Source organism: Esox lucius, chromosome 25 (genome assembly GCF_011004845.1).
Source record: "Esox lucius isolate fEsoLuc1 chromosome 25, fEsoLuc1.pri, whole genome shotgun sequence".
NCBI classification, from domain to species: domain Eukaryota; kingdom Metazoa; phylum Chordata; class Actinopteri; order Esociformes; family Esocidae; genus Esox; species Esox lucius.
This window is the reverse complement of record NC_047593.1, coordinates 10,766,573-10,838,661: the sequence shown is the minus strand read 5'-3', so window position 1 is coordinate 10,838,661 and position 72,089 is coordinate 10,766,573. Positions and strand designations below refer to the sequence as shown.

Below are 72,089 nucleotides of genomic sequence, written 5' to 3'. Positions count from 1 at the left end.
AGAAGGTATGACTCTTCTCAGGGACAAGGTCAACCATTCGGCGGAAAGGGGGGAGGAACTGGTGGTTTTCGGAAGAGTGGAAGAAATCAGGGGAGAGGACGAGGCCGAGGGAGAGGTGGACAGGGATGGAGTGGGGACCAGACAAGGGATCAGTCATGTTATAATTGTGGTAAATATGGTCACTTATATTGAGGGTGCCCTGAATCAGAGAGACAGGAAGTTGTGGGTTGCGGATTGCAGACTGGACCACCACACAATGTTACACTAAATAAACCTAAGGAGGACTGAAGTGTAATGAAGACAGCTGACAGATTCTCACAGAAGCAGTTCCTTAAGAGATTTACCAAGTCCAAAGATACCCCTTGTGTTATCCTTCTGATTGAAGGTAAGTACTTATGTTTTCTAATAGATACTGGTGCTGCAATGTCTGTTATCAGGCATGAATCTATGCTGTATTTTCCCATGTCAAATGAAACTGTGCGCACTGTAGATTCTTCTGGTGTAGTGATGATTGAGTCCTTAACTATGCCTTTATCTGTACATGGCACTCCAAGTTGACACCAATTCATTGTAACTACATGTTGTCCCTGCAATTTGGCTGGTTGAGACCTCATGTGCAAATTGGACTTGAATGTTACCTGTGGATCGGATGGTCTTGTGATTACTCAACCACAAGAGGACTGTCAGATATTGATGCTGATGATCACAAAATTTCGTAAACAAAATTACCATTTGTTAGGTACCTAGGCCATGGCATCCCGCCTAACAGTAGATCTTTGGGTCCAGAACAAGTTAAAGCAGGGCTGGAACTCCCCAAACCAATAACCAAAGGCCAAATTTTGAGCCTTTTGGGTATGGCTACTGCTGAGCCTGGCTTCCAGACTTTGCTGAAATCATAGCCTCTGTCTGATCTCATTCATGGCCACAAAATGCTGTTTAACCTCTTTGTCCGTGAAAAAATGGGTTAATGTCTTGTCCTGTTTGACACAGCACCACGTTGGGAAGCAGCGGCTGGTGGCATACCACCCCAGGTGTTTGGATCTAGTCTCTCATGTTCTGGTCTGCTGCCTACAGGCAGTTTCCCCAGCTACTGAGGCTGTTCTGTCTTATGCAGACATTGTTGCCAAGTGCCCTCTCACTGTTCATGTTCCATATGCTGTTCATTCTCTCATTTCACAGGCTAAGACAGCACATGTACACCCTATTAGGTTACTGCACTACTAAAACATTCTTCTGACAATGTCTCATGTTACACTAAAGAGATGCACTGTCCTGAATCCTGCTACTTTTTTGCCTTCATATGATGATGGTCACCCTCATGACTGTGCTGCCATGTAGGAAGACCCCTTTTGATTTCCACGACAAAGACAAGGGAATAGTGAGTGCAGAAGATGACCCCTCAAATATAAATAGTTTAGCTATTTTGGGAATTAATATCATTTGCTCCTGTTGGGATGCTCTCATTTCCGATTTACAGGTTAAATATGAGCCACTGTCCATTCCCACAGACATCATATAGGAGGGGTCTTTGGGACTGTTGAAAGGTCCAAGCATCACCTGCATCCATGGTAACCAGAATGTTGATGCCAGTGTATCACCACCCAGTGGGCATTCCAAAATAGTGACAGAGTGGATTGGGCATGAGCACCCTCTGATCCAGTGATTCTCAAATGGGGGTATGCGTACCCCTAGGGGTACATTGCGGGACTGTAGGGGGTATGTGAGATTTATAAAAAAAGAAAAAGATTAATTCACTGAAATCATTAATTAATTGAATTTAAAAGATATACAAAATCATCCATGATTACTAAAAATATCGTACGAAAATAGGTTTAATAAAATGTTTATGTAAACCACATTTTTATATACCCCTCCTTGAACTGCCACCTTAACGTGGTGGAGGGGTTTGAGTACCCGAGTGACCCTAGGAGCTATGTTGTCTGGGGCTATATGCCCCTGGTAGGGTCTCCCAAGGCAAACAGGTCCTAGGCGACGGGTCAGACTAAGAGTGGTTCAAAAACCCCTTAATGATGAAAACTAACTTGTGTTCTGTGATTTCGCCTGGCATGGCGCAGCCGGGGCACCACCCTGGAGCCAGGCCCGGGGCTCGTTCGCGAGTGCCTGGTGGCCGGGCCTTTCCCCATGGGGCCCGGCCGGGCCCAGCCCGAACGAGCGACATGGGGCCGCCCTCCCGTGGGCTCACCACCCACAGGAGGGAGCATAAGGGGCCGGTACAGAGAGGATCGGGCAGCAGTCGAAGGCGGAGGCCTAGACAACCCGATCCCTGGACACGGAAACTAGCTCTAGGGACGTGGAACGTCACCTCGCTGGCGGGGAAGGAGCCTGAGATTGTGCGTGAGGTTGAGAGGTTCCGACTAGAGGTAGTCGGGATCACCTCTACGCACGGCTTGGGCTCTGGAACCACACTCCTTGAGAGAGGATGGACTCTTCACCACTCTGGAGTTGCCCATGGTGAGAGGCGGCGTGCTGGTGTGGGTTTGCTTATAGCTCCCCAGCTCTGCCGCCATGTGTTGGAGTTTACCCCGGTGAACGAGAGGGTCATTTCCCAGCGCCTACGGGTCGGGGATAGGTCTCTCACTGTTGTTTGTGCCTATGGGCTGAAAGGCAGTGCAGAGTACCCAACATTCTTGGAGTCTCTGGGAGGGGTGCTGGAAAGTGCTCCGACTGGGGACTCTATCGTTTTACTGGGGGACATCAACGCTCACGTGGGCAACGACAGTGACACCTGGAGGGACGTGATTGGGAGGAACGGCCCCCCTGATCTGAACCCGAGTGGTGTTCAGTTATTGGACTTCTGTGCTAGTCACAGTTTGTCCATAACGAACACCATGTTCAAGCATAAGGGTGTCCATCAGTGCACGTGGCACCAGGACACCCTAGGCCGCAGGTCGATGATCGACTTTGTTGTCGTTTCATCTGACCTGTGGCCGTATGTTTTGGACACGCGGGTGAAGAGAGGGGCGGAGCTGTCAACTGATCACCACCTGGTGGTGAGTTGGATCCGATGGCGGGGGAGGAAGCTGGACAGACTCGGCAGGCCCAAGCGTACTGTAAGGGTCTGCTGGGAACGTCTGGCCGAGTCTCCTGTCAGAGAGATCTTTAACTCCAACCTCCGGCAGAGCTTCGACTGGATCCCGAGGGAGGCTGGAGATATTGAGTCCGAGTGGACTATACTCTCCACCGCCATTGTCGAAGCGGCCGCTCGGAGCTGTGGCCGTAAGGTCTCCGGTGCCTGTCGAGGCGGCAATCCCCGAACCCGGTGGTGGACACCGGAAGTAAGGGATGCTGTCAAGCTGAGGAGGCAAAAACTCGGGCCTGGGAGGAGTTCGGCCAAGCGGACTGCAGGCCAAAGTGGAGCCAACAAAATACCGTCAATATCAGGAGGGGTATGTTTTGATGGGATTCACGGCAACAAACGGCAACCCTCCCCAGGCATTGTGTTTTTTCTGTGGGGAGAAACTAGCTAACAGCTCGATGAAGGGGGTACGTAATTGAAAAAAGATTGAGAAGCACTGCTCTAATCTTAAAATTGTAGTGCCATTACTACAGCTAGAAGTCCTGGGCTGGTCTGAATAGAGAGGATCCAGTCAGAATAATGTTTTTATACCCTTTATACTTAGAATTAAAACATTACCCCCCTATCAACCAATTGCTGCTTTGTCTTATCAGGTACAAGGTTCAGAAGAGTTGTTTTTCAAGACGAGCCCTGGTATAGTGGAAATGGAAGTAAAGCAGGTTAGTGAAGTGTCTGAGAATTTCCTAGTTATAGAAACCCTTGACTTAGAAGAATAATGACTATCTGTGAGCCAGCAGGAGGATTTGAAGGGCCTACTGACTTAATAGGAGGTTAATTTACAGTCCACAAGAAAATCTACGGCCGGACTGAAGTCGTACAGCACACCATACCAACAGTTACAAACAAGCCCATTAGAGAAAGTTTTCAGCCCATTCCTCCTAGCATGTATCAGGCAGTCTGTGGTCTGTGAGGTAATATGCTGAAGACAGGTGTTGCTAAAGAAAGCAGTTGTCCTTGGACAGTGCCTATTGTCCTCATTAGAAAGAATTGGGTAGACTGCCAGAGGTTATATTCAGTCATGTACAAAGTTGCTCATCCACTAGGAAAGAGGAAGCACTCACCGCACAGAACAGAATTATGGTAACTATAGCTCTTAAGTTATTAGCCCTCAAATGGGAAGTGAAAGAAGTTTAAAGACTATTTCTGTTTCTCTCTGTTCACAGTTTACACAGACAACAACCCGTTAGTCCATCTCCCCACAGCCAAGTTGGGGAGCCGTTGAGCAGCATTGGGTCACGCAACCTGCCAACTACAGTTTTGAATTGAAATACAGACCAGGTCGGGAGAACCCTAATGTTCTCTCCGCAATGTCTCCACAGGAAGTAAAGATGATCCAATTGATGAATACGTTCAAATTATTTGGACTATCCAAAACGTTTTACCTATATCCTTTATACCATAAACATTTTTGAAGTAATCCCAGTTCTTGAAGGATCTATAATTGCCATTCAAATAAAGATTAACAGGTTTGATAGGCAAACAAGTCATGTTTTTACTTAACCCAGTCTGCAAGAGCAAGTGTATTTTTTCTTGAGTCAACTGGGGTCAATTTTGGTGTGGTTTTGGCCCACCAGCCATTTCTTGCCAACACCTGCTATAGATTCATACCCTCCAAATCCAGAAGAGAAACACATTGTTGTGAGAGCACAATAATGCACACATAAAAAACATACACAAATGCAAACCCAGTTACAGACACACGTTGTCACAGCTGTTTGATTGGAAGTTTCTTTATTGGTATGACAGAAATACATCATTATATTCCAGGGAAATTCTGCATTTATTCCACCTCCTTTTGGACTTTGCAAATGAAGGACATACTGTGTACATTTCAATTGCCTCTCAATTTTTCTTGGCACACTTTGGGCCCCTTAGTAACAAATGAGCATTGTTTAAAGGCCATAGCCTACCTGAGTATTGTTGGTGACCATGTCCAACCCTATGTGACCACAGTCTGCCCATCTTTAATGGCTACTTTCAGCAGGATAACATGCCATGTCACAAAGATCCCATCATCTCAAACTGGTTTCTTGAACATGACAGTTCACTGTACTCAAATGGCCACCACAGTCACCAGATCTCAACCCAATAGGTCATCTTTGAGATGTCAGAGATTCACATCATGGATGTTCAGCTGACAAATCTGTAACATCTGCGTGATGCTATAATGTCAATATGGACCAAAATCTCTGAGGAATGTTTCCAGCACCTTGTTGAATCCATGCCATGAAGAATTAAAGCAGTTCTAAAGGTAAAATGGGGTCCAACCCATTACTCGCAAGCTATTCATAATGATGTAGTCTGTAAGTGTATATTTTCATTTTATCTTACAGATGGTCTGTTCTTGCATTCATAGCAGTTTTTCCAATCAATGCCAACATGACCACCAAAACACAATCTATTTTCACATTCAAAGTGAAAATTGTAAAAAAAAAGAATATATATAATAATACGATTTGCTATTAGCTTTTTTTCATGTGTTTGCTAAAACTTGTGTGTCTGTCTGTGTTTGAGACCAGCCAAAGATGGAGAACTTCACACTTGAGAAATATGTCTGTCTAAGGATCTGTATTCTGTGGTCTTTCCTCAATTTCACATTTGATCTCTCTTTCTCTTTCTTTGAAAAGGTCCATGGTTACAATCCTAGGAACATGTTCTCCATTTTGTTAGGAAAGAGCTGATTATGGCTGAAAGATTAATTGAGGGAAAACCCATAAGCAAATATTCAGGGTGAACATAGAGTTAACCATAAAGATTTCTTTGATAAATTAAAACATTTATCAAATTATTGAAGAGTTAAATTGTTTTTCATATAGGTTTCCCATTTCATACATTTTTGGAACATATTTCAGTGGACAGTCATGGCTTGTGATTAAATCCGTTTTCACAAAGCTAGTGAAAGTCATGGACTCCATCAGTTCATATGCTATATAGCAGCTGTAGCTTACACAGTTTGGTTTCAATGAAAACCTTTGTTAAGACAGTCTTTCTGCACAACAATATGCAGCACCTTTCAGTGCGATGCACAAATGCTTTCTAATGGTAGATTCTTCATTAAAAAAATATATATATATCAGGAAGTCTCCATCAACACAGACATTCCAAGCAGCAAGTCACTCAAAGGAGAACAGATGAGGAAGGTTTTATGGAAATTTTGAACTAAGGTACATTTGAGAAATGTCTGTCTTTCCATTGGCTGGTATAAAGATCTTTACTTTGATTGTGACACACGTCTTTATAATATCAGAGAAACATTTGGTATTTGGGCCATGTTCTCCTGCCTAGACAAACAAAGGTGCCAGTACTTTTGTTCCTTGGAAATCTTGTCCTTGGAGAGAAGAAAGGTCAGTTTGATAAACGCAACAGAAAACATTGGCAGGAAGGATGAGGTCGGTGGACAGCCCACATTTAGGCTAAAACCTATGTGTCACAATGGGCAACAATTGAACACACCCCTTTTAACTGTAATAAATACGGATTGTTCATGTATCTACTTTAGAGACTCGAATTATTATGTTTGTAAGCGTTTGACGTGTCTCTCTTATTTGCAAATTATTAATAAAAGCGTTAAATTGTGCCAAGATAATTTTGTCTCTGTTCTTACTCCTTTAAGATTGTTGATCCATGGAATTGCCATCACAAAGCACAAGTGTGGTAAAGGAAACATGTTCTAAGATGTCAGAAGGAACCTACGAATTTGAAGGGAATGTAACTAGCACAAATATTGATTGCCCATTATATGGCAAAGTAGGAGCTGACAAACCCAAACCAGGTGGAGTCGTCATTCAACATTCAGGTAATATTGCATGCACATAAAACACACAAACGAACACATGCAGGTGGAAACATATAGCGTGCACACACACCCTTATTCATAAAATAAAAATGTAAATAAAACATATTGAAAAATATTCTTTAAGATTTCTTTACAATTTGGACATTTAGCAGGCTTATGACTTATCTTATTAGCAATTGAGTGCACAATTTCATGCGTTTAATTACTGTATTTCAAAATGTTTAAGTTTATTTGATGTTCAGATTCAGCATATTCAAAGTGGTGGAAAAGACCTTCTGGAGTTGCTGCAGTGTGTCTGGGACTGCTGTGTGTTCTGCTTCTGGCTGAGAACATAGGACTGTCTGTCTACTGTAAGTTAAATTCACTCTCACTTAAAGCTGAACTGAAAATTTTTTAAGAAAATTAAATCTTGGTAAAATAATGGAATATTTCAATGGAATGGAACTTTTGACTAGATGGACCTTGACCCAAGAATAAGCAAAATTTATGTGTCCGATGTACAAAGCTGTTAAAGAATTATACAAATAGATTAATGGCTGTAATTGCAGTCAAAGGTGCCTCTACCAAATATTGACCATAAGGGCAATGCAATCAATTATTTTCTGTTTTGTAATTAATTAAGACATGTGTAGACTTTTTATATCCATTGTAACTTGAATATTACAGATGGCGTCATTGGCTGTCAATACTTCATAAAAAGAGACAATCTACAGACTAGTTACAACAACCTGACAAAAGAGAGAGACCAGCTACAGACTAGAAACAAAACCCTGAGTGAAGAGAGAGACCAGCTACAGACTAGATACAACAACCTCACAAAAGAGAGAGACCAGCTACATACTAGTTACAACAACCTGACAAAAGAGAACGACCAGCTACAGACTAGATACAAAACCCTGAGTGAAGAGAGAGACCAGCTACAGACTAGTTACAACAACCTGACAAAAGAAAGAGACCAGCTACAGAATAGTTACAACAACCTGACAAAAAAGAGAGACCAGATACATACGAGTTACAACAACCTGACCAAAGAGAGAGACCAGCTACAGACTAGAAACAAAACCCTGAGTGAAGAGAGAGACCAGCTACAGACTAGATACAACAACCTCACAAAAGAGAGAGACCAGCTACAGACTAGTTACAACAACCTGACAAAAGAGAGAGACCAGCTACAGACTAGATACAACAACCTCACAAAAGAGAGAGACCAGCTACAGACTAGTTACAACAACCTGACAAAAGAGAGAGACCAGCTATATACTAGTTACAACAACCTGACAAAAGAGAAAGACGAGCTACAGACTAGATGCAAACCCCTGAGTGAAGAGAGAGACCAGCTACAGACTAGTAACAACAACCTGACAAAAGAGAGAGATGGAAACACCCAGATGTTATCAGGTAAGTGAATTGAACTGGTTTTCCTTTTAATCACATCAAAATCTCATCCAAATGGCATTCATATTGACTTGCAAAACTGAAACTGAATAAACATATTATACGTGTATTTTAATTAGTGAAATGTCCATATGAACTGAAAGAGTTTGGTAACAGCAGCTATTGCATCTCCACGACGATAAATAACTGGGAAAATGCAAACCAGGACTGTCGGAATAGAGGGACCAAGCTAGTCATCATAAACAACCAAGAGGAACAGGTGAGAGGGAGGTTCATAAGAGATTTATGGATACAAATGGTTGTTTTCATTCTATTGACAAAATCTTAATCTTTGTCTGATAGAAATTCCTCATTTCATTAAACATAAATACTTGGATCGGTCTGTCTGACATAGAGACTGAGGGGACATGGAGATGGGTGGATGGCACACCTCTGACTACAGCGTAAGAGATTATACTCTGTTTTGCAAGCCAGTCATTAGTAGCAATGATTCAATAGTACTGATAGTCTACAGTTACAGCATGTATAAAAACTGCTCAGTGTCTGTGCTAAGGCTATTTTCGAAATGTTATCAATGTTGGTTGGCAACTTGCTTCACATTGAATTCAGATAAAGTTGGTTTTCTTTTTTCTGACTTTTGTGATGTAGATAAACTTCCATGCTGTCTCTTTCAACCTTCAAAAACATCTGCATACTGGATTTACAGTAGGTTTTCTTTTCTACCAGTGTCTGACTCTCTGGTTCTCTGTGTTGTTCCCACTACAGGTACTGGGGACCACAACAGCCTGATAATGGTGGTGACCCCAAAGTAGAGGAGGACTGTGCTGAGATTGTGAATTGGAATAGAGATCCTGTAAATATGTGGAATGACCTGACATGTAACACTGAACTTAAATGGATTTGTGAAGCAGTCATAGATTAACAATACATTGTTATATACGGTACAATAATAGGTCAGAAGACATAAGAATAATGGAATTACAGTTTTTAATACCAATACAAATGAATAAGTTTCTTCCTCTGTCACATTAAGTGACAATTCTATGTTTCTGAAAACAATAATGAATAGGAACTTGTCATATCCTCACAACTAGCCATCATGGGGTTTCACTTCTTATTTTTTCATCTTTATTTACTAGAGTTTACAATGGATTTTAACACAATGGAGATGATCAGATTGGCCATATTTCTTAGCATATAAATATTTGTATTCTTACTTTCATCATATGACACATATGCTGAGCTGCATCAGGCTTCAAACAGAGGTCATGAATACAGACTCGTAGAAATCACTTTACCTATCGCTTCTTTTTCACTGAAGTGTGAAACTTAATTCGGAAGGAAACTCTGGCGGTCATATTGATTTAAAGGGAATTTCACCTACTTTTAAGAAAAACTTCTGATCTCAGTAGATTCAGTTTTCACACAGTGTAGTTTTCACCCGTCTCTCCCCGTATCACACACACACATTATATCTCAGTATCTGTGGTCTATATGGAACTCTAGATCTGTGTTCCAAACCACAGGACAAGAGAAAGCATCACACAGACATTCAGACTCAGGGACTGAGTCAAAGGGCGCCCTCCGGTGGACGTAGTGTTAAATTCAATGTTGAACTAATGTTGAATTAATTCCATGACCCCTGACGAAAAACATGTTGTTCTCCAATTTATAAGATCAAAAGACATTTGTGTAACACAGATTTCGACAAAGAGAACCTGAAGTTTTAATCATCGCATCAGAGTTATCCTGTAATTTACATGATAATGTTTACCGCTTTCCTCTTAGTATTAGAGTACATTGTAAATTGATACAAAGAAAGCACATTAATTAAAGTAACAATATTTACAGAAGAACCGAAAGGTTTGTCTGCTGTGTGACAGTGTGGGAGGGATGGTTGCGGGTTAGTAGTTTCCTGTGTCTGAGCTCTTTAGAAAACAAAGTACAAATCCTCCTTCAAGTTCTACTCCCTGAATTTCCTCTTGACTGATGCTCTCTGCCTGTTGAACCCCCCCCCAGTATTTATTATCAACCACATACAGAAAACCAGAAATGATTTTTATTACAATTAGATTTGTATTAGATTCTTTGCATCCAGATCTCTTAATTAATAATAAATGTGGAAAACAATCCTGCTTTGAGATAACGACATGTTTTGGAGTTTACCATAAGTCCTACCCAGTGATGGGACAGCATGAGAAGGAAGGTGTTGATTCCTCCTTTTGAGATTTTTTTAATTACCCAAAAGAAAAAACAGAATTTTCTGAACTGTGACGTTCTCTATGCACTGAAGAATACAGGCAAATGGAGCAGTCAAAATTGTTAAAATGTTTAGGCAAATACAGCTGTTTATATAACGGTAAGTCAGTGAATCTTTTTTTTTTTTTCTTGTAGTGTAACATTGTTGGATTTAGTCAACATTTCTATGGGTTTCACAGACAGTTTCTTATTAACCACAGGAGAGAAATACAGAATTAATGTGCCAGCTATCCACAAACTAGGAATTTTTCTAAACATGTAATTTGGGGCAGACTGCTGTAGAAATTCACATTGATATTAATGTTTTACTCCCAGAGTAGTATCATCTGATGTGAATCTCCTTATTCAGTAACCGCTTCAGTGACAACGTTGTCACAAGTTGCATTCTCATACAGAAGTAATTTTAAACAATGTAGCTTGGCGCGATTGAGGTTGCATTTTGCGCCAGTACAATGGAATATATCAAGTGGATACCTCACCCACTGTGACAACTGCGCCCTCTACTGCCTCTCCTCCCACTGCAGCGGGCAGGCTCCAGCGGTCGACGTCACCAGCCTTCTGACACCTCCGCCCATCTCATCAGTTCATCTCACCTGTTGTCTTGTTTAGCGCACCTGGTCCTCATTCACAATCATTCCCCCAGTATTTTTGTTCCCTCTGCTCCACTGGTCTTTGTGTGTTATTGTCTTGCTCTTGTGAGCATTGTTGGGCTACGCCGTCATTAAAAGACAGTAAGCTATGCGACTCCATGTTTCCTGCTCCTCATTTCCTCGAAGCCTGACACCCACATTGCATTTTAGGCAGGTTAAGCATTTGCTGAATTACATATATAGGCCTGTAAGCAATTTGAACAAAGAGCCTTTTGAAAATTAGACATCTCTTTTAGGGATTGAGGAACTTTGAAGTACCTGTAGTGAGGCTGTTTTGCTCCCCAGTACCTGTAGTGGGAACAACACAGAGAACCAGAGAGTCAGACACTGGTAGAAAAGAAAACCTACTGTAAATCCAATATGCAGATGTTTTTGAAGGTTAAAAGAGACAGCATGTCTCTTTAAAAGTCAGTTTTCCTCTGCCAATTTCCTCATGTCCAGCTTAGAATTATGATGTGGGGGTAGTTGAGATTTAACTATGTTACTTCCAAGCACTCGCTTTCTTAATGTATTTTGATACTGAACAACGTTTTTAAAGGTCTGGGCAGCCCGATCCTGAACTGCATTAGTAATGACTCAAACCAGTGAGTTGGCAGAATGTCACAGTTTGTCTTCGTGGCGTGTGTGTAAAAAAGGAGTCGAATGCAGGGAGGCAGTCAAAGTATATGTATTGAGTTCCTCTTACAAAAGGGAGGTAGTACTCAATTAGCGCACAAGCGCATAACAATCACGCACAGCGATTTCAGATCACACTGAACATAGAACAATACCACACAAAGACATCCGGAAACACAGGAACTATTATATGCGACCTAATGAGGGAATGGACACCTGGTGCGTGTAATAACATGACAGTGCATAACATGACAGTGCCGTGGGAGGAGGAGCGGCGTGGCTAGAAGGCCTACGATGACGTGCGCCGAACACCACGTCGGGAGGGGTGGCGCACGTCCACCATGCGCGTCCTCGTCACAAAGAAATTAGCAAAATGTTATGTTTTTGCACAGAAATAGAAAGGTCAGTGTCTGTCAAGTGTTCACGTCCCTTGATTCTTCTCCACATTTTATTGTGTAACAACAGGCAACTACTTGTAAAAAATGAAATAATTGATTACATTCAGCCCTTTTGTCAATATTTGGTAGAGGTTGCCTTTGCAGCAGTTACATTCATTCATTTTTTGGGATACATCTCTACCAGCTTTGTTCATCTGGATTAAGCAATTTGGCTTGATCAAGTCAAATGAGGATCTTTGGGGAACAGCAAAGTTCCATTCTTTTAACAAGACAACATGTTCTTAAAATGTTGTCAATTCAACTTTAAGTGTATGTGAATTAAACTTACAGTGGACAGACAGTCCTATGATCCCAGCCAGTAGCTGAATTGTGAAAAACTCACCATAGAGGATAAATAATGGTGTCACCATAAAGGCAACGTCATCGCTTATGTTGTATGTTGCTTGGTCTGTGTTGATGAGATAGACTTCCTGTTTTTCAGTGACAGTCCCACTGCTGCCATTATTGAGCATTTGTGCATTGCGTTGAATCGTGCTGCAAATCACTGTGCAGAAAGACAATCTTCACAAAAGCATTCATAAAACCCATACTGTGTAAGTCTGCAGCTGCTACATACTGAAATATACGAACTGATGGACTCTACTGTATGACTTTCACTCACTTCATGAGGATGGATTTAATCAGAGGCCATTACTGTCCTCTGAAATCTGTTTTTCCAAAACTGTTTGTCAACTGTATGAAAAAGGATAACTCTAAAGTTACTTTAAAAAGGATCAACCACAAAGTTCATTACTTAATTATCCATCTTATGAACATTGTAAAATAGTATATTGCATTTACCAAAAACATTACTCAATTAATATTAATTTGATTCCTCCTTCAGCCACAATCTTCGACTCTCCTTAAAACACAATGGAGAACATGTTCTTATGATTGTAACCTTGGACCTTCTCTAATAGGGATGAGAATGATGGGAGGACATCAAATGTGAAATTGAGGAAAGACTATTGATATTTTCTACTTTGTCCTCTCCTGTTTTGTGGTATCCTCATACAGGATAAACTGAATGATCAGACTGAGCTAGATAAAGATGAAGAAAACTGCTGTTCACAAACGTCATTTGTATTTGTATATATTATTTAATTATAGAATAAATCCCTTTGATAAAAATGATAACTAAGACACACACACCCACACACATTACACCTTCAAGCCTAGGAAACAGGATTTTCCACAAGATACACAAAGGTTCCCCATTTGTGTCTGGTCTGTAACACATAGACAGACACACACAGGTTTCAACAAATGAGTGACAAAAAAATAACCCTAAGCCTAAATAATATATTTAATATATAATTGTGAGTCTTTTTAGAATCTGTGAAAAACATTATTTCTGATAGTTGTTTCAACTTATTTTAGAACTGAATAGGTCAATGCTGTTGAACATAAAATGTCTCATTATTATGTGATTCACAAGCCTCTTATTTTCAAATCTGTCTTGGGGAAATAACGTCTGCTCACCCCAGTTGGAAACTCATGCCATCCTTTTGCCACACTGGGGAAAACGTGCTAAAACTGCCACTGGTTGGTTCTATCAATAGTGATGACCTTATTCAGAGCTGAGAATAAACACTCTTCTGAGTAACCTCTATCGAGGAAGTTGAAACACAGTTTTTGCTGGACCATGTCCCAAGGGGTAGATCAAAACCCCTTGGGCAGTAAAAGAGTAGGGGTTTACACGATACTTTTGTCTTTTCAATTGACGTAAAAGTCAGTTATCGTCACTTATATTGATAGTTATTGTATCAATGGCATTCACGAATGAAATAAAAACGAACATCGTTGTGCCATGAAATAAAATGGCTTTGGCATGTTCACATTCAATCTCGATAGAAATTGTAATCTTATGACTGTTCCTATTATTAAGTTACTGTAGTAGATACTAGTAAGCCTATTACTGGCCAATAAGCTGTTATAACGGCCAGTGGCAAAAAAACATGTGTTTCATAAATGCTATTTGTGGTGAAAGTAAACTTAATAAGGAACATTTGTTAGTTGCACACAATGCTTAATCGTGTCTAGCGAAATATTCAAACTTGGCGTGATGTTAACCCTTGACAAAATTATCCAATGACGAGATGCTATACCGACAATGATCAAATGTATAGCACCGTGGTGTAGTGGTTAATGATCCGCCCACTTATGTTGGAGACCCAGGTTTGAATCTAGTGAGGGCAACAACATTCATCACTTTGCATTGCAGGCTGGCTGAACTAGGCTTGCTTGGTTCCTTTTCTGCTTTAGATTCAACAATAAAATCCTCATTACGGGTGCATAAACACCTGATACCTAAGAATTGACTGTATGGCGAGACTCACTTTAACAAGGCTGGATGGTGGCTAGATGCATGCAATACACTTTTATTGTCAGTTGGTTTTACATAGAGAGTGGTGTATAGCAGGAAATTAATTTTGTTACAGAAACATTCTAATCTAAAGGTGATCCAGTCAACAAGTCTATTCGTGTAATGATGAACATAATCTAGTTGTGTTCTGGTGCCAGGCCAGATAATAAAGATATCATCAATGTAATGTTCTTAATGTTTGTTTTATAAAGTGATCGCATTCTCAATGTTAGACAGTATGGACCTCAAACTACTGGTTGTGGCTACAGTGGTCCCCACCATAAAACCAGCTCTGATGACATCCAGGTTGTAGTTTTGGTGGTTCAGCTCAAGCAGTATGAAGACATGGTAGGGCAGATGAAGAATGCGACTATCAAGGCAGTCATTACCCTGAGGCGCTTGGAGGACTTCCTCATCATTTGGCTGGTCCTTAGTCGTGCGATGATTGCAGAGTAACAGCAGAAGATGACATGGAAGGGCGTTGCGAAGCCACCAATTAACCGACTCACTGTGATCGTCTTGGGACTGTGTTGATCTGAGTAGTTATTGTAACACCAGCTCCTGATCACAAGAGGTCCTCTCACCATCCATGTACTTTGACTACTCCTTCACTCCCTCTACCTGTAAACACAACAGACTCACAGCCACTTACGTCTGATCATAACTCAACCCAGATCACAATCACCAGAATTCTAGACACCTGTTCCTCATCTACACTCCCTATAGATAGTCCATATCTGCCACTTCCTCATTGTAAGGTATTATTTGTAGTTTACTTAACAAGCCTGTGACCTTTGAAAACCATTTGACTCAGATATTTTATGTGTACCCTTTTTCAACCTGTTGTTTATCTTCCCCATTTCTGCTCATCCTGAGGATTTCCTGAGGATTATCTCTTTGCCTACCGATTCCAGTACCTAGCCCGGCCTGATTTATCATCTTTTACTGAACCTAGCCAGACTGACCACCGTTACTGAACTTAGCCTGACTGACCACCCGCTACTGAACCTAGCCTGATTGACCACCCACTACTGAACCTAGCCTGACTGACCACCCGCTACTGAACCTAGCCTGATTGACCACCTGTTACTGAAACTAGCCTGATTGACCATCTGTTACTGGACCTAGCCTGACTAACCACCTGTTACTGAAACTAGCCTGACTAACCACCCTTTCCTGAACCTAGCCTGACTAACCACCCGTTCCTGAACCTAGCCTGACTAACCACCTGTTACTGAAACTAGCCTGACTAACCACCCGTTCCTGAACCTAGCCTGACTGACCACCCGCTACTGAAACTAGTCTGCTTGTTTTTTTTCTGTGCTGCCTTTGCCTGTGACCCTTGCAGGTTAAATAAACATTGCCTTTTCACGAATGGAATTATAATCATCTGTCAGGTCATATTCATTACATTGAGATTCAAATTTCTTCTTAATAAATAGATTAATTTTACCTTTAAAACAAGATGACCCCCAGTTTCCTTTGGAATTACTGTTTTACTCTTCTGTCACAAACAAGTGATAATAAAGGGATTCCTATGTGGCCTTATAATGAACTCTGTTAGAAGACTGATGGAGCTCAGCATTGATGCTATACAGTATGATGAAAGTAAGAATAGAGATTTGTGTGCTACTATATATTGTCAATTCAATCATCTCCATTATGCTTAAAATGGGCACTCTGGGAAACAAACATGAATGAATAAGAAGCCCCATGGAGGCTAAACATGACAGATTCCTCTTCAATATGGTTGCCAGAAACATGGAACTGTGACAAAATTAGTTTAAGTTATCTACCTGCAGTGGATATGTCTCAATACACACAGGACAACATGTTTAATTATTTTGTGCAGATTGTGTGCAACTAAAACTTGTTGGATGTGAGACAAGCAGAATCACAATAATAACTTTTGCAAATTACATTTATAACAGAACAGTCAAACAGTCAAGACTGATTTCTCTATTCAATTCATCCTACAGTTTTGCAATGCATTTAATATTATTTTAAAGGCAAAATTCAGATCAACACTGAACATTAGAATCAATCCCCGCTCTCAATGGCTGTAAGTCAATTTGGATACACATTTTTGCTAAATGGCATATTGTTTATTATTTGTGTACTGTCTTAATGCATTCTGATTGTATAGTAGATAACAAAGTATTATTAATAAATGACTTTTTCACAAATCCAGTTAAGTTGTGTGGTACATAAAAGGTCATTCCATTTCTTTGGAGGATCACTATACCAAATATTATTATTAGGACTGTGCAGAGATTATTATAATATTATTATCTCTGCACAGTCCTCATCTTTGTTTTTATCACCTCACAATCGAATGTGGAGAAGTTTATCTACCTCACAATCGAATGTGGATGCGGGGCTACATAGACTATGTAAATCCATGGCACCCCGATATCGTATGATATGTTACGTTATGTTAGGTTACATTATAATGAGCTACCAAACGTATAGTACATTACGAATTGGCTAAACCGTTACATATCTTACAAATGTCATTACAATGTATAATATGTTACGAATGCTATTAAAACATAATATGAAATGAACATCAAACAAACGTATCGTATTTTACGAATGCTGCGAATTTGCACTAAATTAATTAGCTTCCTCTCAAAGCAAGTTCCTGTCTGGAGCATGGGGTGAGGCACCTGCCTGTAGAGCGGAAGGTGCCTGGTTTGAAACATAGCCTAGATTTTTGTTTTCTGGATTATTACTCTAAAATAACTAACATAATATAGCTAACGAATTTGGCTGTCAAAGATTTACGTAAAATAGTCTGCGTAGTCCCCTGAGACCAGGTTGCACAATCAAGTGGATACCATCTTTCTATAACTGCATTCAATGTGAAAGAGGTTGCCATCTAGCACTGATTATATAGTGAAAGAGCCTTAGCACAGTGACTAGACATTTAATAGTTTTTATGCCAGCTGTTACTGTTGACTATCAGTCATTGAATCAATGCTGGTAATCATTGGCTTGCAAAACAACCTCTAACAACCTCAAACAGATACTTAAAGAATGATATACATGAAATGTTGTTTTAAACAGAGTGTAATCTCTTATGCTGTAGTCAGATTTGTGCCGTCCACCCATCTCTAGGTCTCCTCAGTCTCTCGATCAGTCAGACCGATCCAAGTACGTATGTTTAATGCAATGAGGAATTTCTATCAGAGAAAGATTAAGATGTTATCAATAGCATCAAAATAACCATATAAATCCCTAAATATCTTATGAACCTCCCTTTCACCTGTTCTTCTTAATTGTTAATGATGACTAGCTGTGCCCCTCTCTTCAGACAGTCCTGGTTAGCATATTCCCAGTTATTTTTCTCCGTTGAGCCGTAATAGATGCTGAAACCAAACACTTCCCATCCATTTGGAAATTTCACTGATTAAAAGAAAAGCAATGTATAAAATTACACGTATAATGTGTTTGTGCAGTTGTCTTGATGAACCCGTTTCAGTTTTTCAGGTCAATATGAAAGTCAGTTTTGTGAGGATTAAGGAAAAACTGTGCACTTCACTTACCAAGTACCGTCTGAAAGAGGTCTCTCTCTCTTTGTAGTTTGTCTTTCTCTTCAGACAGGTTTTTGTTAAAAGTCTGTAGCCGGTCTCTATCTTTTGTCAGGTTATTGTAGCTAGTCTGCAGTTTGTCTCTTTCTGTAAAGCATTGATGGCCAATGACCCCATCTGTAATATTCAAGTTATTTTAAGAGCTGGTCCATGAGTCTACACACATATTTTACCCAGATTCTTTCCTCTGCCAATCCCTTTATGTCCAATTTGGGATTATTATTCAGGGGTAGTTGAGATTTTACTGTTTCGTCCAAGCACTTGCTTTTTGATGTATTTTGGTATTGAACAATGTTTATTAAAGAAATGGGCAGTCTGATCTTGAACCACCGTAAAGACTCAATCCAATGATTTTGCAAAAATAAGCAAAATGTTAAGAGTTCTTGCACCGAAAAGGAAAATACTGTGGCTCTCAAAAGTATTCACCCCCTAGATCTTTTCCACATTTTATTGTGTTAGAACATGAATTCAAAATGGATTTCGTTAGGAAATTTTGCCACTGATCAACACGAAATATCCATAATGTCAAAGTGAAAAATTAACTCAAATTCATTTTTCTCAATGAATTACTAATACAAAACAGAAAATAATGATTTGCATTCACCCTTTTGGTCAATATTTGGTAGAGGCACCTTTGGCAGGAATTACAGCTGTAAGTCTATTTGGATATTCCTCTATTCCTCTACATAATTTGTATTTAAAATACAAATTATGAAATTGTGCAGTTAGTTGTAAATTAGATAAGTCACTATCCTGCTAAATGTCCAAATTGTAAAGTTATTGTAATGTAAGAATATATTTGGCATATTTTACTTATATTTTCCATTTTTATTTTAAAAATAAGGGTGTGTGTGATGCTATATGTTTCTACCTGCATGTGTTCGTTTGTGTGTATTAAGTGCATGCAATATTATCTGAATGTTGAATGATGACCTCACCTGGTTTGGGGTTGTAGCCTTCTACATTGGTATATGTTGGGCAATCAATATCTGTGCTAATTACATTCTCTTCAAATTCGTAGATTCCTTCTCAATCAATCAAATGTATTTATAAAGCCATTTTTACAACAGCAGTTGTCACAAAGTGCTTTACAGAGACACCCGGCCTTAAACCCCAAGGGGGCAAACACACAGTGCCCCTTGAGTCTCCTGAACATTTCCTACAATACATTCACTGCGGCGTAGAGAACAGTTTTTTTTTTATAGGCCAATATGTATTTCATATGCATTGAGTTACATTATGGCCAATGGGGTGGGCGGAGTAAAACACCAGCAACAATTGCAAATACAGAGTGCCCTTTGATTTTTTTGCATATAATTACTCTATTCACTCTCCTGAACATTTCCTACAATACATTCACTGCGGCGTATAATTATTTTATTTTTTTATAGGCCAACATATATTTCATATCCATTGAGTTGCATTGTGGCCAATAGGATCTAGGATGGGTGGAGTAAAATGCCAGCAACAATTGCAAATACACAGTGCCCCTTGATTTCTTTGCATATAATTATTCTACCCACTCTCCTGAACATTTCCTAGAATACATTCTTACAATATACACTAAGCAAAGTGTCAAAATCGATACATTTAATATTATTCAAATCGCTTTTTACCGCAGACTTCTATTTTGAAGGCAAAATCCGAAAACCGGAAGTCTTATTGTTGCTACGGAATCTCTAATGTTGCCAGCATGACCCTAATTTCACTCACCTGTATAAAAACGAACCTATGCCTCATTTCTTCGGAGGTGTTTAACAACTTCCTGTTTGTAAAGATCCCCGGGTTTCTGCGCCCTCTACTGTACGGGATAATATCTACATGCATATACACGTGCGTTCAGTCGTCTGGGTAGGTCGTCTATGACAGTCGACTGAACGTGTATACTAACCCGGCGTGTATACGGGTATAGGAACGCGTATACATGGGTGCATACACGTATACAAGGTTGCATACGCTTATAGACGTATACACGGTCGCATACGCGGTGGTATGCACATTAGGTCGTTTCAACAGCTTATTAAAGTCCCTTTTCACCTGCCATAGGTGCGCGCTTTGGCACAGCATGAGCAGCGCGCTTTGGCACCCCAGCTCTTTGTGTTTTACGGTGGCCCCAAGGCGGGACAGCCGTTATCGAAACAGCGTCTGTCTCACTGGTTGTGTGAGGCAATTGATCTGGCCTATAGTGTTTTTGGTGAGAAAAGCCAGACTGTTATTCACTGCAAAGCGGGCAAGGATGAAATCTACTAACATTGAAAACCAACTGCTACTCAAACAAAAAGTTCATAGTGTAAAGATATACAGAAAAGAATAGACCAGGTTGTTCATTTGATGTTTTGTTATTCGACAGGTCTGTTATCTGACAATGGCACAGTTTGGTCTTTAAATACTTTAAGGTCCCTGACCCAATTTAGATTTAATGTTTTGTAGTAAGTCTGTCTTTTCTGTTTAAGAAAAGGATGCTCTACTCAATCCACAGTTCATGCCATATTTAGTGGTTGTAGTAATGTTTAAAATGTTTTATTGGATGATCTGCACTAAAATCCTCTCTCTTTTATTTACATTTTATTATTTTTGCTATTACACTGTAATTTCTAAAGGTCTTCCTTCAATTAAAAACAACTAGATTGAGATTAATTTCCCCTTGTCTTTTTTAACTACACTAGAATCCCGCACCCCACCCAGTTGTTAAAAAAATAACTTGTTAACTAACAGGTGCGTAATGTTTGATGCCTAGCAAATGGGTCTTGGGGCTCCGGAATGTTAAATTCCCAGGCAATAAATAAATGTTATATCAGCAGCGAGATGTTTGGTGTTCAACAAAAGGGTGCCGGGGTCCAGCAATTCTATTTTATCCCCCAAGATTATATCTTCTGACAAGTGCTATAACAGATGTCTTACAAACGGTTGTTGTTAACCTTTCGTGTTTTATGGGATGATTGGCATGGTCTGTATTTAAACAGCGCAGACAACAGTGATGGTCATTGTGATGGTCATTGTGATGGTAATTGCGACACTATGGTCTGTGGGAATTTCGGCCAGATTTCACTACTTGGACATTTTGGGTCCTAGATTTATTTCTGTAACAGATACAACCTATAATGATGTATCCTGGTAATAACAACCCCTCTGGCTACAATAAAAACACATAAAAATAGACTTCTGGGTCACTATTTATAAAACTCATCTTTTTGAAAGGCAAAAAATCATTTTCGGAAGACATTTCTGCCATTCAGCATAAAGATTTTTTTTTGAAAGCATTATGAAGTTTTGTGTCAATGGTATTTCCTCATACTTTCACGCCTTTACTATCAAATTACACTGTAATTGGGTTGAAAATAATGAAATAATAGAAGGTAAAAAATGTAGGCACCCCCAAAAAATTTGGTTCTTCTACCTAGAAATAAAACACAATAAAATGAAAGATAATTATCTCATCACACTTTTTTTTCTCCATGTAATGGCGCAAAACGGCCAGCAGATGGCAGCAGTAGATCGCTAGTTACGTTTGGACTTATATATTTTATAAACTCAGAAAAATTACCAACTTCTTCCCAAAAACTCAAAACACCCCCATACTATGTGGACTAAATATTTATTTTTATATCATATTTATAATACAAAAATGTATTATGGTTCAAAACATCATATATAGTGATGTACACCCTTGTAATCCCTATTCTTGTCTACACATTAGCCTTTCTAAGATGCGTGGTCAATGTCGTTGCCTGGTGAAAAGTTCCCATAGCAACCCAAACTATACACAGACAACCCAAATTATACACGGAACGCTTCAAGGAAGTGGCTACAAATAATATACCATTGGAATCGGACGATTATGGCGATTCAATTTTCATAAATATATGCAAATGACCACCATCCGCTATATCTAATTATTTGCAAATAAGAAAGACGCGTCAAACACTTACAAACATAATAATCCGAGGAGTCTAACTCCATACAGGTAATTCAACAGTATATAAGGGAGGAAAAGGGGTGTGGTAAGATGCTGCCATCTGTCTCATGTCAATAAAACACATTCCCTTTGTCTTATCTCACAAGTCAAATGCTGTCCTCCCCCACCTTATCTTTCCTGCCATAATGTTTACTACTGTGTTTGTCTAAAGGGGCCAACTGATCTTACTTCCCCCCAAGGACCACATTCCTTCTCTTCTATTACTACCTATCTAAACAATGGGACTCAGTCCTTTAATCAGTAAGAATGCATCAGGTTTCAGAAATTGCCTGAGTAAACTTACCTACACAATACAAAACATGGCGGATTGTGCGGCAATCAATGTTTGGGGTGAAACACCTTTGAAAGCTAACAACTTAAACGCAGCTCTTCTAATTTGGTATAAAATTACAAATGGACAGCAGAGATGCAATCAACATGGCAGCACCCAAGAAATCGATGCAGAGTTTAACACAAATCCATCATCTGCACCAGGATATGTTGGCACAGGATTGGAAGTTGGACAACGGTCAGATCGGTGGATATATTTTCAATCCAGAGATACCGGAGGTTTCATTTTATGAATTACCCATAGGCCAAGAGTTTAAGGCTGGTAAGACTGATCAAGTGGTTTTTAATGCCAGTTTATGGAACACCTTTCAGAAAGTGATTTATTTTGGGCCAAAACAGGGCATCCTTAATACAGTATTGTTTAAAGTTGTTGAGGGGATGAAACAGTATAAATCCCTTTCCGGGAAAATGGCAGCAGGTTGGATTGTGACTGCGACTGCGGACTGTTCAGCTGACGTAAGACCCTGAAGCCCCGCCTTAAACTAACACTGTCCTCAACACAGCATAAAAACAGACATACCGCCTGTGACTACTCAAGGCTGAGAACTGGCTGTGTGACGCCTGAGATGACAACTCTGAAGCCTTCTACGAAAGCCCTGACCCCGACAGCTCAATTCCATCGGCATACCCAACAAGAAACTACCATTGGATTGAACAGGATTGGTGATCATCTAGGACCTCTTAATCTGTCATACCTTTCAAATGCAACAAGAGTTATCACAAAATGGACAAACACATCATCAAAGCAACATTGGGTATGATTCTGGAAAACACTGTTGCAGCTATTCTCCACAAAGCATTCATCGGATGTGAAGTGGACCACCCAAGCCAGAAAAGAAAAATTTTGAGACCCATTACGATGACATTGTGGAGACCGTTTTAACACCGCGACTGAAACATTTGTTGGTCAAGGCTTTGAACGCATCAGGCTTTCACACACAGCTGACCGATGTTCACGTGGCCGCTGAGAACTTTCTGCATGAGCTCAAGTTGGAGCCAAATGTCACACAGAGACAGAGACAGAGACAGAGACAGAACAGGGATGAATACATGGATACATTGAATGAGGGTGCTGTATGCGATGCAGTGGTGCGTCGAAAGCAAAGAGTCTGCTGTCTAAGAAAGGGTAACTGAATTTTTCGTGTTTACATGTATATAAACAAATCCTATGTGGGTCTAGCAATTAAACAGTTGATGCACAAAGCTATCAAGAGCGGTATTGAAGTTTGTAGACCTTTTAATGATCATGACCATGTCGGTATAAAACGTTTTAATAATCTGAAATGTTTGTGTAACTTTTCTGAGTTTCTTGGATGATGTGTAATTTTGAAAACTCAAATAAAACGATGTTAAACGTATTAATTCTCATTATTGCCCGAATGCTCTACGATGCCTGAGCAGGTTATGAAAAGTATTTACTAAAACCCGGCCAACCCTGGTGCTTATGTGGGTAGAGAGGATTTGAAAAGAGCGTACTTGGAAAAAACCGGGGAGATCCTCAGAAATGGCGAGGCCGATGACTGGCTGCTAGCCCAGGATACATACACCCTAGACAGGCATGTAGCTATACATTTTCAAAGAAATAGAGTTATTGTTCATGATATGAATTCACAATGTCAGGTGGATTTGGTTGACATGAGTGCTTACATTGTGGAAAACGATAACATGAAATTTATGTTAACCATTCATAGATGTATTTAGCAAATATGTATGGATTCGTGTGCTGAGAAATAAAAGCGCTATCGAGGAAGAACAGTTCACACGTTCTGGATGGTAACAGCTCACTCGCCTGGACTTTGCGGTGAACTGGAAGAAGAGTGTTCCTCAGCCCAGTGTTAGATTCTGTCCAAGTTTGATCCATGAACAAAATAAATGCAACCAGAAGTCAGGGGAGAGCCATCTTTATTCAGCATGAGTCTATGATGTTTTCCTTCCATTTCTCAATTCTCTCTCCTCCATAATTACAGAGGCAATACTGTCTTTATGCCAGAATACATAGGAGGTGGCCAGTGGTCATTACCAACCATTACACATTCCAATACCCTCCAATAAGAAAGGTTTATCCTATAACAGACCCTTGTATGGTATGTTCCAACCTATGGTTAATGGACCTATCCATATAGCCTATGTCAGTCACATGGGCAACTCCTAACAGGAGGAATGGACAGAATGTATGGACAGGATGTGTGGGGCCCATCAGTAACAGGCAACACGTCCTGCCTGTGGTCCTTCTTTCAGAGTTAGTCAGCACATCTGTGTTGTGTTAAGTTTCTCATGCCAATTTCCCATCAGTCCCCCCTTCAAACATGTGATAACTAATCATGACATGTTGATTAAACAAACAAAATAAAGGTACAATCCAATTCCTAATGAACTGAACAGGTCCAAACACTTCTGTAAAAAAAACAATAAAGAAAAATAATAAAAAGGATTATCTGGCCTATGAGGCTTTATTATTCCTTAAATGAAATGAAAATAAGATGCAATGGACACAGCTTGCCCTGACACAACACTGTATGGTACTGCAATCGTACTGACCATCATGATCAATCTTTACCATACACATCAAGTCCCAGGCTACTATCAGTCTAACCAGTGTCCAAAAGAAACAGACCTAACATGACATATTAATGAAATGCATAATTCATTCCCAATGAACCCTTTAAACAATCAAAGTCCCCCCTTGTCCATATCATGATTCATGCATCCACATCATAGCAACAACCCAACATATCCTGAATGTAACACAACACAACTCCAATGAATGTACTAGTGACAGTTTCTACCTTTGAAAAGGAATATGGCACTATTAAACATATCAGGATAGCTGTTGAAATTATGACTATTAAGCAACTTAAAAAAAAAAGAAGTATCAATTACCAATGTTTGGGTATTGATCATGTGTAGTCCTCTACCTGCCTTGTGAGGAATGAACATACATAAAAGATCAAAATACCGGTCCCTTTAGGAAAACTATTGATTGTTAGGATTGAACCTAAATTCTCATCAAATGTCCTGTAGTTCTTGTCTTCAGTCTTCTCTCTCTTGCATCAGTGATTTAAAGTTCCAATATCAGTTATTGCAGTCAGTGTGATGTGGACCCAGCAAATTGCCTGGTTGTCCTAACAAGTCAGTGTAGGTGTATAATGGAACAGTGAGTCTCCAAAACTTCACTAATTCAAGATAAACACCACAACAGTGTCTTCCACTGTGATGGGACCATGTGATCTTTCCAGTCAACTGGCCTGTGGTTCTCTGACCTGTAGTATGTGGAGTCCCTCAGGACTCTCCTCTCATCTTGCTGTCGAAGATTCATCTGGAAATGCAATGTGAAGCCAAGTGATCTGACCCTGGCATCGTTCTGCCATGTAAGTGGTCAGGAGGATTTGGAACAGATGCGACCCATTTGGTTATAGAAATACTTCTTGAACATCCTTCTTGCTGGTACTCACACTCAGTTGTCTGTGTCCAGTCAGTGACATGATGTATCATCAGAAAAGGGTTTGTGATGTCCTGATCTGTTGAAAGTATAACTGCAAAACAACGATTAGTGTGGTTCAACAGTCCATCGGACTTTCATCCACTGGGTATGGTTCCGTCAACTCCCAACAATGAAGACAATAGATCAGTCCTGAAAACTTGTGGATCTCAGAAGTTCCATCATCAGAGTGAAGCATACACCCTATTCAGACAAGTTTCCATAAAAGTCTATGTCAAATTTCCTTTTCCATCCAGAACTGGCTTGGTTGATGTTTCATTCAATGTGCTATATTTATGCTCGAATAGCACCTGGCAGTGGAATGAGATTCCGATGTCTGATCAGACTTGACTTTGCTTAGCCAAATCAAAAATGGTTACATCTATGCTATTCCACCATTAAAATGTTAGACCTTACGTCAAACAAACAGTTTCCAAATAAACAATTAAAACAAATCCTAAGAAAATAATATGTTAAACATAGCAGATTCCAATGCACCATTATAACTTTGCAAACAGATTTTTTTTATTTTCATGTAACTCCTTTTAAGTACCAATTTGATTTGCTTTGAGCCCTAAGCTCAACTCTTTCCAATCATAATCAGTTATCATATCATACATCCCCCCTGCTTTCACTTCATTAAGTCAATGGAAAGCGACACCATGACTGAAAGCAGAATCATGGCGAATATGGCCACAGGAGGCGCCATCCTGAGCCCACACTGGCCACCATTTTGGGATGGACATGTAAAAATAGAGAACTGGTAACAGGGATGGATCTAGAATCCATTTGATATGGAGTTGCATACTGTATATTCGTCAAAAACAACAAGGTGAAAATTTTAAAAACACAAACATTCACTAACACAAAGACATCAATGTGCAACACGGTCTTGTGCGAAGGAGTTATAAACCATGTAACCCAGTGACACAGCTAAACAGCTCTCAAATTATTTAATTGGCTATCATGCATTTATAATATTCTGAAGTTTCTTGGCACATGCCTAACTAAATTGGTTTGCCCACTAGGGGATAAGCTGCGCACCTAAGTTGTAGGAGAAAAAACTCCAGCCCATGTTCCAGTGGTATACCTACTGCCACCACCAGGGCGATTGTATTAGCATATTTACAGCACCCAAATTTAGCATTTTCAAAGGCAACGACCAAACTACCTTGTGACAAACAATGTCTTGATTAACCTTCTACATTTAAGTAAAATTCTCCAACTTGATTCATTTTAATTCCAAATAGTGGCATTCAGCCAAACATTAAATCACAACTTATATTTTGACCATGTCTGTGATTCTACTAACATCAAAATTATTCTGTCATCAACAATGGAGGATGACTTTTGGTCAAAAGTTATACATTTCAATTTTAAAGCTATTGAGTAGAACATTTCTCTAACTTCTACTCAATGTTTGATCATCCCAAAACTGAATGTGCTTATGTTGATGAAATTACCACAGTTGAGACCAGTCTGAACACTCAACTTTAACCCTTAGAAATAGGCTGCTCTGATTTAATGGGAGAGGTTGTTTGGGGTCATCCTAGGGGTCTGCCCCCCTTCCTGGAGTCCTTGGCTTCACCCACTCATGGCTAGCCATAAATATTGATTATTTAAAATGTATATGAAATTTAGGTTTCCACATATTAAAAATCCGTACATGGTCCTCAGGCTGTCTGTAGCAACATATGTTATTCTTTCAACTTAGCCGATTCCTTTGTTAAGTGAAGGTTCAGATTTACTGTCCTACCCATCTCTAGTTTTGTGTGCAGTTTGTAAAAATATGCTTGTCATATCTATACAAGAACTTAACATTCTGGTGGACATTCCAAAACATTGGTGAAAATTATGACTAAACCAAAAACAGACATGACCACCCAAGTAAGCCTATGTTACTCTCGCTATCCCAGGTTGTGGGGGTGTGTGGGGGTGTTGGCTCAAGCACACCCCCTGTGCTGCTCCCTGAACCAACGGACCATTTTAGTCAGTCAACTTTTTAGTATCTAATTTCTATAAACACAAATGTCATCTTAGTTGTAAGAGAAACACAAAAAACTAACAAATTAAAATGTTCCTAATTAACCAAGGCCAATTACACATTCAAAATAAAATATAACATTTTATTGTTGGGGATTAACTCGCTTTTGGCAGTTTTCACCCTTTTTGTCATAATTTGAGACTTTAATCTCAATCTTTTGTCTAAAACCAATGTATAACATGTATTAGAATCAAATTCAGTGCACATGGAAAGCCAAAAAATATTACCCTATGTGTATTGTTCCCCTCTCACCAGTTGTCCTGTGACAAGGCAGAGAGAGAGAGAGAACACACACACATTCCAACTTGGTGGAAACCCTCTGTAAAGGCCTATGGCTGTTTTGGATTCATTTTCAGTCCTCATGGGACACAGCGTGTCTTCTTAACGTTAAAGATTATCACCATGTGGATTCTTCATTCTATCACTGATATAATATATGAGGAGAGAGAAAACACAATATTTTAACCTTTTGTAAGAAAACCATGAGACTATTTTACCAGATTACACAATCATCATTGTACCAATTTCTAATTTATCACTAGGGTTAGATGTACCCACGTGTTAAAGCCTGTAGTGAGACACTCCTTGATGCCTTACGGTTTTAAACATTATCATCAATGCAATAAATGTTTGATTTAAATTTACATAGTGAACATGACAAAGCACAACAAAACAGGCTATTCCTTGAATACCTATTAAAACATGTTCAAGCATGACAGAACAAAACAGGCTATTTCAAATGCTTTTTAAAACATGCTATATACCATCAAAGTGCTTTCGAATTAATATTCACTTGAATAAGCATGGTCATTATCAAGGGAAGTGATCAGATTTCCTTGATAAGTTCCAGCTCTACTCAATATTTAGGTTCGATACATTTTTGGAAACACATTTAAAACTCTTAATCAATGATTATAAGCTCACGTCAGTTCCCGGTATCAGCTGGAAATCCTCTGTTTTTGATTCCTGAATTCCATACATGGAATCATACTATTTCAGTCACATGGGCAACTCCTAACAGGAGGAATGGACAGAATGTAAGGACAGGATGTGTGGGGCCCATCAGTAACAGGCAACACGTCCTGTCTGTGGTCCTTCTTTCAGAGTTAGTCAGCACATCTGTGTTGTGTTAAGTTTCTCATGCCAATTTTCCATCACCAGTCAACTGGTGGTATTTCTGGGACTCCAGCTATCCACAGTATCTTTGAGGGCTCGAGTGTCCGAGGTGCGGAGAAAGGCCACTCTGCGGGCCTTGGCCCACGTCCGGCCGTTACGCAAGGTGTGTGTTTACGCGGTCATGTCTCACCTGGGCTTGATGTCGTCAGCCCACGTGGAACTAATGTTAAACAGCGTTGACATAAAGGTTTGGATGATACGCGGTAAAGACGAGTTCTGGCTTATGGGGTCAGGGGATGTGCGTTATCTTTTGCGTATATCATCTTTTCATAGAACAATTCATAGAACAATAATTCAAGGTAAAATATACACTTAGACAATGAATAACAAATGATAAAACAAGCATAAAATAAAGACATTAAAATAAAATCCAATTTTGTGGGGTCTGCGGTAGGGGGTACAAAGAAAGCTTTGGTTGGTTGTTAACCAGTTGCTGGGGGACAGGCTAAATGATCCATTGTGTCGCCAGACGATTGTTTATACAAATTGATTTTACGCCTTATAAGCTAATTTGGAGTAGTTGTAACAGGCATGTTGAGACATGCCATGGCCTCTAAAAACATCCCCCTACCCCAATGGCCTTCTATCTTCAGCAATTTTATTGGTTGCTGTCACACTTTACCATATCAAACAGGTGCGAACCCTTGATTATATCTCCTTTGAAAAGGAATTCACCATTTGAAGTCCATGAAGACAAATCTTTAGACCTGTGCATTGTATTAAGACTGTATTCAACATTCTTCCTACGCCTCGCAGGCACATTATCCAAAATGTAATCAACAAGGTTAGCATTTCTGTCAACAGTTTGCTTAGTCTCAGTCACGTTTACTACATCAGTCCCAGTCTCAGACCCGGGTAGAATTAAAGTCAGTGTGTTTGTATCAAGATCCCCCTGTCTCACAACAGTCAAAAGTTTTTGTAAAATATCAGATTATCTTTTAGCTTTCTCATATAAATCCATATCAGGCTTCAACAGTATATTGCGAATTGATTCCTGCAAGCTGAAAACATCCCAGTTCTTGCATTGCCAGCATACTAACCGGACATGTCACCCATTGAGCAAGTTTGGGAGGCTCTGGATCAGCGTATACGACAGCGTGTTCCAGGTCCTGCCAATATCCAGCAACTTCACACAGCCACTGAAGAGGAGTGGACCAACATTCCACAGGCCACAATCAACAACCTGATCAACTCTATGCGAAGGAGATGTGTTGCACTGCGTGAGGCAAATGGTGGTCACACCAGATACTGACTGGTTTTCGGATCCATCTATAAATCACAGTGGTGGCAGTGTGATGACATGGGAGTGCATGGCTTCCAATGGCACTGGGTCACTGGTGTTTATTGATGATGTGACAGAAGATGAAAAGCAGCCGGATGAATTCTAAAGTGTATAGGGATATGTTGTCTGCTCAGATTCAGACAAATTCAGCCAAAATTATTGGAAGGCGCTTCACTTTACAGATTGATAATGACCCAAAACATATTGCGAAATAAACCCAGGACTTTTTTATGGCAAAGAAGAGGAAAATTCTGCAATAGCCGGGTCAATCGTCTGATCTCAACCTGATCAAGCATTCATTTAATTTGCTGAAGACAAAAACTGAAGACAGCTGCAGTAAAGGCCTGGCAAAGCAATGAAAAGTCTGTCTGCTGTGTGGCTTTGTGGGAGGCATGGTTGGGGGTTAGTAGTGTTCTGTGTCTGAGTGTGAAGTTCATTAGTGGAGCATGAGAAAAGACAAGGTGAAAAAGGAAGATAAGAAAACCAACACAGGGGAGGGGGATGTAATCAGCATTGGGGATTTCCTTGTCCCGCTCCATTCCAGCAACACCTCTGTTGGCGTGGGTGCCTCTGACTTGGCTAAAGATGAGGCAAAGAGAGCAAACGTTTCCTCTGACATGTTGGCTCACATTGACTTCCTGGTTAAGGGAGGGGGTGTAGAAGGAGCAGATCGGACAGGAGGAGGCCTGTGGCTCTTCTGACTCAGCAGGGGCACTTGTAGCGGTGGCACAGGGTCATAAAGTGTTATTGTAAGAAATAATAATATTGCTAATTGCTCTCTATGACACAGTCTGATACACTTTTCTCACAAATCGGGTTAAGATTTGTGTTACATTTCAAACAAAAAAGTACCATTGAAACGCAGGGGCAAGTTTCTATTGCTCCAAGATTGGTGTAACACTGGGTAAAGATAGAAAAGGAAGACCATTGTTGCCCCAAACATTATAATGATATGTACTGCAAAAAGACTTGAAACCTGTGAAGAGAAAGTAACCTTCAATAGATGCACTTCCAAATCCATACCTTAAAAAAAAAGCACAGCACCCTGTAGAAAAGTGGAAAATGAGTGGTAAAAATAATCAAACATATAACATAACATAAAATAAATCTATTTTCAATACATTCAGCTGTCATGCATCAAACCACGAAAGGCGCTTTTATTGTTGCCTTAGACAATGAGTACATTTTAAATAAATACATTGACACAATCAATAAATACATATAAATTAACATTTTTCCTATATGCTTTTTACTAATAACATTTATGAAGCAAACCCATTTCCTGAAGGCTGTCCTTGCAGCCAAATTAAAGACCCATACCCCAGCAGTTTATCCAATCAATGCCAGCATGACCATCAAATACAGTTACATCTATTTGTACATTCAAAGGGAAAATTGTAAAATGTAAACGTGTTCACTATGATGTGTCTTCTGCCCTCGGTTGAGTGTATGGCTACTCAGCCTATGCAGCGAGCTAAACATACAATATGAGAAGATGTTTCCAGGAATGACAGAACACAGTTTTCTTCTTAGTGCCTTTACTGAAGACCTCTCTTTTTTGATTGATTTGTAAAACTGTGAACATACAAACAAATGTATTAAAAATACATTTAACAAACCAAGACACATTGCTGTGAATTCAAATGCTGGAAATGATCAAAATTCAAGATATAAGGATCACAAGATTACATTTTAAATAATTTAGTTTGTGTCAGCTTGCTACCATGTAGTTGCAGAATATGCTACAGTCAATTGCAGTTTCAGCACACAGATTCACAGGAAGATCAAAATACTGTTCAACATATCTGTAATCCCAACATTTATTGCTGTTACTGTAAAAGTATAACAGGACTTTACTCTTTAGTTATATTTAGTAGAACATGAATTCAGCAACCCTTCGTGAAAGCTACACGTAAAACAAAACTGCTTGTTTTACTTTTGACAACCTGAATGTACAACCTAACGACCTGTATAGTGTGAAAAGCAGTGTTAGCATCGACTTATAATAAGGTATTGCGCACCACATACTAAACAGAAGTTAGCAACATTAGCTTGGCTAAGATCACGAGCAACCTTTTGCTTGTAAGAGTTAAAATAACCTCTTAAGTAACAGAAAGGTAACAAAACGTTTAGAAAACCAGATTAGCTATTAATTACTTACAGATTATGGCATGTCAAGCTACCCAAAGATATAAGAGGTATGAGAGGACTGAAGCATGTCAGCACCTTCCGGACATTTTCTTACACTGCGTGTAACAAACTTTTAGCCTGCTGCCTCAGCACATCACCAACGAGCTCCGTGTAGCGCACGCAATATATAATAGAAGAGGAACCCCAAAGAAACACTGACGGAGATACTGACCTCTAGTGGGAAAATAAAGAAGTGCACCAGCGAATTAATACCATACTATAGAACACAGAGGGACAGAATAATGTGCTATCAAATTGTTGTCTTATTTTACTTGAAGCCTGTGTTTGTTCATCTGTGTTTGAGACCAGCCACAAATGGGGAACTTCTGTATATCTGGGAAACCTCTGGAAAAATCCTAGATTTTAAGGTGGAACGTGTGTGTGTGTGTGTGTGTGTGTGTGAGACAGACAGACAGACAGATAAACCTTCCATTGATGGCCACATAGTGAACATTTGTGTTGTAAATCAAATGATCTTCCAGAGCAGATACTCGTTGTGCCTTCTCTATGCAAGATAAGATGGACGGTGAGGAATAGTGTGAAGACTAATTTAGATGAATGGATGAATGGAGATTTTAAATGTCAAACTCCTCAAGGCCATCTCTCCTCTGTTTTTGTCTCTTTCTTAAAATTCATATTTGATGAGAAAGGCAGTGTTACTGGTCCCATCATAGGATGTCTTCTAACGCGAGTGTGTAGTCCGGTCACAATAAGAATGATGTACTTAGGAAAAAATATTTGTTTCTCAAAGACTGATGTGGTTCACCACAAATGCACCATAGATCCATATATTTCTATGGGGTTTAATTTATAGATTTTGCAGCCATCTTCTCCTAGCTAGCAACTGTGTTGCACTGAAGGCATTATTCTCGTGAGCACCTGTATAAGCGACTCGCAAACAATGCATTTGACTGATTTAAGGTGTTTTGAGGTGTTAGCCCAAGCAATGAATTTGATTGTGTTGACATGTCTTGGGAATTTACTGTCAAAAATGGAACAAAAATCCTGTAGGTATTCCCCAAGCCTAGCGACATTCTAGGCCTGGTTTTAATGGCTACAATCCAAGGGACATGTTCTCCATTGTGTTTTAAAGAATGAGCTGAAGTTTGTAGCTGAAGGAGGAATCAAAGAAAGACTAATTGAGGAAAAGCCCATAAGCAATTATTCATGGTGAACATTGCTTTAACCATAAAGACTTCTTTGCCTTAATTTTATATTTGTAGATAATGTAATACACAGCTGTTTTACAATGTTCATAAGGCAGATAATAAAGGAATGTATTTTGTGATTGATATTGGCCGTTAATGCTCTTTCCTGTACAAAGTTATTTAGAAAGCACTTTTGAATTGCCAGATAAATTCAACACCATTGTTGTTTGCTCTTTGGGGTTTAAGGCCGGGTGTTTTGTAAAAGCACTTTGTGACACCTGCTGATTTAAAAAGGGCTTTTATAAATAAATCTGATTGATTGATAAATATATTTAAATGTATTAAATATAAATGTATTGAGGCAGATGTTAATCCATCTGCCTCCACTTTGGGTCAACTCCTGTTGTTTTTAAATGTGCTAAATAATTAAAAGTGACTTGACTTTCCACCAAGTTGGATATTGGTCACATTTCTCTCACACAAACACACAGCGCACGCGTTCGTAGAGGTCGGGTCTTCTGCCCAAAGGACTGGCAACTTTCGATATGGGTGAGCCACACTACTAAATGTTACCATATGTCTGAGTCTCCATAACCAGGGCAACGATGACGTTAAATGACAGACAACAAGCCTGTCATTCTGAATTACTACTACTTACAATTCCTCATTGATTGTCCTCCGAAATGTGTATGAAATAGGAAATCTATAGGAAAATACAATTTAACTATTCAATCATTCAATCATAAATGTTTCCATTCATTTTTAATACTAAGGCTAAAGTCTTTAAGGTTAAACCAATGTTCACCACAATGAATCTTTTTTTTTTTTTTTATCTTCTATCAGCCAAAATCTTCAGCTCTTTCCTAACAAAATAGAGGATTGTAATCATGGACCTTTTCAAGTAGGGTTGAGAAGTAGAGATCAAATGTGAAATTGAGGAAATATACACTGATTATGTACACCTTGCAAGTACCGGGTTGGGTCCCCTTTTGCCTTCAGAACTGCTTTAATTCTTCATGGTATTGATTCAACAAGGTTTCACATGTGGGTGTGGTGAGGGGGAAGGAACCAAGTGCAGGCAGAGTGGCAGTCAATGTCAAATCTTTACTTAAAAGTAACACTGAGCACTTAACACAAGAAAACAAACAAAGGGGTTGGCTAAGCAGCAACCCATTAATCACCACATGCGAAACACAAGGGGACATGAACAACAATGATCGAGGGGAAACATTTAAACACAGACAAATGAGATGATAGGGACCTGGTGTGCATGATTAAAGATGTGACACAAAACAAGTCTGAAATGCGTTCGTGAGTGAAGGTAACTGAAATTGCATGGAGCGGTGGTGCTGTTGCTCACATTACTGTGACACAAGGTGCTGGAAACATTCCTCATAGATGTTGGACCATATTGACATTATAGCAGATTTGTTGGCTGCACAATGTATACAGCACATTTCAAATCGTATTCAGTCGTGGTCTTTTTTCAACCTTCTTGACCATGGCCATGTCTCTGAGCATTTGACATCTTGTACTTTTGGACACGCAAGGTAGGTTGCATTTCTGGCACTGGAGGATAATGGGTTCCTGGTAGCTTCATGTTTAATTCTTCTTTTGCAGTTAATTTGCAAAGGGGTTCAAACATACCTGGCCTGCTGCTGAAGACTATTACAACTCAAGAACCTCAAGCTCTGAAAGCCAATTCATGGCTAAAGGCTTTGGAAATCAATCCCTCTCATGTTGGTGCCTCAAGGTGTTTAAAATGACCTCTGTGAATCTGAAAAAACTAAACCCAAGTCTCAGGTGGGAAGTTGATTACAAAATACAGAGTACTAATGTTGAACATAGTGACTTGAATTCCCAGATGGTTAGATACTCTAAGCATGTTTAATAGAACCTTAAATTCTGTTTTTCTGCACTTAATTAAATAAGAGATGCATTATATTGTCCTACCTGTCCTTGTCACCCCTACACATGCAGGACATTTTCAATAATACACTATTGGTTTGCAGAGGTTTCATAACTTTCAAACGGTCAGCTCTCTGCAGGATTGCCAGATTTTAGTGACCGTATACCGACAGACTCAAGAAAAAACCTTCGAAAATGTTTGCCCGCACACTGTCATTAAAAATAGCCCAATTGTGTGGGAAACCTTCCCATCTGATGAAAATGCTACCTACATTCTTTGCTTACATCTTTTTCTTGTAGGTTGGAATGTGCAACGATAAATAAAATAAATAAAGAAAAACATTAAGCATATTTTCTTTTTCTGTTCAAGATATACACAAATATTTGATGACATTCTTCTTATTATGCTGCTCGTTCAACCAGGAAATCTAGACCTGAACCATTGCCTGCTGGAGGGAATACATTGTCCGGTCTTTTACCTTGATTCATCTCAAAGCCCCCAAGCCACCACAAGTATCCAATAGAGCACGATGAGGCAAGTCAACCATTTTCAATGAATAACCCTGCATGTAGTAAGATGACCCCTTGATGAAATCACTATATTTACTAAATTATTATGCTGATTAGTGATTACTATCACATCTACCTCTTCTGGTGCTTCAGGTGATGTTGAAGTTATAGTACTATACATACTAACCAACATATCTGTGGCATTAATTCCATCACCCTTGCAGAAAATATGTTTGTTCCCCAATTTATAATATGAGAGGGATACAAAGATATTTGTATTACATAGATCTCTCCAAAGATAACCTGAAGCTTTAATCATAATATCTGAGTGATCCTGTGATTTACATAATAATGTTTTACCCACAATTCCACATAGTAGTAGAGTACATTTTAAGTTGATACAAGTAATGGCTTGGAAAGTACTTTGTGGCCCGATAGTAACAAGTAACACAATCAATGCAAGAAGGGAAAAGTATATCTGGGAGGGATGGTTGCGTGTTAGTAGTTTCCTGTTTCTGAGTGTGAATTGCTTAAGTTGAGGGTGAGATAGGATGGAGTGAAAAACGGAAGACAACCAAATGACAATTCTGCAAAACTATGCATTTGGTCTTGGGGTGGATTTTTGTGGTTCTTAACCAGTGTGTCAATATCAAGCAATTAAAACATGGATTTCTACAAATGTATAATTTCCCCCAAACCTTTACAAAAACACCTTTTTCAAAAGAAACCTTTATTTAGTGTAAATAATATTGCTAAATCCCTTTATCATATGATGTTTCTAATAAAAAATAAACATTTACACTGAACTGTTTATATACTGTCTCCTAAATATCAACATAACTATTTATTATTTACTCAATTATTCCCATAACTTTTTCTCTTTCCTCCATATTTGCTTTCTATCTTGTCTCACACTTTCCAATCATTTTAGAGAAGGATCAAAAACCCTCTATTTTAAAAATGTAAATGGATTCTGGTGAAGGAGGTGAGGAAAGATGATGCAAGGAGGGATTGACTAAGGATGTATTGAAAAAGGCCCCAAAATAATGTATTTTACAGTCAGTATTGTATTTTGTAGAACAAAGCATTTCAAACACAAAATATATTTCCCCGGCTCTTGTTGATAAGACACATTTGTTAGGGTCATAAGACGTTACTGCTCTTCTCAGGGACAAGGTCAACCATTCGGCAGAAAGGGGGGAGGAACTGGTGGTTTTCAGAAGAGAGGAAGAAATCAGGGGAGAGGAAGAGGCCGAGGGAGAGGTGGACAGGGATGGAGTGGGGACCAGACAAGGGATCAGTCATGTTATAATTGCGGTAAATATGGTCACCTGACCACCACACAATGTTACACTAAATAAACCTAAGGAGGACTGAAGTGTAATGAAGACAGCTGACAGATTCTCACAGAAGCAGTTCCTTAAGAGATTTGCCAAGTCCAAAGATACCCCTTGTGTTACCCTTCTGATTGAAGGTAAGTACTTATGTTTTCTAATAGATACTGGTGCTGCAATGTCTGTTATCAGGCATGAATCTGTGCTGAATTTTCCCATGTCAAATGAAACTGTGCGCACTGTAGATTCTTCTGGTGTAGTGATGATTGAGTCCTTAACTATGCCTTTATCTGTAGATGGTACTCCAAGTTGACACCAATTCATTGTAACTACATGTTGTCCCTGCAATTTGGCTGGTTGAGACCTCATGTGCAAATTGGACTTGAATGTTACCTGTGGATCGGATGTTCATGTGATTACTCAACCAAAGGAGGACTGTCAGATATTTATGCTGATGATCACAAAGTTTCGTAAACAAAATTACAATTTGTTAGGTACCTAGGCCATGGCATCCCGCCTAACAGTAGATATTTGGGTCCAGAACATGTTAAAGCAGTGCTGGAACTCCCCAAACCAATAACCAAAGGCCAAATTTTTAGCCTTTTGGGTATGGCTACTGCTGAGCCTGGCTTCCAGACTTCGCTGAAATCATAGCCTCTCTCTGATCTCATTTATGGCCACAAAATGGCCATGAAGGACAAAATTGTTAATCTCTCATGTTCTGGTCTGCTGCCTACAGGCAGTTGCCCCAGCTACTGAGGCTGTTCTGTCTTATGCAGACATTGTTGCCAAGTGCCCTCTCACTGTTCATGATTCACATGCTGTTCATTCTCTCATTTCACAGGCTAAGACAGCACATTTACACCCTATTAGGTTACTGCACTACTAAAACATTCTTCTGACAATGTCTCATGTTACACTAAAGAGATGCACTGTCCTGAATCCTGCTACTTTTTTGCCTTGAGATGATGATGGTCACCCTCATGACTGTGCTGCCATGTAGGAAGACCCATTTTGATTTCCACGACAAAGACAAGGGAATAGTAAGTGCAGAAGATGACCCCTCAAATATAAATAGTTTAGCCATTTTGGGAATTAATATAATTTGCTCCTGTTGGGATGCTCTCAGTTCTGATTTACAGGTTAAATATGAGCCACTGTCCATTCCCACAGACATCATCTAGGCAGGGGTCTTTGGGACTGTTGAAAGGTCCGAGCATCACCTGCATCCATGGTAACCAGAATGTTGATGCCAGTGTATCACCACCCGGTGGGCATTCCAAAATAGTGACGGAGTAGATTGGGCAAGAGCACCCTCTAATCCAGTGATTCTCAAATGGGGTTACGTTGCGGTACTGTAGGGGGTACGTGAGATTTATAAAAAAAAAAGATTAATTCATTTCAATTATTAATTAATTTAATTTAAAAGATATACAAAATCATCCATGATTACTAAAACTATCATACAAAAAAAGGTTTAATAAAATGTTTATGTAAACCACATTTTTATATAAAATGTTTGATTGTAAACTACCTAAATCAGAGAACAAGAATTTGAATCACGCCTAGCGGGAAGACAGTTACTCTACTGGAAACAAACAGACATTTAAATGAAATCCTGGTTAAAACTTAGTAATACTACAACGGAGAACAGGGAGGATGAAGAAAAAAAGAAAGCCAAAGTGGAGCCAACAAAATACCGTCAATTTCAGGAGGGGTATGTTTTGATGGGATTCACGGCAACAAACGGCAACCCTCCCCAGGCATTGTGTTTTTTCTGTGGGGAGAAACTAGCTAACAGCTCGATGAAACCGGCGCACCTCCAGCGACATCTCAGCACCAAACATCAGTGTCATGTTGGTAAACCACCAGACTTTTTCAAGTGAAAACTTGCTGAGTTTAGATCAACGCAGGAAACAATGCGAAAAGTCCACAACATCAGCCAAAGCGCTACAGGCGTCATACGCGGTGTCACTGCTCGTGGCTAAAGCAAAAAAGCCGTTCACGATCGCTGAGGACCTGTTACTCCCAGACGCTTTTGTATTAGCTGAGACAGTGCTGGACAAAAATGCCGCGGATATATTAAAAACGGTGCCTTTGTCTAATCACACCGTTTCCCGCAGAATAGAAAGAATGGGAGCGGATATTGTTGAACAAGTTGTGGGAAAACTTGGCGAAGCATTTTCACTCCAGCTTGATGAGTCGACCGATATCAGTGGCAAGGCACAGCTCATGGCTTTTGTGAGGTATGTGGATATCAACGACATTAATGAAAATGTACTTTTCTGCAAGACCTTAGAGGGGAAAACAACAGGAGAGGACCTTTTTAATTTTGTGGATAATTTCTTCATTGAAAACGAGCTGGACTGGAGAAACTGCAAGACTGTCTGCACTGACGGAGCTGCGTCAATCACAGGCCGTGTTAAAGGGCTCATGGCGCGTATTAGAAATAAACATCCAGAAGTGCAGTGGAATCACGGTGTCATACACTGGGAAGCACTGGCATCCAAAAATATAAGTCCTGTGTTGCATGACGTTTTGAATGACAGCATTAAAGTGATTAACTTCATTAAGTCAAGGTCACTCAATGCACGACTGTTTCACCGCCTTTGTGAGGACATGGGAGCTGAACACACACAACTGCTGCTACACACAGAAGTGCGCTGGCTATCTCGAGGGAGGATACTGAACAAGGCTGTTGGAACTACGGGCGGAGGTGCACACCTTTTTGTCAGAGCAAAGATCTCCATATGTCACCCTATTTGAAGATAAAGATTGGCTTACAAAGCTGTGCTATCTTGCAGGTTTCTTTTATCAAACATGCTTGGGGCCAGTCAAGGGGTACTTAAACTGCATGATCGGTTGTCAGTAATGATAAATTGTTTATTATTGCAAATGTCTATTATTGCAAATGTTTATTGTTGAAAATGTTTAATATTGCAAAAGTTTTTCATTTACAATGTTTAATAAATCTCATAATGATGGCACGTCACTATATGGTAGTCATAGCTTTTATTTCTATCTCAAATGTTTGGGGCCGGTCAGGGGGTACTTGGCTGAGAAAAAATTTGATAGGGGGTACAACATTGAAAAAAGATTGAGAAGCACTGCTCTAATCTTAAAATCTGAGTGCCATTACTACAGCTAGAAGTCCTGGGCTGGTCTGAAGAGGAAGGATCCAGTCAGAATAATGTTTTTATACCCTTTATACTTAGAATAAAAACATTACCCCCTATCAACCAATTGCTGCTTTGTCTTATCAGGTACAAGGTTCAGAAGAGTTGTTTTTCAAGGTGAGCCCTGGTATAGTGGAAATGGAAGTAAAGCGGGTTAGTGAAGTGTCTGAGAATTTCCTAGATACAGAAACCCTTGCCTTAGAAGAATAATGACTATCTGCGAGCCAGCAGGAGGATTTGAAGGGCCTACTGACTAAATAGGAGGTTCATTTACAGTCCACAAGACTGAAGTCGTACATCACACCATACCAACAGTTACAAACAAGCCCATTAGAGAAAGTTTTCAGCCCATTCCTCCTAGCATGTATCAGGCAATCCGTGGTCTGTGAGGTAATATGCTGAAGACAAGGGTTGCTAAAGAAAGCAGTAGTCTTTAGACAGTGTCTATTGTCCTCATTAGAAAGGACAGTGCTCATTTGCATAAATATTTCAAAAAATAGATTTGCCATAATCGTCCGATTCCAATGGTATATTATTTGTAGCCACTTTCCTGAAGCGTTCCGTGTATAATTGGGGTTGTCTGTGTATAATATGGGTTGTATAGTTGTATAGTTTGGGTTGCTATGAGAACCTTTCACCAGGCAACGACATTGCCAATGCATCTTAGAAAGGCTCATGTGTACACTAGAATAAATATTACAAGTGTGTACATCACTATATATGATGTTTTGAACCATAAAACATCGTTTGTATTATATATAAGATATAAAAATAAATATTTAGTCAAAATAGTATGGGGATGTTCTTGAGTTTTTGGGAAGAAGTTGGTAATTTTTCTGAGTTTATAAAATATATAAGTCCAAACGTAACTAGCGATCTAGTGCTGCCACCTGCTGGCCGTTTTGTGTCATTACATCTAAAGGAACCGTTAGATAGGGTTATAATCTTTCATTTTATAGTGTTTCATTTCTAGGTTGAAGAACCACATTTTTTGGGGGTGCCTATATTTTTTACCTTCTATTATATAATTATTTCATTATTTTCAACCCAATTAAAGTGTAATTTGATAGTAAAGGCATGAAAGTATGAGGAAATACCATTGACACAAAATCTCAATAATGCTTTCAAAAAAAAATCTTGATGCTGAATGTCAGAAAATGTTTTCCGAAAACAATTTTTTTGCCTTTCAAACAGATGAGTTTTATAAATAGTGACCCAGAAGTCTGTTTTTATGTGTTTTTATTGTAGCCAGAGGGGTTTTTATTACCAGGATACATCATAATAGGTTGTATCTGTTACAGAAATGAATCTAGGACCCAAAATGTCCCAGTAGTGAAATCCGGCCGAAATCCCCATAGGGAAAGTCATGGACTCCATCAGTTCATATCCTATATAGCAGCTGTAGCTTACACAGTTTGGTTTCAATGAAAACCTTTGTGAAGACAGTCTTTCTGCACAACAATATGCAGCACCTTTCAATGCGATGCACAAATGCTTTCTAATGGTAGATTCTTCATTAAAAAATGTTTTATCAGGAAGTCTCCATCAACACAGACAGACCTCTATTGTGAGTTCATATCACATTTCAACCAGAAAGTCACTCAAAGGAGAACAGATGAGGAAGTTGTTATGGAAATATTGAACTAAGGTACATTTGAGAAATGTCTGTCTTTTGTGATGGCAATTTACAAAGTCCAAATAGTTCTATGAAATAGGTAGGTAAGACAGGAGAAATCTATTGCGCAATAAACAGCTTTAATAACTTGCAAGGAGAGAATATGCAGGTTACAAAGTAACAGTGAATGGTCTATAAATAAAACATCATTTCGACAGTATTTATTACATAGAAAAAGGGGTGTGGTAAGATGCTGTCATCTGTCTCATGTCAATCAAACACATTCCCTTTGTTCTATCACACTAGTCAAATGCTATCTTCCCCCACCTTATCCTTCCTGCCATAATGTTTACTGTTGTGTTTACCCAAAGGGGCCAACTGACCTTACTGCCCCCTGTTGTGTATCTTCTCCTATCCCGTCCTAAAACCCATTGATCTGCATCTGGACAGACAATAGATAGATGCCCCCTATGCAAATACCAGATCCCCCACATTCCTCTACCTATCTAAACAGTGGGACTCAGTCCTTTAATCAGTAAGAATGCATCAGGCGTCAGAAACTTCCCCAACACTTTCCATTGGCTTGTATTAAGATCTTTACTTTGATTGTGACACACGTCTTTATAATATCAGAGAAACATTAGGTATTTGGTCCATGTTCTCCTGCCTAGACAAACAAGGATGTCAGTCCTTTTGTTCCTTGGAAATGTTGTCCTTGGAGGGAAGAAAGGTCAGTTTGATAAACGCAACAGAAAACATTTGCAGGAAGGATAAGGTGGGGGGTCTATAACCTATGTGTCACAATGGGCAACAATTTAACACACCCCTTTTAACTGTAATAAATACAGATTGTTCATGTATCTAGTTTAGAGACTCCTCGAATTATTATGTTTGTAAGCGTTTGACCCGTCTCTCTTATTTGCAAATACTTAATAAAAGTGTTAAATTGTGCCAAGATAATTTTGTCTCTGTTCTTACTCCTTTAAGATTGTTGATCCATGGAATTGCCATCACAAAGCACAAGTGTGGTAAAGGAAACATGTTCTAAGATGTCAGAAGGAACCTACGAATTTGAAGGGAATGTAACTAGCACAAATATTGATTGCCCATTATATGGCAAAGTAGGAGCTGACAAACCCAAACCAGGTGGAGTCGTCATTCAACATTCAGGTAATATTACATGCACATAAAACACACAAACAAACACATGCAGGTGAAAACATATAGCATGCACACACACCCTTATTCATAAAATAAAAATTGAAATAAAACATATTTATTCTTTAAGATTTCATTACAATTTGGACATTTAGCAGGCTTATGACTTATCTTATTAGCAATTGAGTGCACCATGTCATGCTTTTAATTGCTGTATTTCAAAATGTTTAAGTTTATTTGATGTTCAGATTCAGCATATTCAAAGTGGTGGAAAAGACCTTCTGGAGTTGCTGCAGTGTGTCTGGGACTGCTATGTGTTCTGCTTCTGGCTGAGATCATAGGACTGTGTGTCTACTGTAAGTTAAATTCACTCTCACTTAAAGTTGAACTGACAGTTTTTTAAGAAAATGAAATCTTGGTAAAATAATGGAATATTTCAATGGGACGGAACAAGTCAAAAGGTCCCATTTGACTAGATGGACCTTGACCCAAGAATAGGCAAAATGTATGTGTCCGATGTAAAAAGCTGTTAGAGAATTATACAAATAGACTCATGGCTGTAATTGCAGTCAAAGGTGCCTCTACCAAATATTGACCATAAGGGCAATGCAATCAATTATTTTCTGTTTTGTAATTAATTGAGACATGTGTAGACTTTTTATATCCATTGTAACTTGAATATTACAGATGGCGTCATTGGCTGTCAATACTTCATAAAAAGAGACAATCTACAGACTAGTTACAACAACCTGACAAAAGAGAGAGACCAGCTACATACTAGTTACAACAACCTGACAAAAGAGAACGACCAGCTACAGACTAGTAACAACAACCTGACAAAAGAGAGAGACCAGCTACAGACTAGATACAAAACCCTGATTGAAGAGAGAGACCAGCTAAAAACTAGTTACAACAACCTGACAAAAGAGAGAGACGAGCTACAGACTAGATGCAAACCCCTGAGTGAAGAGAGAGACCAGCTACAGACTAGTTACAACAACCTGACAAAAGAAAGAGACCAGCTACAGACTAGTAACAACAACCTGACAAAAGAGAGAGACCAGCTACAGACTAGATGCAAAACCCTGATTGAAGAGAGAGACCAGCTAAAAACTAGTTACAACAACCTGACAAAAGAGAGAGACGAGCTACAGACTAGATGCAAACCCCTGAGTGAAGAGAGAGACCAGCTACAGACTAGTAACAACAACCTGACAAAAGAGAGAGACGGAAACTCCCAGATGTTATCAGGTAAGTGAATTGAACTGGTTTTCCTTTTAATCATATCAAAATCTCATCAAAATGGCATTCATATTGACTTGCAAAACTGAAACTGAATAAACATATTATACATGTATTTTAATTAGTGAAATGTCCATATGAATGGAGAAAGTTTGGTAACAGCAGCTATTTCATTTCCACGACGAAAAATAACTGGGAAAATGCAAACCAGGACTGTCGGAATAGAGGGACCAAGCTAGTCATCATAAACAACCAAGAGGAACAGGTGAGAGGGAGGTTCATAAGAGATTTATGGATACAAATGGTTGTTTTCATTCTATTGACAAAATCTTAATCTTTGTCTGTTAGAAATTCCTCATTTCATTAAACATAAATACTTGGATCGGTCTGTCTGACATAGACACTGAGGGGACCTGGAGATGGGTGGATGGCACACCTCTGACTACAGCGTAAGAGATTATACTCTGTTTTGCAAGCCAGTCATTAGTAGCAATGATTCAATAGTACTGATAGTCTACAGTTACAGCATGTATAAAAACTGCTCAGTGTCTGTGCTAAGGCTATTTTCGAAATGTTATCAATGTTGGTTGGCAACTTGCTTCACATTGAATTCAGATAAAGTTGGTTTTCTTTTTTCTGACTTTTGTGATGTAGATAAACTTCCATGCTGTCTCTTTCAACCTTCAAAAACATCTGCATACTGGATTTACAGTAGGTTTTCTTTTCTACCAGTGTCTGACTCTCTGGTTCTCTGTGTTGTTCCCACTACAGGTACTGGGGACCACAACAGCCTGATAATGGTGGTGACCCCAAAGTAGAGGAGGACTGTGCTGAGATTGTGAATTGGAATAGAGATCCTGTAAAGATGTGGAATGACCTGACTTGTAACACTGAACTTAAATGGATTTGTGAAGCAGTCATAGATTAACAATACATTGTTATATACGGTACAATAATAGGTCAGAAGACATAAGAATAATGGAATTACAGTTTTTAATACCAATACAAATGAATAAGTTTCTTCCTCTGTCACATTAAGTGACAATTCTATGTTTCTGAAAACAATAATGAATAGGAACTTGTCATATCCTCACAACTAGCCATCATGGGGTTTCACTTCTTATTTTTTCATCTTTATTTACTAGAGTTTACAATGGATTTTAACACAATGGAGATGATCAGATTGGCCATATTTCTTAGCATATAAATATTTGTATTCTTACTTTCATCATATGACACATATGCTGAGCTGCATCAGGCTTCAAACAGAGGTCATGAATACAGACTCGTAGAAATCACTTTACCTATCGCTTCTTTTTCACTGAAGTGTGAAACTTAATTCGGAAGGAAACTCTGGCGGTCATATTGATTTAAAGGGAATTTCACCTACTTTTAAGAAAAACTTCTGATCTCAGTAGATTCAGTTTTCACACAGTGTAGTTTTCACCCGTCTCCCTTTACAGTATCACACACACACATTATATCTCAGTATCTGTGGTCTATATGGAACTCTAGATCTGTGTTCCAAACCACAGGACAAGAGAAAGCATCACACAGACATTCAGACTCAGGGACTGAGTCAAAGGGCGCCCTCCGGTGGACGTAGTGTTAAATTCAATGTTGAACTTGATGGGAAAGTGTACGTATCTCTACGCAAACAAGCCTCTGATACTAACCATCTCATCTGTTACAAATCTGTATTATTAATTCCATGACCCCTGAAGAAAAACATTTTGTTCCCCAATTTATAAGATAAAATATATTTGTGTAACACAGATTTCAACAAAGAGAACCTGAAGTTTTAATCATCGCATCAGAGTTATCCTGTAATTTACATGATAATGTTTACCGCTTTCCTCTTAGTAGTAGAGTGCGTTGTAAATTGATACAAAGAAAGCACATTAATTAAAGTAACAATATTTACAGAAGAAGTGAAAGGTTTGTCTGCTGTGTGACAGTGTGGGAGGGATGGTTGCAGGTTAGTAGTTTCCTGTATCTGAGCTCTTTAGTCTAGTGCATCTCTTTCTGCAGACCCTTAGACATGGCCCATAACTCTGTTGATGACATGTATGAAGGCTGCACTGAGCAAATGTACAACAAAGTGAAGAAGCAATATCTTCCAGATGAAAAGACCATATGAGTCCATTGTGCAAATAAAGCAAAGGAAAGATTAAAAAAGAACAAGTGTTCTTCCACGTGATCATATCCTATTTGTGCTTATTCTGCAATACATTGGAGTTCAACAAGGCAGTCCAAACCCATAGAACAAAGTACAAATCCTCCTTCAAGTTCTACTCCCTGCATTTCCTCTTGACTGATGCTCTCTGCCTGTTGAAACCCCCCCCAGAATTTATTATCAACCACATACAAAAAAACAGAAATTATTTTTCTTACAATTAGATTTGTATTAGATTCTTTGCATCCAGATCTCTTAATTAATTATAATTGTGGAAAACAATCCTGCTTTGAGATAACGACATGTTTTGGAGTTTACCATAAGTCCTACCCAGTGATGGGACAGCATGAGAAGGAAGGTGTTGATTCCTCCTTTTGAGATTTTTTTTAATTACCCAAAAGAAAAAACAGAATTTTCTGAACTGTGACGTTCTCTATGCACTGAAGAGTATAGGCAAACGGAGCAGTCAAAATTGTTAAAATGTTTAAGCAAATACAGCTGTTTATATAACGGTAAGTCAGTGAATCTTTTATTTTTTTCTTGTAGTAGAACATTGTTGGATTTAGTCAACATTTCTATGGGTTTCACAGACAGTTTCCTATTAACCACAGGAAAGAAATACAAAATTAATGTTCCAGCTAACCACAAACCAGGAATTTTTCTAAACATGTAATTTGGGGCAGACTGCCGTAGAAATTCACATTGATTTTAATGTTTTACTCCCAAGGTAGTATCATCTGATGTGAATCTCCTTATTCAGTAACCGCTTCAATGACAACGTTGTCACAAGTTGCATTCTCATACAGAAGTAATGTTAAATGGAATATATCAAGTGGATACCTCACCCACTGTGACAACTGCGCCCTCTACTGCCTCTCCTCCCCCTGCAGTGGGCAGGCTCCAGCGGTCAACGTCACCTGCCTTCTGACACCTCCGCCCATCTCATCAGTTCATCTCACCTGTTGTCTTGTTTAGCGCACCTGGTCCTCATTCATAATCATTCCCCCAGTATATATGTTCCCTCTGCTCCCCTGGTCTTTGTGTGTTATTGTCTTGCTCTTGTGAGCATTGTTGGGCTACGCCGTCATTAAAAGACAGTAAGCTATGCGACTCCACGTTTCCTGCTCCTCATTTCTTCGAAGCCTGACACCCACATTGCATTTTAGGCAGGTTAAGCAATTGTTGAATTACATGTATAGGCCTGTAAGCAATTTGAACAAAGAGCCTTTTGGGAATAAGATTAGACATCTGTTTTAGGGATTGAGGAACTGTGAAGTACCTGTAGTGAGGCTGTTGTGCTCCCCAGTACCTGTAGTGGGAACAACACAGAGAACCAGAGAGTCAGACACTGGTAGAAAAGAAAACCTACCATAAATCCAATATGCAGATGTGTTTGAAGGTTAAAGAGACAGCATGTCTCAACGTGATAAAAGTCAGTTTTCCTCTTCCAATTTCCTGATGACCAGCTTAGAATTATGATGTGGGGGTAGTTGAGATTTAACTATGTTACTTCCAAGCACTCGCTTTCTTAATGTATTTTGATACTGAACAAGGTCTGGGCAGCCCGATCCTGAACTGCATTAGTAATGACTCAAACCAGTGAGTTGGCATAATGTCACAGTTTGTCTTCGTGACGTGTGTGTGAAAAAGGAGTCGAATGCAGGGATGCAGTCAAAGTATATGTATTGAGTTCCTCTTACAAAAGGGAGGTAGTACTCAATTAGCGCACAAGCGCATAACAATCGCGCACAGCGAATCCAAAACACACTGAACATAGAACAATACCACACAAAGACACCCGGAAACACAGGAACTATTACATGCGACCTAATGAGGGAATGGACACCTGGTGCGTGTAATAACAAGACATGACAGTGCCGTGGGAGGAGGAGCGGCGTGGCTAGAAGGCCTACGATGACGTGCGCCGAACACCACGTCGGGAGGGGTGGCGCACGTCCACCATGCGCGTCCTCGTCAAACAGAAATGAGCATAATGTTATGTTTTTGCACAGAAATAGAAAGGTCAGGGTCTGTCAAGTGTTCACGTCCCTTGATTCTTCTCCACATTTTATTGTGTAACAACAGGCAACTACTTGTAAAAAACGAAATAATTGATTACATTCAGCCCTTTTGTCAATATTTGGCTTATGTTGTAGGTTGCTTGGTCTGTGTTGATGAGATAGACTTCCTGTTTTTCAGTGACAGTCCCACTGCTGCCATTATTGAGCATTTGTGCATTGCATTGAATCGTGCTGCAAATCACTGTGCAGAAAGACAATCATCACAAAAGCATTCATAAAACCCAAACAGTGTAATCTGCAGCTGCTACATACTGAAATATACGAACTGATGGACTCTACTGTATGACTTTCACTCACTTCATGAGGATGGATTTAATCAGAGGCCATTACTGTCCTCTGAAATCTGTTTTTCCAAAACTGTTTGTCAACTGCATGAAATAGGATAACTCTAAAGTTACTTTAAAAAGGATCAACCACAAAGTTCATTACTTAACTATCCATCTTATGAACATTGTAAAATAGTATATTACATTTACCAAAAACATTCCTCAATTAATATTAATTTGATTCCTCCTTCAGCCACAATCTTCGACTCTCCTTAAAACACAATGGAGAACATGTTCTTATGATTGTAACCTTGGACCTTCTCTAATAGGGATGAGAATGATGGGAGGACATCAAATGTGAAATTGAGGAAAGACTATTGATATTTTCTACTTTGTCCTCTCCTGTTTTGTGGTATCCTCATACAGGATAAACTGAATGATCAGACTGAGCTAGATAAAGATGAAGAAAACTGCTGTTCACAAACGTCATTTGTATTTGTATATATTATTTAATTATAGAATAAATCCCTTTGATAAAAATGATAACTAAGACACACACACCCACACACATTACACCTTCAAGCCTAGGAAACAGGATTTTCCACAAGATACACAAAGGTTCCCCATTTGTGTCTGGTCTGTAACACATAGACAGACACACACAGGTTTCAACAAATGAGTGACAAAAAAATAACCCTAAGCCTAAATAATATATTTCATATATAATTGTGAGTCTTCATAGAATCTGTGAAAAACATTATTTCTGATAGTTGTTTAAACTTATTTTAGAACTGAATAGGACTATGTTGTTGAACATAAAACGTCTCATTATTATGTCATTCACCAGCCTCTTATTTTCAAATTTGTCTTGGGGAAATAACGTCTGCTCCCCCCAGTAGGAAACTCATGCCATCCTTTTGCCACACTGGGGAAAACGTGCTAAAACTGCCACTGGTTGGTTCTATCAATAGTGATGACCTTATTCAGAGCTGAGAATAAACACTCTTCTGAGTAACCTCTATTGAGGAAGTTGAAACACAGTTTTTGCTGGACCATGTCCCAAGGGGTAGATCAAAACCCTTTGGGCAGTAAAAGAGTAGGGGTTTACACGATTCTTTTGTCTTTTCAATTGACGTAAAAGTCCGTTTTCGTCACTTATATTGATAGTTATTGTATCAATGGCATTCACGAATGAAATAAAAACGAACATCGTTGTGCCATGAAATAAAATGGCTTTGGCATGTTCACATTCAATCTCGATAGAAATTGCAATCTTATGACTATTCCTATTATTAAGTTACTGTAGTAGATACTAGTAAGCCTATTACTGGCCAATAAGCTGTTATAACGGCCAGTGGCAAAAAAACATATGTTTCATAGATGCTATTTGTGGTGAAAGTAAACTTAATAAGGAGCGTTTGTTATTTGCACACAATGCTTAATCGTGTCTAGCGAAATATTCAAACTTGGTGTAATGTTAACCCTTGACAAAATTATCCAATGACGAGATGCTATATCGACACTGATCAAATGTATAGCACCGTGGTGTAGTGGTTAAAGATCCGCCCACTTATGTGGGAGACCCAGATTTGAATCCAGTGAGGCCAACAACATTCATCACTTTGCATTGCAGGCTGGCTGAACTAGGCTTGCTTGGTTCCTTTTCTGCTTTAGATTCAACAATAAAATCTTAATTACGGGTGCATAAACACCTGATACCTAAGAATTGACTGTATGGCGAGCCTCGCATTAACAAGGCTGGATGGTGGCTAGATGCATGCAATACACTTTTATTGTCAGTTGGTTTTACATAGAGAGTGGTGTATAGCAGGAAATTAATTTTGTTACAGAAACATTCTAATCTAAAGGTGATCCAGTCAACAAGGCTGTTCGTGATGAAAATAATCTAGTTGTGTTCTGGTGCCATGCCAGATAATAAAGATATCATCAATGTAATGTTCTTAATGTTTGTTTTATAAAGTGATCGCATTTTCAATGTTAGACAGTATGGACCTCTTAAATTTCTGCTGGAAGTCGTTCCCCATGAAAATGTAGAGCGCCGGGTTGATCAAACTACTGGTTGTGGCTACAGTGGTCCCCACCATAAAACCAGCTCTGATGACATCCAGATTGTAGTTTTGGTGGTTCAGCTCAAGCAGTATGAAGACATGGTAGGGCAGATGAAGAATGCAACTATCAGGGCAGTCATTACCCTGAGGCGCTTGGAGGACTTCCTCATCATTTGGCTTGTCCTTAGTCGTAAACACAACAGACTCACAGCCACTTACGTCTGAACATAACTCAACCCAGATCACAATCACCAGAATTCTAGACACCTGTTCCTCATCTACACTCTGTTGAAGTATAACACTTCCCTGAGTTGGTTTGTTGGAAAGGAGAATAAAACACAGGGAGTCAGGGCAATTACCGTAGTTATATGTCCATTTATTACAGAAGCTTCTGGAGACACGTGTCGCCGCACAATGTCTAAGGATCAACATTCAAAACATCATTTTTATACTTCTACTACGCCCAAAAAGATAGAGGCGTTAACTTACAAAGTGTGTGCCATTGGCCCAATCCCAGTTTTATTCTTTATAGGATAACTGCAAGTATCCCCTTGCCCCCCTTTCTGGTTTCTGTCTTGTCTGTCCGACTATGTGTGTGTGTCTCTGACCTGTGACCTGTTTCTCACAAAACAGACATACTAAATCTTTCTATCCCCGGCAACCGCTTGAACAGGTTTTCCTATTCTCCTACTTGCTCCTTCAGTTTCAGCTCATATTACAAACAATTAATATTTTGTTTCATTGGTTACAACAGCTTATAACAGTTCACTAACTTATATAATCAATACATCTACATTGGTTACAACAGCTTATAACAGTTCACTAACTTATACAATTACTACATCTACAATTCCCCCTTTTGATCTCTCCCCAGAGAGATCACCCCTATTCGCCAAGCTCCAGTTCTCCCGGGTCATGCTGCTCCAGTAGAGGCATCAGCATCCCTGGTGTCGATCCTGGAGCCTTCTCAATGGCTGTAGAAATCACTCTCATGGCAAGCCCTCTTATGCATGGGATACAACAACACCCACAAGTAACCATTATAGCACCAAATGTAGAAAGCGATAAAAGAACAGACATTATCAAACCTTTCCACTGGCCGAACATCGAGATCATCCATTCCTCCAGCGGATTATCTATCCCAGAATGCTCGTATGCGACCCCTCGACATTGTCCAATTCAATCCCCCAAATTTCCTCAAACAGGTGTCCTCAGGTGGGGTCGCTGACCTCTTCGCTGGGGGAATGAAGACCCGATGCCAACCTGGGAAACCTGTATCAACACACAACACATATCATTATTCTACCAATTCCCATATACTACTTCATTCTACTATCATCTCCCCAGACCTTTCTCTGTAACCCTGTCATCTTGGTACGAGTGGTATGAGCCACTCGGTGTCCTATACCCCCTTTAGTTACAGTATTTTTCAGTTCTTTCCCCTAAGAGTCTATTCCCCTGGCGTCGTCCTTTGTCTCCTTCACTCGCTCGTAGTCCCGCCGTGTCCTGGGGTCCGCTCCTGGCACCGGTCCGGCTGGTGCTGGTCCTCCTTCAGTCCACGCTGGGGAAAGCTCCTCCTTCCCGGTTTGGATGAGGTCCGTTAACGACCTTCCTGGCTCCTGCGCTGGTGTACACTGACTCCAATGGTACCACGTCTCTCCTTTGTCCCTCAGGCGGACCGCATGACTCGTTCTCTCCACCACCTGATGAGGACCCGTCCACCTTGGCTCCGACCACTTTCGCTTGATGACCTTCAGCAACACCCACTCCGCCTGGGGCAGGTTCTGGTCCAGCGGTTGCAGGTCCCTCCGTTCTCCGACTCTGTTGGTGAATTCTGAAACGAGTGCTCGCAATTCATCAAAATACACTCTGTGATCTTTGGGCCACTTTTCCCCTTCCGGGACCGCAGGCCCCGCGGCTGGTCCTGGAAACTGTCTCCCCGTCAGCAGCTCGTATGGGGTGAACCCAGTGGTCTGAATTAACGAGCATTGAATCTTCATGAGTACCAGTGGCAGTGCATCTACCCAGTTCAATTTAGTCTGTGCACCTATCTTAGCCAACTTGTTTTTTAAGTTTTGGTTCATCCTTTCTACCTTTCCCTGGGACTGTGGATGGTACACAGTGCCAAAAGCATGTTTTAGGCCCAATAAGCTCTCTACCTTCTGTAAATCACTGTTCTTAAAGTGAGTCCCATTGTCTGACCTAATTTTCTCTGGGAAGCCGTATCTGGGAATGTACTGGTTCACTAAACACTTGATCACTGTGGAATCTGAGCATTAACAATTACAATATGAATGTACGTTTCATTGGAAGTGCATGTGCCTAGATAATGAGAACAACAGAAACCTCTCTGTTTAGATTATCTCTCTGTAGGAATGTTTACGATGGCCATATGGCATGGGGGGGTTGACTTCTAAAGACATGGTCTTAGTTAGAAACGCCCTTAATGTATAGGCTAGCTGGTAACCAACATTACAGTGAGAAGGTAATGGAACGTTCAACGAATGACATCTGTGCTGCAATTTTTCAATAAACGTGAACGAACTTCTCCCTCGATTTGATACGGGTTCTACATTATTTGACCACTATACGAAACCGCCGATTTCTAACATCACTGTCTGACTGTCCTCCCTTCTTGCCGGCCAGGCTTCTGGCCACCCTGTGAACATGTCCACACACACTAACATGTAACGGCACCCCCGTACTGTTTCCCCCATGTCAGTGTAGTCTATCACTATCTCTTGTCCAGGTCTCGTCGTCATGGGGAACGCCCCCATCTCAGGTTTGATCGTCGGTTTTGGATTGTGGTGTGTGCAGATGGTGCATGGCCTAGTGTAGTTACGTACCATGTCTACCATAAACGGGTTCCTCAACATCTGTGCTGGCCCTACATGGCCCAACCCGTGGGCTTCTGCAAATTTATCTCCCCGCATGGCTGGTGGAAGTATTACTCTACCGTCTGGCCCTCTCCAGAGCCCGCTCGTCTCTGTTGCTCCTCTCTGTTGCCAAATTGTTTTCTCTTGTGGGGAAGCCCCCTTTTGATGTCTCACTAGCTCGTCTCTCTCAGAGCCTTCTCCCCCCTTTTTCTGAAACAGGACCCCGTTCATGACTCATCCTGTTTCAGAAAAATCTAGAAAAAAAGTGTTGTGTAGTCTGGTATGGCCAGATCAGCTGCGGTGGCTAGTTGTTGTTTCAGCAAAATGAAGTCCTTGTCGGCCGGGCAAGTCCAATTGAGAGTGGCTTTAAGTTTACGCATTCCCTGCTCCTTAACTAGCGCTCTAAGTGGCTCTGTGAGCCCTGAGTAGTTTGGGATGTAATTGCGGCTGTACCCCGTGAGCCCTAGGAATGATAACATTTCCTGAACCGTAGTGGGTTTAGGATGGTGGAGGCTGGTTGTGCGGTGAGCTGGGGAAAGCCCCGCTCCCTTCTGCGAGATTACTCTGCCCAGAAAGGAGACATGCGTCCTTACCAGCAGTAGCTTTTCTTTTGACACCTTGAACCCTTTCTCAGCCAGTCTGGTGAGGACCGTCATCGTAGCTTGGATGCAGGCGGCCACCGTCGGGGCCGCCATTGTCGCCCCTATGTGTGAAAGAAAAAATATCACGAAGTTCCTCTGCTAGTGGGAGACAGAAAAAACATTAGCCAGGTCAATGCAGGTGTACCATTTTTACGTCTTACAGCTGTGTGAGTACCATACGTTTGGCGCCTGAGTGAGTGTCCAATCAGTACATTTGACCGCCCTTTTAACCATGGGCCCCAGGTCTTTTGCTTGGTGTTTAGGATGCAGGGCCTACATGTATGAATTTAGACCCGACCTGTAACGTGTCCCCACACACTACATCCCCAAACCCCTCTCTAATACACCTCATCGCCCTGCCGATCATAAAATAGGGTCACATGTGGGGGGTCTGGCGGAGGAAAGTACGGCTCGAGGAGGGAGATCCACGGCCTCCACTTGAAGTCGATGTCCCGTCTGGTAACGTGACAGTTAGTCCATCTGGAGAACACAAGATATTAGCCCCCAGTTTTATCAACAAGTCTCTCCCCAATAAGTTCACTGGTGTGTTTGTCGACACCACATACGTATGGCTGAGGGCCTGTTTACCCAGTATCGTTTTAAGAGGAAATGTCACTGGCAAAGTCTGTCCCACTCCTTCAAACCCCACAACTTCCACTGTCTTGGAGGATAGTAGTCCTGTGACGGGAGGGGCGGTGATGGTGGAAAACGTGGCACCTGTGTCAACCAGAAAGGAGAAGTCCTTCCCGTCGACATTCAGGGACAGCATAGGATCTGCCCTTCCCCCGCTGTCCCCTCCCCCCCCTGTAGACCGTCACACCTGGTCCCACCCTCCCTCATAAGAGAGTGGGTATTGTCCAGGTGCGCTAGGTGGTGGGACGGCGTGTGGGTTGGGAACTGGAGCTGCCCCTTGGTTTGGGAATCCTCTGCCCCCTCCAGTGTTCTGTGGGCAGTTTCTGGACCAGTGGTTCGGGTCACCACACGTAAAGCAGGCTCCGTATGGGACTTGGGCTCCTGAAGCCCCTCTGCCTCTACCCCGCCCCCTCCCCCTACCATAACCTCCCCTCGGAGTCCCTGGTCGATAGGGCGCGGTGAATGCCCCCCGGCCACCGTGAGGTTGGGGTGCCCATGTGGGAACAGGGTATAAATCGGGTGTGTCAGGTTCTCCTGAGCCTAGGGCTGCCATCTGTCTGTGTTTCTTTTTCCCTTCATTGAGCCTCCCTTTGGCTTCACCCAGCTGTAAGCGCAACAGGTTCTCTTCCAGTCCCTGTATCTGTTTGTCTTTCTCTGTCTCCTCATCTTTTGCCCTCTGTAAATTATGTACTATGTGTCTTTCCCATACGTGTGATTCACTACCCGGCAAGTCAGGATTTGCCATCATTGCCTCTTTTATTTTCTCTGGAAGTCCCTCTAAGACCGCCCTTCTAAACCACTCCTGCTGCAGACCCCCTTTCCCCGGGTGGTGCCCTGTGTGTTTGGCCCATGTGTCCTTACATGCTTCTAGATACTGTCTAGGGTGTTGCTCTTTTTCCCAAGGTAACTTGGGCATCGGGGCCCCAGCGGGCAAGGGAAATCGTTCCCTCAGGGCCGTGGCTATGCGCCCGACCACCTGACTGAAAGGAGTGTCGTCAGGGCTCCGCCTAGTGGCGGCCCCTTTTTCTATCTCAGTCATAGCCTGGGCGGACATGTCTCGGGCGACTACTGCCCTCCAGTCCCCCAGTGCCAACATTTGACCAGCTGTGAGTTTATCAAATTGTGACAACCATAGTCCACCTCCCTCTCCCATCGGGGGTAATTTATATACCAGTGCCTGTACGTCTCCCAGCCCCAATGGTTTATATCGCGGTTCGCCGCCTCCCACTCTAAAGAGAGGCAGCTGAAACCCAGCACAACCAGCTTCCCCTGCTTGTGACCGTGTATACATTTTATTTTGAGTCTTTTTGAAGTGATTCTACTGTGTCATGGTGTAGTTTATGTTCTGGTGGGGGCGTACGCGGCAGAGGGTATACGTCCACGTCTCCCTCACTCCCGTCTCCACTACTGTCTGTGTCGGGGTCCTTGTCTGAGTCAGTCCATCTCCCTACTGCATTACCCGTGAGTACCACCCGTCCTCTATGTGAATTCCTTTTTTTCTGCCTAGTTCTGGTCCTTCTTACTGTGTCACTATCGTCCGACCCCAACCTTGAGTCCTCACCTAACCTGCCTTTAGTACGGCCTGATCTTTTCTTTATGGCCCCTGTAATCTCCTCTTGTTTATTCTTTCCTAGTCGTCTCCCCTTCTCGCTCCTCTTTCTCTGCCCTTGCCTTGAACGGTTTCACCTCCCCCTCAGTGTCTGTCTCGCTCTCTGACTCTGCCTTCCTACTTAATTTTCTCTTATCTTGCTTTCCTGTGAATTGAGTTATGGGCTTGCTGTTCTGTGTGTCTAAAGACAATATCCCACTCTCTAAACATAACGCTGGATATAATGGTACACGGTACCATGCACCACCAGGTCATCTTCATATGCTGGGGGTTCTATCTCTCCTCCCTTTTTCTCCTTAATTTTCTGTCCCTTTTTCTCTTTGTTCACATGGTCTACGCCCTGACACCACACTGCTAATTTACACCATTCTTTTCTGTGCTTTTCCCATTCCTTCTCCTTTTCTCTATATCTCCCTCTCTTGACCAAATTGGCTGTTTCCTTCTTGTCTCTAACTCTATCTCGATTTTTGGAACACTCCTTCTCCTTATTCCACAAAATAACATGTAATGGTCTCCTTTCCTCCATCCTTAATCCTGCCTCACTCACCACTTGTCGCAATTTCTCTTCTATCCCTTCTTTTTCTTTCTGAATTGGGTCCATCCTGCCTACAACAGTCATTACATTTGCCACCTGTATCCCCAATTGTTTCCACTTCCCCGTGCCTGGACACCGCCCATCGTCATCAACTTCTCTCTCACACTCCCCGTCCATTTCAACCTGACTTACGTTACTGTGAGTCCCAGACTCAGAATAATTAACAAATGATTAACGGGTACCTGACCCAACACTTTTGGGACTCAAACCCAGTTTTCTTATAAAGAATTTGGGGAGCTCTAAAACTCCCCGGGACTCCAACCCAGATACAGAATTTGGGGAGTTCTAAACCTCCCCGGGACTCTAACCCAGATACAGAATTTGGGGAGTTCTAAAACTCCCCGGGACTCCAACCCAGATACAGAATTTGGGGAGTTATAAAACTCCCCGGGACTCTAACCCAGATACAGAATTTGGGGAGTTATAAAACTCCCCGGGACTCTAACCCAGATACAGAATTTGGGGAGTTATAAAACTCCCCGGGACTCTAACCCAGATACAGAATTTGGGGAGTTATAAAACTCCCCGGGACTCTAACCCAGATACAGAATTTGGGGAGTTATAAAACTCCCCGGGACTCTAACCCAGATACAGAATTTGGGGAGTTATAAAACTCCCCGGGACTCTAACCCAGATACAGAATTTGGGGAGTTATAAAACTCCCCGGGACTCTAACCCAGATACAGAATTTGGGGAGTTATAAAACTCCCCGGGACTCTAACCCAGATACAGAATTTGGGGAGTTATAAAACTCCCCGGGACTCTAACCCAGATACAGAATTTGGGGAGTCATAAAACTCCCCGGGACTCTAACCCAGATACAGAATTTGGGGAGTTATAAAACTCCCCGGGACTCTAACCCAGATACAGAATTTGGGGAGTTCTAAAACTCCCCGGGACTCTAACCCAGATACAGAATTTGGGGAGTTCTAAAACTCCCCGGGACTCTAACCCAGATGAACCTTTACACACAATAAATACTTCGAGGTGCCCCTAAGTCCTGGGGCCTCTAACCCGACTGGTTGCCGAGACTCTAACTCGCAACTCTCCACTGTCCCCGTCGGGAAGTGGCGTAGGGTAGTCAACCCTAGAACGATTAACGGGCCTCTAACCCGACTTACAGTGAGACTCTAACTCACACACCGGTAGCGGGCCTCTAACCCGACTTACAGTGAGACTCTAACTCACACACCGGTAACGGGCCTCTAACCCGACTAATAGTGAGACTCTAACTCACAGACCGTTCCCCTGACCCCCTGAATTTAAACCAGTCTCCCAATACGTTTTCCACAGGTTCAAAATTTAGTTCATAGCCAATATGCAGATTTAGATATAACAGGCTCTGCTTACCTTTATCATGAGCCGGCTCGGAAACCTGTGAATCTCGCGTAGGTTGTCTGGACAAGATCGAATTCCTTCTCCTCTTTCCAATCCCGGACGAGCCCCCAAATTGTTGAAGTATAACACTTCCCTGAGTTGGTTTGTTGGAAAGGAGAATAAAACACAGGGAGTCAGGGCAATTACCGTAGTTATATGTCCATTTATTACAGAAGCTTCTGGAGACACGTGTCGCCGCACAATGTCTAAGGATCAACCTTCAAAACATCATTTTTATACTTCTACTACGCCCAAAAAGATAGAGGCGTTAACTTACAAAGTGTGTGCCATTGGCCCAATCCCAGTTTTATTCCTTATAGGATAACTGCAAGTATCCCCTAGCCCCCCTTTCTGGTTTCTGTCTTGTCTGTCCGACTATGTGTGTGTGTCTCTGACCTGTGACCTGTTTCTCACAAAACAGACATACTAAATCTTTCTATCCCCGGCAACCGCTTGAACAGGTTTTCCTATTCTCCTACTTGCTCCTTCAGTTTCAGCTCATATTACAAACAATTAATATTTTGTTTCATTGGTTACAACAGCTTATAACAGTTCACTAACTTATATAATCAATACATCTACATTGGTTACAACAGCTTATAACAGTTCACTAACTTATACAATTACTACATCTACAACTCCCTATAGATAGTCCATATCTGCCACTTCCTCATTGTAAGGTATTATTTGTAGTTTACTTAACAAGCCTGTGACCTTTGAAAACCATTTGACTCAGATCTTTTATGTGTACCTTTTTTCAAGCTGTTGTTTATCTTCCCCATTTCTGCTCGTCCTGAGGCTGTCCTGAGGATCATCTCTTTGCCTACCGATTCCAGTACCTAGCCCAACCTGATTTACCATCTTTTACTGAACCTAGCCAGACTGACCACCGTTACTGAACCTAGCCTGATTGACCACCCGTTACTGAACCTAGCCTAATTGACCACCCGCTACTGAACCTAGCCTGACTGACCACCTGCTACTGAACCTAGCCTGATTGACCACCTGTTACTGAAACTAGCCTGACTGACCACCCGTTACTGAAACTAGTCTGCTTGTTTTTTTCTGTGCTGCCTTTGCCTGTGACCCTTGCAGTTTAAATAAACATTGCCTTTTCACGATTGGAATTATAATCATCTGTCAGGTCGTATTCATTACATTGACATTCTAATTTCTTCTTAATAAATAGATTAATTTTACCTTTAAACCAAGATGACCACCAGTTTCCTTTGGAATTACTGTTTTACTCTTCTGTCACAAACAAGTGATAATAAAGGGATTCCTATGTGGCCTTATAATGAACTCTGTTAGAAGACTGATGGAGCTCAGCATTGATGCTATACAGTATGATGAAAGTGAGAATAGAGATTTGTATGCTACTATATATTGTCAATTCAATCATCTCCTTTATGCATAAAATGGGCACTCTGGGAAACAAACATGAATAACTGTGACAAAATTGTTTTAAGTTATCTACCTGCAATGGATGTCTCAATACACACAGGACAACATGTTTAATTATTTTGTGCAGATTGTGTGCACCTAAAACTTGTTGGATGTGAGACAAGCAGAATCACAATAATAACTTTTGCAAATTACATTTATAACAGAACAGTCAAACAGTCAAGACTGATTTCTCTATTCAATTCATCCTAAGATTTTAATATTATTTTAAAGGCAAAATTCAGATCAATACTGAACATTAAAATCAACCCCATCTCTCCATGGCTGTAAGTCAATTTGGAAACACATTTTTGCTAAATGGCATATTGTTTATTATTTGTGTACGGTCTTAATTCCCTGGATCCCGAGGGAGGCTGGAGATATTGAGTCCTAGTGGACCATGTTCTCCACCGCCATTGTCGAAGCGGCTGCTCGGAGCTGTGGCCGTAAGGTCTCCGGTGCCTGTTGAGGCGGCAATCCCCGAACCCTGTGGTGCACACTGGAAGTATGGGTTGTCGTCAAGCTGAAGAAGGAGTCCTATCAGGCCTGGTTGGCTTGTGGGACTCCTGAGGCAGCTGACGGGTACCGACAGGCCAAGCGGACTGCAGCCCGGGTGGTTGTGGAGGCAAAAACTCAGGCCTGGGAGGAGTTCGGTGAGGCCATGGAGAAGGACTATCGGCTGGCCTCGAAGAGATTCTGGCAAACCATCCGGCGCCTCAGAAGAGGGAAAGAGTGCCCTACCAACGCTGTTTACAGTAGAGGTGGGCAGCTGTTGACCTCAACTGGGGATGTCGTCGGGCGGTGGATGGAGTACTTCGAGGATCTCCTCAATCCCGCCGTCACATCTTCCATTGAGGAAGCAGAGGATGAGGGCTCAGAGGTGGACTCGTCCATCACCCGGGCTGAAGTCACAGAGGTGGTTAAGAAACTCCTCGGTGGCAAGGCACCGGGGGTGGATGAGATCCGCCCTGAGTACCTCAAGTCTCTGGATGTTGTGGGGCTGTCTTGGCTGACACGCCTGTGCAACATCGTGTGGCAGTCGGGGACAATGCCTCTGGGATGGCAGACCGGGGTGATGGTCCCTCTTTTTAAGAAGGGGGAGCGGAGGGTGTGTTCCAACTATAGGGGGATCACACTTCTCAGTCTCCCCGGGAAAGTCTATGCCAGGGTTCTGGAGAGGAGAATATGGCCGATAGTAGAACCTCGGATTCAGGAGGAACAGTGTGGTTTTCGTCCAGGCCGTGGAACATTGGACCAGCTCTATACCCTCTACAGGGTGCTGGAGGGTTCATGGGAGTTTGCCCAACCAATCCACATGTGTTTTGTGGATTTGGAGAAGGCATTCGACTGTGTCCCTCGTGGCATCCTGTGGAGGGTGCTTTGGGAATATGGGGTCCTGGGTCCTTTGCTAAGGGCTGTCAGGTCCCTGTACGACCGAAGCAGGAGCTTGGTCCGCATTGCCGGCAGTAAGTCAGACTTGTTCCCTGTGCATGTTGGACTTCGGCAGGGCTGCCCTTTGTCGCCGGTTCTGTTCGTAATTTTTATGGACAGAATTTCTAGGCGCAGCCAGGGGCCGGAGGGTGTCAGGTTTGGGGACCACACAATTTCGTCTCTGCTCTTTGCGGATGATGTTGTCGTGTTGGCCCCTTCAAGCCAGGACCTTCAGCATGCACTTGGACGGTTTGCAGCCGAGTGTGAAGCAGTGGGGATGAAAATCCGTTCCTCCAAATCCGAGGCCATGGTCCTCAGTCGGAAAAGGGTGGCTTGCCCACTTCAGGTTGGTGGAGAGTGCCTGCCTCAAGTGGAGGAGTTTAAGTATATAGGGGTCTTGTTCACGAGTGAGGGAAGGATGGAACGGGAGATTGACAGACGGATGGGTGCAGCTTCTGCAGTAATGCAGTCGATGTATTGGTCTGTCGTGGTGAAGAAAGAGCTGAGCCGCAAGGCGAAGCTCTCGATTTACCTGTCAATCTACGTTCCTACTCTCACCTATGGTCATGAGCTTTGGGTCATGATCGAATGGACAAGATCCCGGATACAGGCGGCCGAAATGAGCTTTCTCCGAAGGGTGGCTGGGCGATCCCATAGAGATAGGGTTAGAAGCTCTGTCACCCGGGAGGAGCTCAGAGTAGAGCCGCTGCTCCTCCACATCGAGAGGGGTCAGCTGAGGTGGCTTGGGCATCTGTTTCGGGTGCCTCCGGAACGCCTTCCTGGGAAGGCCTGGGAACGCCTCTGTGTCCCCCTGGAAGAGCTGGAGGAAGTGTCTGGGGAGAGGGAAGTCTGGGCATCCCTGCTTAGATTGCTGCCCCCGCGACCTGGCCCGGATAAGCGGAAGATGATGGATGGATGGGGTGGGCGGAGTAAAACACCAGCAACAATTGCAAATACACAGTGCCCCTTGATATTTTTGCAAATAATCAATCTATAGGGTCTCCTGAACATTTCCTACAATACATTCACTGCGGCATATAGAATAGTATTTTTTTTATAGGCCAATATGTATTTCATATCCATTGAGGTACATTATGGCCAATGGGGTGGGCGGAGTAAAACACCAGCAACAATTGCAAATACAGAGTGCCCCTTGATTTCTTTGCATATAATTACTCTATCCACCTTCCTTGACATTTCGTACAATACATTCACTGCGGCGTATAGAACAGTTTTCTTTTATAGGCCAATATGTATTTCATATCCATTGAGTTGCATTGTGGCCAATAGGATCTAGGATGGGTGGAGTAAAATGCCAGCAACAATTGCAAATACACAGTGCCCCTTGATTTCTTTGCATATAATTATTCTACCCACTCTCCTGAACATTTCCTAGAATATATTTTTACAATATACACTAAGCAAAGTGTCAAAATTGATACATTTAACCCTTTGGCGCGTACGATCACACCAGTGTGATCAATCTAGAGTGGTCCCTGGAGCGTACGATCACACCGGTGTGATTAGAACGTCATGTTTAGAACGCACCATTAGCATACCTAGCTACAAGTAACGTAACAATGGCTGGTAAAACCGCGCTATTATTTACTCACATTTAGCTCAAACAGTGTTTATAACTTTATTTCCTGATTGTAATTGTTTCAAGACCATACTATGATATTAACCAGGTAGAAAGCATTCAAATCGGGACAAGAAGTGTTACTTACGTACCAACAGACAGCCAACACTAATGCACAAAAACGAATTATATTAGCGACTACTACCGATCAAAACCATTGCAAAAACTTTCTAGAAGTTACGTTCCCCGTTGTATGCATTTTATATAGTTTATTCATTTTCACTGCACTGAATAACTGGTCACGATTTGTTAGCTAGCGGGCAGGTGACGTTTGCTAGCGGTTAGCTGACGTTTTTTAGCTAGCTACATTAATAAATCAAGCAACTTTTGCAGCTCTTAGAATTCGAGTCAACGAGAGAAGCTTGCAATGCAATGCATGTAGTGTTCCTTACCTAGCAAGGTGACTGTTCAAATGCTGGCGTGAGTTCAAATGCTGGAGAGAGTACTGAAGTCACGTGCAAAAAAACTCACGCTGGGGGGTCGGTAAGGAATATTTGAAACTCACGCGTGAAAAGTTTAATATTATTCAAATCGCTTTTTACCGCAGACTTCTATTTTGAAGGCAATATCCGAAAACCGGAAGTCTTATTGTTGCTACGGAATCTCTAATGTTGCCAGCATGACCCTAATTTCACTCACCTGTATAAAAACGAACCTATGCCTCATTTCTTCGGAGGTGTTTAACAACTTCCTGTTTGTAAAGATCCCCGGGTTTCTGCGCCCTCTACTGTACGGGATAATATCTACACACGTATACACGTGCGTTCAGTCGTCTGGGTAGGTCGTCTATGACAGTCGACTGAACGTGTATACTAACCCGGCGTGTACACGGTTGCATACGCTTATAGACGTATACACGGTCGCATACGCGGTGGTATGCACATTAGGTCGTTTCAACAGCTTATCCCTTTTCACCTGCCATAGGTGCGCGCTTTGGCACAGCATGAGCAGCGCAAGGCTGCGGTGCGGACCGCACCCCAGCTCTTTGTGTTTTACGGTGGCCCCAAGGCGGGACAGCCGTTGTCGAAACAGCGTCTGTCTCACTGGTTGTGTGAGGCAATTGATCTGGCCTATATGTCACGTGGCACTCCTACACCTAGGGGGTTTCGGCCGCTCTTTTCAGGGGCGTGGGTGTGGAGGACACTTTGGCTCACTCTGCACTCAGTGGCCCTCATTTATCAAAAGTGCGTACACCAAATTTCCAGCGTACACCTGGCGTACACCCAAAACCACGGTGACTTTGAGATTTATCAATATGGACGTTGGCGTACGGCACTCTCAAATCCTACGCCAGCTCAGGAGGTGGTGTACGCACGTTTTGAGTTCGTGCGGAAATGCGCAGAAACAAAAATCCTAACGCACTGACAAACTAAAAGATATGATATATTATGACCCACTGTAATAAAAAACAACAACATAATAATTACAAACTTTAGTGTTTATTTTTGTGCAACATGGACTTCAATGTTTAATTTGTGTGACTTTACCAAAGCATTTGATTTATATGTATTCCTTCAGATGCGAGACTGTGCGCTTTACATGACGTTTCAGGGTTAGGCCCGGCAGTTGCGCATGGACTGGGTTCAGTAATAAAAGGCTTTTAATGACCAAAATATAATTCAGACTGACAAAATAATAAAAATGACATTCTTCTTCTTTTAAATAATAATAGAAATAATAATAATAACGACATTAATAATAAATATCATGAAATAATAAGACAAATATTACAAATTGTCATGCAATTATTAATGTGAATGATTGGTACTCCACATCACATCATCATCTTTTATTCCACTTTTTAAACTGCCAAATGAAACAATTTTATTTCTTTCTACCTCCCTGGTGATCGTCTCAATCTCCACGTCAGATAAGTTTCTCTTTTTTGCCGTCTTCCGTGTGTCCATGGCGTAAAATTAGGGCGTGGGGGAAGCGGAGACTTGAATATATAGGGGCTTGTTATTCTAATGACGATCGTTTTCAGCCGCGGCATTTATCAAGGGAAGGTATTGCGTACACCTGGGTTTTAAAGGTACGCACAGCTTCATAAATCAGGCGGTGAGAGGAGTGTAAGCAAAATCTTACGCCAACATATACGCCCGTTTCTACGCAATAATGATAAATGAGGGCCAGTGTCTCTGTGTCTGCGGTGTGAGTTGGGTCCGTTGAGCTTACAGAATAAGGAGAAAAGTGGTAAGAACCACAACAGACAGCGGCTCAAACTTTATCAAGGCATTTAGTGTTTTTGGTGAGAAAAGCTAGACTGTTATTCACTGCAAAGCGGGCAAGGATGAAATCTACTAACATTGAAAACCAACTGCTACTCAAACAAAAAGTTCATAGTGTAAAGATATAGAGAAAAGAATAGACCAAGTTGTTCATTTGATGTTTTGTTATTCGACAGGTCTGTTATCTGACAATGGCACAGTTTGGTCTTTAAATACTTTAAGGTCCCTGACCCAATTTAGATTTAATGTTTTGTAGTAAGTCTGTCTTTTCTGTTTAAGAAAAGGATGCTCTACTCAATCCACAGTTCATGCCATATTTAGTGGTTGTAGTAATGTTTAAAATGTTTTATTGGATGATCTGCACTAAAATCCTCTCTCTTTTATTTACATTTTATTATTTTTGCTATTACACTGTAATTTCTAAAGGTCTTCAATTAAAAACAACTAGATTGAGATTTATTTCCCTTTGTCTTTTTTAACTACACTAGAATCCCGCACCCCACCCAGTTGTTAAAAAAGTAACTTGTTAACTTTTACTCTGAGTACATTTTTAATAAGCTACTTTTTACTTTTACTTGAGTAAATTTTTAGACTGGTAACTTTACTTGTACTTCAGTAAAATTTCACTTAAGTAACAGTACTTTTACTTGAGTACAACATTTTGTTACTCTTTCCACCTCTGTATAACAGGTGCGTAATGTTTGATGCCTAGCAAATGGGTCTTGGGGCTCCGGAATGTTAAATTCCCAGGCAATAAATAAATGTTATATCAGCAGCGAGATGTTTGGTGTTCAACAAAAGGGTGCCGGGGTCCAGCAATTCTATTTTATCCCCCAAGATTATATCTTCTGACAAGTGCTATAACAGATGTCTTACAACCGGTTGTTGTTAACCTTTCGTGTTTTATGGGATGATTGGCATGGTCTGTATTTAAACAGTGCAGACAACAGTGATGGTCATTGTGATGGTAATTGCGACACTATGGTCTGTGGGAATTTCGGCCAGATTTCACTACTTGGACATTTTGGGTCCTAGATTTATTTCTGTAACAGATACAACCTATAATGATGTATCCTGGTAATAACAACCCCTCTGGCTACAATAAAAACACATAAAAACAGACTTCTGGGTCACTATTTATAAAACTCATCTTTTTGAAAGGTAAAAAATCATTTTCGGAAGACATTTCTGCCATTCAGCATAAAGATTTTTTTTTGAAAGCATTATGAAGTTTTGTGTCAATGGTATTTCCTCATACTTTCATGCCTTTACCATCAAATTACACTGTAATTGGGTTGAAAATAATGAAATAATAGAAGGTAAAAAATGTAGGCACCCCCAAAAAATTTGGTTCTTCTACCTAGAAATAAAACACAATAAAATGAAAGATAATTATCTCATCACACTTTTTTTTCTCCATGTAATGGCGCAAAACGGCCAGCAGATGGCAGCAGTAGATCGCTAGTTACGTTTGGACTTATATATTTTATAAACTCAGAAAAATTACCAACTTCTTCCCAAAAACTCAAGAACACCCCCATACTATGTGGACTAAATATTTATTTTTATATCATATTTATAATACAAAAATTTATTATGGTTCAAAACATCATATATAGTGATGTACACCCTTGTAATCTCTATTCTTGTCTACACATTAGCCTTTCTAAGATGCATGGTCAATGTCGTTGCCTGGTGAAAAGTTCCCATAGCAACCCAAACTATACACAGACAACCCAAATTATACACGGAACACTTCAAGGAAGTGGCTACAAATAATATACCATTGGAATCGGACGATTATGGCGATTCAATTTTCATAAATATATGCAAATGAGCACCATCCGCTATATCTAATTATTTGCAAATAAGAGAGACGCGTCAAACGCTTACAAACATAATCATCCAAGGAGTCTAACTCCATACAGGTAATTCAACAGTATATTAGGGAGGAAAAGGGGTGTGGTAAGATGCTGCCATCTGTCTCATGTCAATAAAACACATTCCCTTTGTCTTATCTCACAAGTCAAATGCTGTCCTCCCCCACCTTATCCTTCCTGCCATAATGTTTACTACTGTGTTTATCTAAAGGGGCCAACTGATCTTACTTCCCCCAAAGGACCACATTCCTTCTCTTCTATTACTACCTATCTAAACAATGGGACTCAGTCCTTTAATCAGTAAGAATGCATCAGGTTTCAGAAATTGCCTGAGTAAACTTACCTACACAATACAAAACATGGCGGATTGTGCGGCAATCAATGTTTGGGGTGAAACACCTTTGAAAGCTAACAACTTAAACGCAGCTCTTCTAATTTGGTATACAATTACAAATGGACAGCAGAGATGCAATCAACATGGCAGCACCCAAGAAACCGATGCAGAGTTTAACACAAATCCATCATCTGCACCAGGATATGTTGGCACAGGATTGGAGGTTGGACAACGGTCAGATCGGTGGACATATTTTCAATCCAGAGATACCGGAGGTTTCATTTTATGAATTTAGAGTTTAAGGCTGGTAAGACTGATCAAGTGGTTTTTAATGCCAGTTTATGGAACACCTTTCAGAAAGTGATTTATTTTGGGCCAAAACAGGGCATCCTTAATACAGTATTGTTTAAAGTTGTTGAGGGGATGAAACAGTATAAATCCCTTTCCGGGAAAATGGCAGCAGGTTGGATTGTGACTGCGACTGCGGACTGTTCAGCTGACGTAAGACCCTGAAGCCCCGCCTTAAACTAACACTGTCCTCAACACAGCATAAAAACAGACATACCGCCTGTGACTACTCAAGGCTGAGAACTGGCTGTGTGACGCCTGAGATGACAACTCTGAAGCCTTCTACGAAAGCCCTGACCCCGACAGCTCGATTCCATCGGCATACCCAACAAGAAACTACCATTGGATTGAACAGGATTGGTGATCATCTAGGACCTCTTAATCTGTCATACCTTTCAAATGCAACAAGAGTTATCACAAAATGGACAAACACATCATCAAAGCAACATTGGGTATGATTCTGGAAAACACTGTTGCAGCTATTCTCCACAAAGCATTCATCGGATGTGAAGTGGACCACCCAAGCCAGAAAAGACAATCTTGTCTCGATCAGACTGATTAATTTTTGAGACCCATTATGATGACATTGTGGAGACCGTTTTAACACCGCGACTGAAACATGTGTTGGTCAAGGCTTTGAACGCATCGGGCTTTCACGCACCGCTGACCGATGTTCACGTGGCCGCTGAGAACTTAGCGCATGAGCTCAAGTTGGAGCCAAATGTCACACAGAGACAGAGACAGAGACAGAGACAGAGACAGAGACAGAGACAGAGACAGAGACAGAGACAGAGACAGAGACAGAACAGGGATGATTACATGGATACATTGAATGAGGGATGAATACATGGATGCATTTAATGAGGGTGCTCTATGCGACGCAGTGGTGCGTCGAAAACAAAGAGTCTGTTGTCTAAGAAAGGGTAACTTAATTTTTCGTGTTTACATGTATATAAACAAATCCTATGTGGGTCTAGCAATTAAACAGTTGATGCACAAAGCTATCAAGAGCGGTATTGAAGTTTGTAGACCTTTTAATGATCATGACCATGTCGTTATAAAACGTTTTAATAATCTGAAATGTTTGTGCAAATTTTCTGAACTTCTTGGATGATGTGTAATTTTGAAAACTGAAATAAAACGATGTTAAACATGTATTAATTCTCATTATTGCCCGAAAGCTCTACGATGCCTGAGCAGGTTATGAAAAGTATTTACTAAAACCCGGCAAACCCTGGTGCTTATGTGGGTAGAGAGGATTTGAAAAGAGCGTACTTGGAGAAAACCGGGGAGATCCTCAGATGACTGGCTGCTAGCCCAGGATACATACACCCTAGACAGGCCTGTAGCTATACATTTTCAAAGAAATAGAGTTATTGTTCATGATATGAATTCACAATGTCAGGTGGATTTGGTTGACATGAGTGCTTACATTGTGGAAAACGATAACATGAAATTTATGTTAACCATTCATAGATGTATTTAGCAAATATGCATGGATTTGTGTGCTGAGAAATAAAAGCGCTATCGAGGAAGAACAGTTCACACGTTTTGGATGGTAACAACTCACTCGCCTGGACTTTGCGGTGAACTGGAAGAAGAGTGTTCCTCAGCCCAGTGTTAGATTCTGTCCAAGTTTGATCCATGAACAAAATAAATGCAACCAGAAGTAAGGGGAGAGCCATCTTTATTCAGCATGAGTCTATGATGTTTTCCTTCCATTTCTCAATTCTCTCTCCTCCATAATTACAGAGGCAATACTGTCTTTATGCCAGTATACATAGGAGGTGGCCAGTGGTCATTACCAACCATTACACATTCCAATACCCTCCAATAAGAAAGGTTTATCCTATAACAGACCCTTGTATGGTATGTTCCAACCTATGGTTAATGGACCTATCCATATAGCCTATGTCAGTCACATGGGCAACTCCTAGCAGGAGGAATGGACAGAATGTATGGACAGGATGTGTGAGGCCCATCAGTAACAGGCAACACGTCCTGTCTGTGGTCCTTCTTTCAGAGTTAGTCAGCACATCTGTGTTGTGTTAAGTTTCTCATGCCAATTTCCCATCAGTCCCCCCTTCAAACATGTGATAACTAATCATTACATGTTGATTAAACAAACAAAATATAAGTACAATCCAATTCCTAATGAACTGAACAGGTCCAAACACTTCTGTAAAAAAAACAATAAAGAAAAATAATAAAAATGATTTTCTGGCCTATGAGGCTTTATTATTCCTTAAATGAAATGAAAATAAGATGCAATGGACACAGCTTGCCCTGACACAGCACTGTATGGTACTGCAATCGTACTGACCATCATGATCAATCTTTACCATACGCATCAAGTCCCAGGCTACTATCAGTCTAACCAGTGTCCAACAGAAACAGACCTAACATGACATATTAATGAAATGCATAAATCATTGCCAATTTTAACCCTTTAAACAATCAAAGTCCCCCCTTGTCCATATCATGATTCATTCATCAACATCATAGCAACAACCCAACATATCTTGAACGTAACACAACACAACTCCAATGAATGTACTAGTGACAGTTTCTACCTTTGAAAAGGAATATGGCACTATTAAACATATCATGATAGCTGTTGAAATTATGACTATTAAGCAACTTAAAAAAAAACAAGTATCAATTACCAATGTTTGGGTATTGATCATGTGTAGTCCTCTACCTGCCTCCAATGAATGTACTAGTGACAGTTTCTACCTTTGAAAAGGAATATGGCACTATTAAACATATCATGATAGCTGTTGAAATTATGACTATTAAGCAACTTAAAAAAAAACAAGTATCAATTACCAATGTTTGGGTATTGATCATGTGTAGTCCTCTACCTGCCTTGTGAGGAATGAACATACATAAAAGATCAAAATACCGGTCCCTTTAGGAAAACTATTGATTGTTAGGATTGAACCTAAATTCTCATCAAATGTCCTGTAGTTCTTGTCTTCAGTCTTCTCTTTCTTGCATCAGTGATATAAAGTTCCAATATCAGTTATTGCAGTCAGTGTGATGTGGACACAGCAAATTGCCTGGTTGTCCTAACAAGTCAGTGTAGGTGTATAATGGAACAGTGAGTCTCCAAAACTTCACTAATTCAAGATAAACACCACAACAGTGTCTTCCACTGTGATGGGACCATGTGACCTTTCCAGTCAACTGGCCCGTGGTACTCTGACCTGTAGTATGTGGAGTCCCTCAGGACTCTCCTCTCATCTTGCTGTCGAAGATTCATCTGGAAATGGAATGTGAAGCCAAGTGATCTGACCCTGGCATCGTTCTGCCATGTAAGTGGTCAGGAGGATTTGGAACAGATTTGACCCAGCAGATTCCAATGCACCATTATAACTATGCAAACATTATAACTATGTTTGCATATTTATAATGGTGCATTGGAATCTGTTATGTTTAACATATTATTTTCTTAGGATTTGTTTTAGTTGTTTATTTGGAAACTGTTTGTTTGACGTAAGGTCTAACATTTTAATAGTGGAATAACATAGATGTAACCATTTTTGATGTAACTCCTTTTAAGGACCAATTTGATTTGCTTTGAGCCCTAAGCTCAACTCTTTCCAATCATAATCAGTTATCATATCATACATCTCCCCTGCTTTCACTTCATTAAGTCAATGGAAAGCGACACCATGAGTGAAAGC

The 72,089-nt window shown here is 40.8% G+C and overlaps 1 protein-coding gene, 1 long non-coding RNA gene and 1 pseudogene across 2 annotated transcripts; all 3 read left to right on the top strand.

Moving 5' to 3' along the window:
• Nucleotides 1-43,354: 43,354 nt before the first annotated feature.
• On the top strand, nt 43,355-44,357 carry LOC117594130. The gene is made up of 3 exons (XR_004575529.1): nt 43,355-43,544; nt 43,781-43,888; nt 44,220-44,357. It is a non-coding gene; the product is annotated as an uncharacterized LOC117594130 (long non-coding RNA).
• Nucleotides 44,358-44,570: 213 nt separating this feature from the next.
• Nucleotides 44,571-46,802, top strand: LOC117594127 (CD209 antigen-like protein D). Its single transcript, XM_034291193.1, has 4 exons — nt 44,571-44,783; nt 44,900-45,039; nt 45,123-45,223; nt 45,546-46,802. The coding sequence occupies exons 1-4, from the start codon at nt 44,774-44,776 to the stop codon at nt 45,700-45,702; spliced, it is 408 nt and encodes a 135-aa protein (XP_034147084.1). The 5' UTR covers nt 44,571-44,773; the 3' UTR covers nt 45,703-46,802.
• LOC117594086 lies at nt 46,616-47,377 on the top strand (annotated as a pseudogene).
• Nucleotides 47,378-72,089: the final 24,712 nt, after the last annotated feature.

Excerpts from the sequence above, each read along its gene's own strand:
- LOC117594127 (XM_034291193.1), top strand. Across the intron at positions 45,040-45,122 it reads TAAACAACCAAGAGGAACAG|AAATTCCTCATTTCATTAAA; the intron begins GTGAGAGGGAGG and ends TTTGTCTGTTAG. Across the intron at positions 45,224-45,545 it reads GGCACACCTCTGACTACAGC|GTACTGGGGACCACAACAGC; the intron begins GTAAGAGATTAT and ends TTCCCACTACAG.